General features: G+C 41.9%; 1 protein-coding gene across 1 annotated transcript; it reads left to right on the forward strand.

Annotated features, from left to right (window-relative positions):
- Positions 1-29,572: 29,572 nt before the first annotated feature.
- ankk1 (ankyrin repeat and kinase domain containing 1) lies at positions 29,573-43,514 on the forward strand. Its single transcript, XM_056442065.1, has 8 exons — positions 29,573-29,757; positions 30,794-31,076; positions 31,199-31,350; positions 32,404-32,453; positions 34,266-34,421; positions 35,668-35,760; positions 40,601-40,841; positions 41,832-43,514. The coding sequence occupies exons 1-8, from the start codon at positions 29,573-29,575 to the stop codon at positions 42,868-42,870; spliced, it is 2,199 nt and encodes a 732-aa protein (XP_056298040.1). The 3' UTR covers positions 42,871-43,514.
- The last annotated feature ends 13,454 nt before the right edge of the window (positions 43,515-56,968 follow it).

A 56,968-nucleotide genomic window follows, 5' to 3' on the forward strand; every position in this document is an offset into this window, starting at 1 on the left:
TTAACCTCATTGGCTGTAATCCTGGTTGAGTTAACCTCATTGGCTATAATCCTGGTTGAGTTAACCTCATTGGCTATAATCCTGGTTGAGTTAACCTCATTGGCTATAATCCTGGTTGAGTTAACCTCATTGGCTATAATCCTGGTTGAGTTAACCTCATTGGCTATAACCCTGGCTGAGTTAACCTCATTGGCTGTAATCCTGGTTGAGTTAACCTCATTGGCTATAATCCTGGTTGAGTTAACCTCATTGGCTGTAACCCTGGCTGAGTTAACCTCATTGGCTATAATCCTGGTTGAGTTAACCTCATTGGCTGTACTCCTGGCTGTCGTTGACGAGACACGTTACTTGGCAGAGTGAGAAAGCCAGCGCAGCAGCCTCCCCAAGGTCCTAGTGCCCGGGGATTATATCGTTAAGTATGATAATAGGCTATTTTAAGTAATAATTAGTTTAAAGGGGGAGAAAACATACAAACCAGAATGCACGCACATGTGTAGCATGTTTGAGTTATAAATAACGTGTCCATGTGAGAAATGATAGTTTAATTTAATGATATCAAACATTTCTTTTGCTGAAGCCCCCCACAAAATAGGCCCAACGACGCCCCTGCCTCTACGGAACCATCATCACAATACCTTATATAATTGTGTCTTTAAAGCCCCACTATGTAGTTTTTCCCTTTTAGCGCCCCCTTCAGGTTTTTAGGTATTTAACGTTTACTTCAGTGTCGTAAATACCCAGTTACGATAGATGCAGCCTCGCATACACTTGTATTGGGTTGGGATCATGTGTTGTCCTGTATTATAATAATATTATTATTATTATTTGTACGTGTCACGGGTTATAAAAGGTGACGAGGGGGAGGTGACGCAAGGTTTTTTTTGTTTGGAGCGCGCTGACAGGCGGCGGACTCAGAACGGCAACAATCTGGCGACTGTCTCTATTTTGGATTCATACCAACGGGCGGGATCACTAATAGAAGACTGCGCAGGAACACTGTGAACTGGCCCAGCACCTACCGGACTAGGGTGAAGGGGCGCGGGGATTGAACGCGGCGCCTGGTTTCCGCCTGGTCGGTCAGCTGTTTGCCGGCTTTTTTTTTGGGTGCAGCGTGCAGTCATTTACTTTTGTTTTGGGGGACTGCAAATGTGGAGTATGTGTGATCAAATACAATATTGTTGACAACACCAAAAGGCTACATAAAAAAGCTACCCTTATACTGTAGCTGCGAGCGTGGAGTGGCACTTTATGACATTGCGTAATCACTGCCAGAAAGCAGGTCGAAGTACATCCGCCGGATGTACCGGGCGGCTCCAGAATCTTACATAGCGGAGTTATTTCCCCACAGACCCCCGATGGCAATAGTGGAGACGCAAATCGCCATATTAACCCTTGTGTTGCCTTAGGGTCATTTTGACCCGAATCAATATTACACCCTCCCCCCACCTTAGGATTAATTTGACCCCATTCAATGTTTAATGTCGGTGTTCTTTCGGTAGTCAACAAACAAACATAAAGTGCCTCACACTTAAACTTGGAAAACAATATTAATTCTAATAATTTTCTGGAGGTTTTAATTGCTGGCGTCAAATTTAACCCAAAGGGTAAAATATGTTAGTAAATATAAAGGTAACAGGAGGGTGAAACATTGAATCGGGTCAAAATGACCCAACAGCGGGGGGAGGGTGTAATATTGATTCAGGTCAAAATGACCCTAAGGCAACACAAGGGTTAAAAGTCATTCTAGCGGCACAATTTTTTTCAAGCTGTTATTTTAAGGTACAAAAAGTTACATAGTGTTGCTTTAAAGGATAATTTTACTCAGCTTTTGGTTTAAAGCTCTTATCTTTTCGTTCTTTAGCCGTGTGGTCGGTTTGTTTATTTTTTTGATTTATTTTCCAGGAAAGGTGTTTGTTCTTTTGTCTTTACCAATACAACAACAAAAAAGTCTTTCTTATCTGCATTGGGTTTCTTCAGAGAGACACGGTTCTCCAAACCTCGGACCCTTATCCACACCCGCCACCGTGCATTTTAAATACCGAGCCTGGGGTTTGCTGTGCATGTCTTTGAGATATGACGATTACTTGCGGACACTCACAGAAAAGGGGCTGCATTTTCTCTGGGACATTTCTCGCTGCGCCGCCGTGCTGCTCTCCCCACTTGAATATTTGGCCGAGCCACCGTGAGAAGGTCAGAGCTATAACTCTGTCATGTTTACACACACACTGCGACGCAGATCTGGACTAGGAGAGACAAGTTGTACTCGAATGAGTTTTGCTTTTACCGCATGAAAAGGTTTGATAGCGCCGAGGGTCGTGGGTGTAGGTGAATGTTTTTGTGAGTACGTGCCATTGTTCACAACGCTGTAATTCGTGAGAAATCTAATCCCTGTATAAATGAATATCTTTATAGGATGGATACCTTCTGATCAGCTGGATTAAACAGTAAACAATAACTTGTAAACAAGACTAAACGACAACAACGAGGACGTTTTATTGTTTCACACAAGGATTTTTCCTTCTTACAGGCTTATGGTTTGTCTTTTTTTTGTTTTTAGGTAGACTACGGTAATAACTTAATTTGGAAACGTAACTACTAACAGTGACACAAAAATACTCATTTTGAATTCTCTTATTTTCATTTGCATGACATTTTTTTATTTTTAAACATTTAACATGCTGTTTGAACATAACACTTTAAGTATTACTACTAATACCACCACTGTGTCAGTACATCCTTCAGAAAAACACTTAGAGCACACAACAGTGGTTATATAATTGGTTGCCTCCCACGCTGTCTTCAATCATTTCTCCTACGTTTTCCATTATCGTGTGTTGTCATCATCTAAAGGCACAACGGACATGATGAGACGTGAAATCACGTACTCCAAGTCATTTAATTAGAAAGATGGCTGACATCAGTGCCACAATAAACATTAAAAACATCTCAACTTCAACATTGTATATCTTGGCCATCAGTCACACTCAGGGGTGTCGACATTCATAACTTTTTTCCATCGACATGATTCAAATGATTAAAGGTACCCCGTGGAGGTCTGAATCTAATCTGTAAAGGACATTATAGGAAACATTTGCAAAATCACTATAGCTATAATTTACATTGTTTGTTTATTTTGGGGATGCATTATATTCAGAGTTGTACGGATACCCAATAACCGCTATTGTTCATCGTATCGTTCCTCCATCTGTCTACCAGCGGACTATACTGTTTGTTCTGTTGCTTTAATGCTTGATGCAGATGCAGACATCTAAAAATACCGTCTAATTAGAGAGCATCCGGATGCTCTCGCTCGCACTCTTTCCAAGTGTCCACAGTCACTGAGGAAAGCACAAGTTGAGTGAAGGCAAGACTGCTCCCTTCAACCGTCAGACACACATCCAAACTCCTCAACTTGAGTTAGTAGTTTGTGTAATGACCTGAGAGTTAATAATCAACGAGTCTGATGTATTGTTTATGTGTTGGAGCAAATATCATTTGCAATCCTGGTAAATTCCTGGGTTTATAATGTGAATACATGTTAAATGTCTTAAATAACGGTACATTTTAACATTCAATTTATTATTAAAATGTATTTATTTATTATTATCTTTATTTAAAAGGGACTATGACCATGTACAGTTAAAACATAAATGTCAGCATTTGATGCACTGTACCAGATTGTAGCTGTACAGCTAATGTGCATCTGACAGACCATAATAAACATAAAACAATAACAAACAGTACAGGATAAGACACACTACCACAGTATATGTCGTGAGAAGAACACAAAATACACACAATGCGAAGCTACAGTACAGAACAATAAAAGTAAGTAATACATACTATTTAAAAGTAATAAAAAACATTCAAACTAATTTATACGAGCCTTAATAATTTTGCTCAATGAGTACAGTGCTGACCAGCTTTCAACTGGTTTTTTAGCTAGTTTTATTTATTTTTATTTGTGTGAACTCAAGAAATATTGAACACAATCAGCATGGATCTACAATTTAGTTTTGTGCAAAATTGTTTCTTTGAAGGACAGCTTTTGAGGAAGAAATGTGAGTGACGCATCGTTTTTCTCTTTTCAATCTGGGCAGAAAATGAATATTTCCGAGGTTACCACACGGAAAAAAACAAAAGACGAAACTGTCTGCTTTTTTAAAAAGACAACAAACAAAAAAAATTTGCTTATGGCACAGAAACAAATCACAGCATACTGCAATGTCAGTAGACTGCCAAGTGTCCAGAGGTGGTCTTGTTATGACACCAGACCAATACCATTGTATGAGAGAACACAAATCTCCAAAAAGCATCCGCCACAATTGCCTCAACGAGCAACATTGAGTCCAGCAATGGGCAAAAACATTCTCAAATCAACAAGAGATGTGGATTCACAGTGAATCAGAAACCCCGATGGTTTGTCATTACAACAAGATCGTCTTCTCTTCCACGCAAGCTGCATTCGAATCAATGATGAATGGCGACTCGGAGCTGAGAGGCTTATTATTTTTGCAGAGGCAGTGAACGCCTCTCTTCTGGCTTCACAATCCTGCTTTGATAAAAGGAGTCAGAGGAACACAACGACTCTCTTCCTCTCACGTCTGCTGACAGAGGGGCCCGGGAGTTCCAAGACTATCTGCATCTCATCTTCGTGTAATTGATAACCTGGCTGTGCCGCGGAATGACAATGATAGCACACTCTAGACCTCAGGGGAAGAAGGATAAGGGGATATCAAACCTGGGAACAAATGAGGATCCGTTCGGTGTAGCGCAATCCATCTTCCGATACGGCGACGCAGCAGAAGATTCAGTGAATGGAAACACGCTGACAAACTTGTGTTTTTGATCTGCCAAAAAAAGATTGAAGAGCGCCTTCTACGGAGAGAAAAAGCTGTGACTCTGGCTGCATGGTCACCTGAGGGCTCCTCGGACTTGCTTAGTATAGAGACGTACAGTCGATTTACAACCACCAACAAGAAATGCTGAACAAATACATCCGTGGCCAAACATTAACAAGCATTTTGGCTCTGGAGAGAGGAGAACATAACTTGTTACCAAAGAGACATTTCCCCCTTTCATCCCCGAAATATAAATGCAAATCACAGTCAAAGCTTTTTTTAATAAGTCCCAAATCCAATCTTTTCATTCAGATACAGGGACGTGTCAGACATGACCTCTCGCTGAGATCACAGTGAAACTTTACCCAGCGGGAGACGGCAACCACAGCTCTTTATCGCTCACCAAAGTATACTGTGAGGAAAAGCGCTGAAAAAAAAGATAAGCAATGGCAACCCAGAGTCAAAATTCATATATTTCGGTCCGCATAACGAAAAAAATACATCCCCGCAGTCTCTCGGCAAACTGAAAAAAAAAAGATTTGTGCAGAGCCCAACTTGCATCAGGAATTCGTCAGACATTATGAAGCTTCCCACAACAACAACACTGCATCACCTCCCAACTGGAGGTACGAGGTTGATTGAAGCTCGTAGTGCAATCGCATCCTTCAGCCCAAGGAGGCCAGACCCGTCTCCTGGTTCTTTCTCTCTGACAGCAAGAGTCGATTCTTTGACGTCTGAGTGGAGCCAAACAGCTTAAACCAGGCTCTACAATCAGAGAACCCATATTGACTCAACAGTATTATGTTGAACCTTCAGGACCTGCGAAAACAACCAGTTATAGAAGAACCACTAACTTTGGGTGCCTGTTGGTCAGTGGTTAGCAGGTCTGTCTTTCAATTGGGGGGTTGGCTGCTCAATCCGATGTAGTCGATGTGTCCTTGAGCAAGACACTTAACCCTGAATTGCTCCCTGTAGCGGTGTCTCAATGTAGCTTACATGTAAAGTGTCTTTGAGTACCTTAAAAAGTGCTATATACATGTATTATTATTTTTATTATTAACTCCAACCGTAACAAACAAAAAAGTATTTGAGCCTGGAAAAGGACTTCGAAGATGACGCCTCTTACGCCAACTCTAACAATGCCGTCAAGAAATTCATTTTGAGAGAGTTACAATCAGCAGACTTGTACAAAGTCCATCAACAATCTCTCAGAAGAGGCTGTTATAACCATGTGGCTCCGATATTGCAAACTTTCGGAGAATACAGCAGGGATTTTCACTCAAAGTCCTCAATCTGCAGGCAAGAAATACAATCAAACAGAAGATGAGTACATCAAGACAGAAGAATAGGCAGCGCGAAGAAATGAACGAGACAAAAAGAGACACTGAAGTTGCAGAAAGAAGAGGAGAGGTGAAAAGCACAGAGAGTCTTGGATAAAATCAGCTCACCCTGTTCTCAACAAGATAAGTAATAAGCTGTCACTCACTAACTCTCCAATGGCACAGAGCACAGCCACTCTGTAGTTAATACTCTCAGTGCTTCAATTATTTACAGCGTCTCAGATCATTTGCATAAATTCAGTACGTTGGTCTCCAAGACAAATTCACTTTTACAGACTTTGAATGAGAGAGAGAGAGCAGAACACATAATACCAGCATCTATATTTGATTCCAGTGCCAAGGACCCTTAAACTTCTCACATGATTGAAAAAAGTAAATCCACTTCAGGTAAATCTGTCTCCGACCCAACAGATGGACTATGACTCATCTACCAGGCCACGGACAGCCATGTCATCTGTGGCCCACACCTCCTCCTCCTCCTCCTCCAGAGGCCAGTCTCGCCAAATGCAACCTTACACTCCGACAAGTCGGCCCGCCTCCTCCCTCCTTTGACATGACCTCAGGCCAGCCATGCTCATTTAAACTGTCAGAGCAGACAGTCCGTCCGGCTCCCTGTTGATGATAGCGAGCAGAAATCTGTGCCGACCCTAATGGCATCGATGAGAACCCCGAAGCAAAAGAACGATCAATTTCCTCTCAACGGCATGTCACCGCTGCCAAATCGCATGTTGTTCGTAGATCACAGTTTACCTGAGGCCCCGTGGCCTGATGGAGGCTAACAAGATCAGCCTCGAGTCAGAGAGTCTGAACGAAATACCCCAAATGGAAGCTAATGATGTGACTAACAACGCAACACGATCTGTCCTCGCCGCGCGGTGCTCCCCCCTGTTCGACACATTCATTTTTTTAAAGTGACCGGTCCCCAATATCTCAACACAGCAGATTGCCGAACGGATAATGAATGTTGCGACGGAATTTCCCGATAGCCACTAAAAACCAATGATTCTTACGTCTCTGGCAAAATCTGCTCGTGCCCACAGAACCTTGGAGTCTCCACGAAAGCTCAATCGGCGCTGACTACTACTGAGGGCGAGCAACTTGTTCTTGAAAAAGTCATCTCAGGCTGCACGAGCTGAGAGAGTATGCAACAGTCCAAGAGTCATATTGAGCCTTTGTCAATGAGAGAGTCTCCTGAAACTCCCCGTGAAATGAGTAAGAAAAGCAGCTGTAGGACAATTGGCTGCGTGAAGTCAGCCGAGACAAATGCAACAATTGGAGCAGATGAGATTGATCGTATCGCTCGAGGGTGTACGTATAAAACACAGGTAGGAAACACAGGAGGACTTCTATGAAGGCCAATCACGGTCGAAATCCGAGAGCGCAAATGAGAGTCTGTTTTTGGGTGACTACACGCCATCAGGTGTGATATCCAGCCAATCCAAAGACGAGGATTGTAACCAATTTAGATGTGGAGATACAATGGTGACTGGTACCGGCTAATTGCTGTCAAAAGGAAAAACTATCCGCAAGCGAGCAAGTTAAAGTTTTGCAAGCAAAATATTAGCGACTTTTGCTCGCGCGAGAGTACCGTTAGCTTGCGGAGCGATGAAAAAAAAACGCTCTTCGAAGTGAATTCCACGCGTGGCTCTCATTGGCGCTCTTGGATTTCGACAGTGATTTCCCTTCATAGACATCGTTTCGACGAAACGCACACTCCTGACATAAAACCGAGAAAACGGTTGCACTGACCGTTCCGTAGCCTAGAAAAAAAGTCTCCGTCGCACCTCAGCAACCCTCGACGATGCAACGCTTTCAACAGCCGGCGGTACATCAAGAGCGAGACAGGTGAAACTTTAACAAGACCACGGAGAGTACTTGATGAAACGGATCATTTGGGGAATTTGAGGAGGCCCAGTTTGTAGAGAAAACCACACACAAAGGCACTCTCACTCCAGACAGACGTCTGAAGCTCAGGAGGCGGTTGCAGCCGAGGTCACTTTATCTGAACCTACGACACGGGCCGCTGTAAAGACTACTGAGCGGACACTGCTCACTGGGAGAAAAAAAGAGAGGAGAAAAACACAATTAAATAGAGGAGCAGCCAGAAACTGAGGATATTTGAGGCACGAAATGCCCCCGGGTCAGCGTGTGCTGTGGGTAACAGGAGAAAACAGCAGTACACACGTCTGGAAGCAGGCCATTACCATCTGAGTCTGAGCTGCCGGGGCTCCAAGACAAGAGAAAAGGACCTCACCTCATCTGCACCTCTCTGGGGAATCTTATCATTCTAGTGTTATCCAATCATGGCCAAACAAATCAAAGAACTATACTTTTGGTTGTGCATGAGTTGTGTTATTAATGAGATAATCCATCACAGCAAACTGCTTTACATGTTCCTGAAATTAATGTTGTCACATGGTAATGCAGTTTTTATCAGGCACAGTGCCCAAAATCCCTTCTGATGGTGCACTTATGTCACTCCTAAATCCAATATCTGGAAGTTGCTGCTTAAAAGCATTTGCCGGCATGGGTTATGGAATTGGATCGTAATCTTGGGTAATCGCACTAACCCCATGGGGTGCTTTGGAGTACTGCAGGGCTGCAGTACGTGAGATTTTTTAAAAATGTTGAATGTTAAATATCATTCCTAAAATAATTATCACATTTTAAAGTTGAATGCATCTTGTTGAAGGAAAGTTTTCAACTCTGAGAGACAAAGCATTGAATCCATTCCTGTGATGGGTTAGCCAACTCAAGAAAAAGTTGCAGGTCGTTGAATCACGTGAGTGATTAGTAATGTGCCTTTATGGTTCTTTAGTTAAATAATAATAATAATTAAAAAAAGAGATTTTTTTGCTGTATTTTCATGTGTTGAACCCCATTAGTAATATCAAAATGAGATATATAGTCTGGTACATTAAAACTCTAACTCACAGATGGTGCCCAATTTGCCCAAATGCCCATTTTTGGAGACCTCGTCTAAAACTGTCTTTACTAAAAAGGCTCTAATTTATTCTTGCTTCACTTTTTCAAAGTCAAATTTTGCAGAGATACTCTTCATATATCGTCCTAGGATTGTGAGGAAGTTTAAACCTTTCAGCTTCACCATTTTAAAGATATCACCATAATAATAAGTGCTTTTTACAAGGCAAACCTGTAACTTTTTTAATGTATGCTGTGTGCCATCTTCATTTATTTCTTAACCAGTAACATAAACGCTGATATTTTACACATCTGGAGTATTCTCACACGTGTTCACTTTTATTGTAACACTCAAATTATTGAAATAACCCTTGTGGTAGTGGAGATAGATGCATTTTTGGTTTAGGTATGTTTTTTTCCGAAGAGGCCTCGAACAAGGGTGGGGTTAAAGAAGTTAAAATCCACATCAGGTGAATGGACCAACGGCTCATGGCACTGTTTCACCATGACCTGTGTGGCTCTGAACTACCCGGCAGGCGTGAGTCTGAGACCCCGTTTACACGATGGGAAAACGCATATATTTTCATGCGTTTTGGCCTTTCATTTACACAAAAACGGAGGTTTTATCACGGAAAACGATAATTTCTAATTTCCGTTTTTGTGTTTGCGTGTGAACTAGGTCAAACAGAGTTTTAGGTTGTCAAACGTCACAGTATGCGACTAAGGCCACGTTTACACATAGCCGGGTATTTACAGAAACGAAGATTTCTGCCCCTCCGTTTTCAAAAATAACGTCGTACACAGAAGGTCGTTTTCAAAAAAGTTTCTGTTTATATGAACCCGCATAAATACGCCCCCGGGCGCCGTCATAACTATGCCAAACCTGCAGTCGGCAGTGTAACGAGAAGGATTAAGACATGCAAACCAATCAGAATTCTCAAGACTCGAGACATCCGAGGAGCTTCCTCATGTCAAGGAGGAAATAACTCGGTCGCACCTGACAACGAAAATGAAGGCAGTCGACACTGGACGTAGGAGCCAGTGTTGCCAGGTCCGCGGTTTTCCCGCGGAATTGGGATACTTTTGAAGTGTTGCCGCGGGTTGAATTTGTTGTCCGCTGGTTCGGGTAGACCTATTTTGCATGCAAATTACATGAATATCTTTAAATAAAAATCCATATTTTAAATGAAATAATTTATTTATACACAAATCCTACCAAACTGACTCCAGATCAGCACGTACACACATGGACATTGGACACGTCCACATACACACACTTTAAAAGCAGTGTGTATGGTTTGGCACGGGCATATTTTGAGTTCTGATATTGGGCTGGTACACACAGACCTGGCAACCCTGGTAGGAGCGGCCAAACTAACTGTAAACATAGGACGCTCACATGACGTGAAGCATTTTTAGTCGCATACTGTGACGTTTGACAACCTAAAACTCCGTTTGAACTAGTTCACACGCAAACACAAAATCGGAGTTTTCAGAAATCTCCACTTTGGCCGGAGTTTTTAGAAATGATCGTTTTCCGTGATAAAACCTCCGTTTTTGTGTAAATGAAAGGCCAAAACGCATGAAAATATATGCGTTTTCCCATCGTGTAAACGGGGCCTAAGGCGACTCGAAGCAGCAGCATAAATACGCCCGGGGGCATATTAATGCGGGTTCATATAAACAGAAACTTTTTTGAAAACGACCTTGTGTGTCCGACGTTATTTTTTAAAACGGAGGGGCAGAAATATTCGTTTCTGTAAATACCCGGCTATGTGTAAATGTGGTCTGAACCTGGGGAGCGCTTTGGATTCTTGTGATGCTGCGCCTGCCGTGGCAAACCTCACATTATCAACCTGAAGACAAACAGCAGAGGGATAAACCTTGAGGTCCTCTCCCGCTGGTGCCCAACCGTCCAGCCGGGCCGGCCTCAGTCCACCTGCTGCCTTCGCTCCAGAAACACAGGAACCATTTGAAAATTGGAAACAAAAAAGTGACTTGGAATGTATTTGTTGTCCGACTGGGAAAGGGAAGGGTTTGCTCCGTTTTCATTTTGAGGTCAAAAATGTAAGAAAAAGTAGCTAAAACAAATATATGTACACATTAAATATAGAGAAGCAGAAGCAGTACACTCAGGATGTTCCTGATGTATGAGCAGACATCTTTACTTTCATCCTTCTTTTAAATTTCACGTGCTGCCTCATGTTGCAGAAATAGCTGCTTTTCAAAAATAAAATGGTAAAAACTCGACATACAAGCGATTCATCCTTGAACAATGCACACTGTCGTCCTCTGTAATATTTACTGAAGCTGGCAAGACCACCGCTTCTTACAAACATGTTTACGAGATAATAAGTGTAATTATAATTCAAACCAGGGACTCGAAAAGTTTATTTAGTTTGAGAGCTGAATATTCTCTGCTGCAGGAAACAAGAAGACTGCTGAAGGTTGATGTTGTTATCTCCCTGAGCCAGCATCACTTATGGAGATGGGCATTCCACGTGCTCCTCCACACTTATAGAGGCAGCAAATGCACCGAACATACAGGACTGTCTCAGAAAATTAGAATATTGTGATGAAGTTCTTTATTTTCTGCAATGCAATTAAAAAAACAAAAATGCCATGCATTCTGGATTCATTACAAATCAACTGAAATATTGCAAGCCTTTTATTCTGATTTATTGCTGATTATGGCTTACAGCTTAAGAAAACTCAAATATCCTATCTCTAAATATTAGAATATCATGAAAAAGTATACTAGTAGGGTATTAAACAAATCACTTGAATTGTCTAATTAACTCGAAACACCTGCAAGGGTTTCCTGAGCCTTGACAAACACTCAGCTGTTATAAATCTTTTTTTTACTTGGTCTGAGGAAATATTAAAATTTTATGAGATAGGATTTTAGAGTTTTCTTAAGCTGTAAGCCATAATGAGCAATATAAAAAAAAATTAAAGGCTTGCAATATTTCAGTTGATTTGTAATGAATCCAGAATGCATGACATTTTTGTTTTTTTAATTGCATTACAGAAAATAAAGAACTTCATCACAATATTCTAATTTTCTGAGACAGTCCTGTATATCAGAACTGAAAAGGCTTTTACTGTGAAGCTCAAAAGAAGCTGAACAGAACATAATGATCAAAAAGTGTCAACACCTGGGACACATCTTTTCAAAATGTTTCTGAGGTGGAACGGGGAGAAAATAGTCAAACATTCTCCGCCATCCCCAAATCATAAAAGCAAACTGGCCCTCGGCATACCGCTCCTCTTTTATGGAACCAGCTTCCACCTTCAGTCCGGGAGGCAGACAGTCCCCTCATTTAAGAGGAGACTTCTTTGATGGTCTGATAGTTATAGGGCTGAATCAGGTTCACCTGGTCCCGCCCCTAGAGATGCTGCTAGAGGCTGATAGGCTGCTGGGGGACGCTTAGGATACACTGAGCACCTCTCTCCTCTTCTCTCTCTCCTTATGGATGGATTTACATCTCTCCATCACACATTATTAACTCTGCTTCCTCCTAGGATTCTTTGTGACTTCACGTCTCAGAGGGTCCATTGGCTGTGTCTGATGCCTCCTGTCATGGCCCTGATGATGCCCCGCCTCCTCCTCTCTACCTCCTTCTGTCTCATGGATCATGGAGGTCTGGATCGTGGTCCATGCCGACTACGAACTATTCATACGCTCTGTCATATTCATTGAATGTGTTTATGTAACACTAACGCTTCATTCTGGTCACATGACATCTATTGTTCTGTCCATCCTGGAGAGGGATCCTCCTCTGTTGCTCTCCTGATTGTTTCTTCATTTTTTTCCTGTGAAAGTTTTTTTCTCTATTTTTTGGTAGTTTTTCCTAATTCGACGTGAGGTCAAAGGTCAGGGATGTCGTATGTGTACGGATTGTAAAGCCCTCTGAGGCAAATGCATAATTTGTGATATTGGGCTACACAAAATCAAATGAAGTAAATACTGGCAAACAAATGATAGATAATAATGCCACATATAAATACATGACATATTCAAATTATGCAGCCTGAGTAATGAAAGTAATCCGACAGTGACAGTAAGTGAAGGCTGACCTTTACCAAATCTGATTTCTTTTCTCATAAGCTTTCATCTCTATTCAATAAAACGCTGGCATGCTGTTCTTCTTTTTTCTGTTACTTTCGAGGTTATTGATCAGTACAGACATCACGGTGTGGTGGCAGCTGTATGGAGACCTTTTCCTCCAGGATATTCACATCATTTGCTTTTTTGCTTCGACATTTCACCATTCCTTCTCTGCCAAAGGGACACTGTGTTTGTGTTGGCGCCTCAGGTTAGAGGCAGCGGGGGTCATCCTGCTGCCCACCATCAGTCTCTTCCACCAGATCCATTACTCAGTAATGCCGCCTGCCAGGGCCCTGCTGAAGCACCACCCCCACCCCTCCTCTCTACCTCCTTCATGGATCATGGAGGTCTGGATCGTGGTCCAAGCCAAGTAGCCTGGATGGATTGAAAATAAAATGGTTGTAAGAATGATATAAATACAATTGTTACAGTAGGTTCAATGGAGGAGGATTTATATTCGATGATTGTCTGTGTTTTTCTGTCGTTTTTCGTATAGTTGGTGTTAGTATAGTTTTGCTGTTGTCTAATTTTTTTAAATTTGTCGTTGTTTTTTGTTGTCTAGTAATTTGAGATATAACTTGTAAAAACGTAAAATAAAGAAAGAATGAGGAGCAAAACAGGCTGATGCAAAATGAGCCCGGACAGACGAAGAAGAGAAAACATTTATTTATTATTATGTTTTTATTATTATTATTATTATTTATAAAACAATTCTTGAGAGTTATAAATGTAATTAAAAACGTATTAATATGGAAGATGTATGTGGTAGTATATATAAATATATTTTGTATTTTATTTTGTTTATTGTTGTTTTTTTGTTGTTTTATTTTCTTCTTTATTTTATATTAATTTTCTAATTTATTCTGATTTCAATTTAGGATCGGAATTTATAAGCATTTTTTTGCTTCTCCCTATACCTTTTCAGTCTTTCTCTTTTGTATATTATAAAGGAAATATTGTATTGTATTTGATTTGATTGACTGAATAAAAAATACAAACAAACAAACAAAACAAAGCCGGATACTGTAGAAAAAGAGAGGGAAGGAAACTTTGCAAGAAAGATGATGATGAAGTCGCGTGAAAAGGAACGTGATTTAAAAATCCTGCCGCAGAAGCAATTTCGACATGTGAAAAACGTGAGACGTACCGACCGAGGCGGCGGCTGACAGCCAAAGACACGTCGCCGATGACATCTGTCGTGTCATTACGCGCTCTGGGGGTCAGATGGAGGTCACGACCGCTTACGCTTTACACTCGGCGACGCCGACCGGAGTCTGCTGCCGCACTGGGAACGAGATATCGGAGCTAATGGGAAAAGGGGAAGTGAGCTCGAGGGTAGAGGTGAAAGAGGATAAACTCTGGAGATGCATTTCGAGAGCTCGACAGCTTCTCATGACGATTGTTTTGAGTTTCTCGTGTTTTCTAGTATTGCAAAATTATCTTCTCTGTGAGTGTGACTAATCGTCGATTTTAATTTACAATGGGTGTTTGCATTGTTTATGACGCATCGCTCCTGCAAGACAACACATGTATAACTGAATATATATATTTTTTTCCCCGCGTCGTCATTAATTATCTTTTTTTTTTTTACTCTTTCCTCAAATTGGTGTTTCTTTTTTGGCACTATCATATATATCATATTTTTCCTGATGAGCGCTACAATATACGTCATGTGCCGTGTTTGAAATGCTCCAAATCTGAGTGAGCCGTTTAGGTTTCAAGAAAAAATAATGCGGCTCAAACTTTACAGGGAGGATGTTAACATATTTTAATATGATTTGTGAGTTTTAAACCTTTAAACTGCCTCATTCCAAATATATAATCATCCTGGAAGTGCTTTTTTTCAATTCGGACCTGACATTTTCATATTTTTTTCTGGGTGCCATCTTCATTTATTCGTACCCAGTAACACATAGACTGATATGTACACATTGAACAAAAGAACAACATGTTTAAAAATGTAAACATGTAAAAATGATTAAAATAGCCCTAGTGGTTGCAGAGATACAGCCTTTTTAGTTTGGGGATGCCATTATCGGAGCAGAGGCCTAAAAAAAGCTTGGTGCTGAAAAGGTTAAAGCTAAAATCCTACTTCCAGGTTTTCTATTTTAAATAATATTTCTGCCCTTTTTATCTCTATAACAAATACCACAGGAAGGAACGCTTTTTTTTAGACATTCATCGGGTTTGGACCTGTACTATTCAAATGACATTTTCTGTGTATTGATCCCATTATTTTCGATGATAACACGGGAACACATCATTCATCAAAATAAATGAATCACCTGTTCGCTATCAGTTTCCATCCACACGTGTTCCACAGTTCTCTTTTGTCTGTGAGGGTCCAGAGGCTATTGTTACTCATCTCAGGAATCGCATATCCATTTGGTGAAGAATTATACCGTCCCAGAGAAGATTAAGGTTATTATTGGCTGTGCATTAAAAAAAAACAATCTGAGATAACTGTCACCTGCAAGATAGGAAATGAGCAATGACCATGCCATTGATCTAGTCTGAGGAGACGAGGCCACAGGAAGGAGGCTCTTTGTGGGGAATATACACAGACCTCCATTATCTAACAATGAAGAGGCCACTCTTGTGCACATGCACGTCGATTTGCTCAAAAAAAGACTCGCAGCACGGCAGAATTCTCCCTTTTATGTTATGAAGACATTATGTTATGGATACATTATGTTATGGATACATTATGTTATGGATGCATTATGTTATGGATACATTATGTTACGGATACATTATGCTAAGGAGGCATTATGTTATGGATACATTATGTTATGGATACATTATGTTATGGAGGCATTATGTTATGGATGCATTATGTTATGAATACATTATGTTATGAAGACATTATGTTATGGATACATTATGTTATGGATACAATATGTTATGGATACATTATGTTATGGATGCATTATGTTATGGATACATTATGTTATGGATGCATTATGTTATGAAGGCATTATGTTATGAATACATTATGTTTTGGATACATTATGTTATGGATACATTATGTTATGGATGCATTATGTTATGGAGGCATTATGTTATGGATACATTATGTTATGGATGCATTATGTTATGAATACATTATGTTATGGATACATTATGTTATGGATGCATTATGTTATGGATACATTATGTTATGGATGCATTATGTTATGAATACATTATGTTATGAAGGCATTATGTTATGGATACATTATGTTATGGATACATTATGTTATGGATGCATTATGTTATGGATACATTATGTTATGAAGGCATTATGTTATGGATACATGTTATGGATACATTATGCTATGGATGCATTATGTTATGGATACATTATGTTATAGATGCATTATGTTATGGATACATTATGTTATGGATACATTATGTTATGGATACATTATGCTATGGATACATTATGTTATGGATGCATTATGTTATGGATACAGTATGTTATGGATACATTATGTTATGGATACATTATGCTATGGATGCATTATGTTATGAATACATTATGTTATGGATACATTATGTTATGGATACAGTATGTTATGGATACATTATGCCATGGATACATTATGCTATGGATACATTATGCTATGGATACAGTATGTTATGGATACAGTATGCTATGGATACAGTATGTTATGGATACATTATGTTATGTTATGTAGTTTAATACCCTTCTCTGCTCTTCCATTCGAGCAGTTACCCACCCTTGACTTTAGAGTAGAGACTGTGTCTGTCCCACGGCCACTTCAATTAAATAAATCAAAAGTAAGCAGAAGAGGAGTCGTACACAATAACCTTATACAAGTTAACACAATTATTTCAGCAGTGCAACAAAATAGGTCTATTAAATGTGGTCTCCTAAATATTCGATCTCTGTCATCTAAAGCTGTGTTACTGAATGATTTAATATCAGATAATCACATTGATTTATGTTGCCTAACTGAAACCTGGCTGAGCCATGAAGAATATGTCTGCCTGAATGAATCGACTCCTCCAAGTCATATTAATACTCACATTCCTCGAGGCACCGGTCGAGGAGGTGGAGTAGCAGCCATCTTTGAATCGAGCCTATTAATTAATCCTCAACCAAAATTACACTACACCTCATTTGAAAGCCTTGTTCTTAGTCTTTCACATCCAACCTGGAAAACACTACAGCCAATTCGATTTGTGATTCTGTACCGCCACCAGGTCCATATTCAGAGTTTATATCTGAATTCTCAGAATTTATATCAAGTTTGGTTCTTAAAACCGATAAAGTTATTATTGTTGGAGATTTTAATATCCATGTGGATGTTGATAATGATTGCCTTAGTGCTGCATTCATCTCCTTGTTGGACTCGATTGGCTTCTGTCAGAGAGTACAGAAACCCACTCACAGCTTTGGCCACACGCTTGATCTTGTTCTTACTTATGGCGTTGACATTGAGCATTTGAACGTCTTCCCACAGAATCCTCTTCTGTCAGACCACAACCTCATAACTTTTGAATTTATACTACCGGAGTGTACTCCGTTAGTCAAAAGTTTCTACACCAGATGTCTAACTGACAGTGCTGTAGCTAAATTTAAAGAAGCGATTCCTTCTGTATTTGATTCGATACCACGTCTCAATATAACAGAGGACTCCTGGTCTAACTTTAGTCCGTCCCAGATTGATCATCTTGTTGACAGTGCCATAGGCTCTCTGAGAATGACACTGGACTCGATAGCCCTCTGAAGAAGAAGACAGTGAGGAAGAGGAGGTTTGCTCCTGGTATAACCCTCAGACCCGCAAACTGAAGCAACGTCACGAAAGCTTGAACGCATATGGCGCTCAACTAATCTCAAGAATCCCGCTTAGTTTGGCGAGATAGTCTTAAAACATATAAGAAGGCCCTCCGTAATGCCAGAGCAGCCTATTACTCATTAATAATAGAGAAAAATAAAAACAACCCCAGGTTTCTCTTCAGCACTGTAGCCAGGCTGACAGAGAGTCACAGCTCTGTGGAGCCGAGCATTCCTATAAACCTTAGTGGTAATGACTTTATGAACTTCTTTAATGAAAAGATTTTAACTATTAGGACAAGATTAATAATCTCTGCCCATAACCAGTGCCAATCTGTCCTCAAGTGGAATGGCCTTGGAAACCGCTGTATGCCCTGGTGTATATTTGAGGATTTTCTCCTATCAACCGTGACCAATTATTTTCAACGGTTTCTACTTCCAACACGCCTACCTGTCTCTTGGACCCCATCCCGACGAGGCTGCTTAAAGACGTTTTGCCTTTAATTGGCGGCTCTCTATTAGATATTATCAATGTGTCTCTGCTAACAGGCCACGTACCACACTCCTTCAAGGTGGCTGTTATTAAACCTCTCCTGAAGAAGCCCACTCTGGATCCAGAGGTATTGGCTAACTACAGACCGATCTCTAACCTCCCCTTCCTCTCCAAGATCCTTGAGAAAGTGGTCGCAAATCAGTTGTGCGACTTTCTACATCATAATAGTTTATTTGAGAAATTTCAATCAGGATTTAGAAAACACCACAGCACCGAGACGGCACTGGTGAAAATTACAAATGACCTCTTAATGGCAGCAGATAAAGGACTCCTCTCTGTCCTGGTCTTGTTAGACCTTAGTGCTGCATTCGACACCATTGACCATGACATCCTGTTACAGAGACTGGAGCAGTCGATTGGCATTTCAGGCACGGCACTAATTTGGTTTAAATCCTATATCCGATCTCAGTTTGTATTTGTAAACGATGACGCCTCGATAACCACCAACGTTAATCACGGAGTTCCACAAGGTTCTGTGCTTGGACCAATTTTATTTACCTTATACATGCTTCCTTTGGGCAATATTATCAGGAAACACTCCATAAACTTTCATTGTTATGCAGATGACACTCAACTATATTTATCGATAAAACCAGAGGAGAGCAACCAACTCTGTAAAATTCAAGCATGTCTTAAAGACATAAAAACATGGATGACCTGCAACTTCTTGATGTTAAACTCAGACAAAACCGAAGTAATTTTAATCGGCCCTGAGCACCTCAGAGATCAATTATCTGGTGATGTGGATTCTGTAGACGGCATTGCCCTGGCATCCAACACCACTGTAAAGAATCTTGGCGTTATCTTTGATCGGGACTTGTCCTTTAACTCCCACGTAAAGCAAATCTCAAGGACTGCATTCTTTCATCTACGTAATATTTCAAAAATCAGGCACATCTTGTCTCAATAAGATGCAGAAAATTGGTTCACGCGTTTGTTACTTCGAGACTGGATTACTGCAACTCCTTATTAGCAGGCTGCTCTAATAAATCTCTTAGGTCTCTCCAGTTGATCCAGAATGCTGCAGCTCGTGTTCTCACTAAAACTAAGAAAAGAGATCACATCACTCCTGCACTAGCTGCTCTGCACTGGCTCCCAGTAAAATCAAGAATCACTTTTAAATTCTTCTTAACCTACAAAGCCTTGATTGGTGATGCTCCATCATATCTTAAGGAGCTTGTCGTACCATATTGCCCCACTAGAGAGCTACGCTCACTAAATGCGGGACTACTTGTAGTTCCTAGAGTCTTAAAAAGTAGAATGGGAGCCAGAGCCTTTAGTTATCAAGCTCCTCTTTATGGAACCAGCTTCCAATTTCAGTCCGGGAGGCAGACACAGTCACCTCGTTAAGAGTAGACTTAAGACCTTCCTCTTTGACAGAGCTTATAGTTGGGGCTGAATCAGGTTTGCCCGGGTCCAGCCCCTTGATAGGCTGCTATAGGCTTATAGTTGCCGGGGGACGTCTTAGGTTGCACTGAGTACCTATCTCCTCTCTTTTCTCTCCTTAAGGATGCATTTTCATCTCTCAATCACACGTTACTAACTCTGCTTTCTCCCCGGAAGTCCTTTTGACTTTACGTCTCATGGGGTCATCGGACCCTATGAGACGGCATAGATCCTATCTGCCTGATGGATCGTCTGGGTCGTGGAATTCCTGCTCATGACTACGCCACTGTCCTGTTGAGACTCCGCCCACTCCTCCTCCCACCGCCATCTGCCTGATGGATCGTGGAGGTCTCCATCGTGGAATATGCCTACTATGAACTATTCATACACTCTGTCATATTCATTGAATGTATTTTAACTCTAAATCTGTCCTTCTGTACACATTACATCTATTGCATCTGTCCATCCTAGGAGAGGGATCCTCCTCTGTTGCTCTCCTCCAGGTTTCTTCCCTTTTTTTCCCCCTGAAGGGTTATTTGGGAGTTTTTCCTGGTCCGATGTGAGGTTTTGGGGCAGGGATGTCTATGTGTACAGATTGTAAAGCACTCCGAGACAAATTTGTAATTTGTGAAATTGGGCTATACAAATAAACTGAATTGAATTGAATTGAATTATGTTATGGATATGTTATGGATACAGTATGTTATGGATGCATTATGTTATGGATACATTATGTTATGAATACATTATGTTATGGATACATTATCTTACTATGTTTACATTTGGCTCAAACATCACTGTGCACTGAATTATTAACTAATTAGATTTAGGTTGTTAATGGTCAGAGGTGAAGGTCACTTTGACCTCACCTCCGTCCCATTCTCGTTGTTTTTATCCGATATCTCAGGACATTAAACACGTTTCTTCAAAAACCTTCAAAACATCCACTCGTGAGGTCACCGTGACATCATAGAACACGTTTTTTCAAGAATTAAAAGGCAAATTGTGACAATTTCACAAAAAACATTTTTATTCAATTATGACGTGACCGACATGGATGTTAACCGCAATATGACTGGTCGGCCGCAGCATACAACCGGGAGGCGTTGATTATACTTCTATGAAGAAAGAGTACCATGTTTTTTGTGATGTTTTTTTTATCCTTTTGGGTCAAAAAGTCTGCGTGAAATCATTTTGAATTTTTTTTTTAAAAGGGAGGATTCTACAAGGTTGGTAATTCTTGTAAAAAAACCCCAGAACAAAGCACAAAATAAACATCAATAATTAAAATTCTAATTGTCATAATTTCACGCAAAAAAATGTAGAATACATAAAACGATGACGTGACAATATTTCTAACGTACATGCATGTTAACTGCAACTGTTTTGAATCTACAGTTTTGAGTTTTTTTGAAAGGGAGGATTCAACAATGTTGGGAATCCTCGTAAAAAAACAGAACGAAGCGCTATGGAAGACATTTGTAATCAATTCAATATTCAATGTGGATGGATCATGTTCAATTTTCTTTTCTCCACAAGGATGTGTCATAAACAAATCCACATCCTCATCACGTCAGATGATTCCTCCGCTTGATTCTCAGACCCGGTTCTGGTCCTTCTCACCCCCCCCCCCCCCCCCCCCCCGACCGCCTGCAACCCAGGAGGCAACCTGAGACCCACCGTGACCGAGGAGGAACCGCTGCCAATCACACTGATCACGTCCTCACCGAAATAGCTGCGGACAATTACATTAGTCGACAGACGGCGGAGCAGTCAATCATATTAAAGCGCGGAGCGGACAGCAGACCAGACGACAAGAAGCAATCCAATTCACACGTCCTCTCACAGGTGACACAGCTGCTGCAGTCAAATGTGACACTTCAACCATGAGCGGGCCATTATCATTGACTGGAAATGAACACCGTACCCCGAATAGAACAGCTGCTCTGATCCTTTTATTTTTTGCCTCAGTGGCAACAAATCAATACTCCTTCGTACTCGATGGTTTGGGATTGATAGCTCGTTAATAACGGTTTAATATTAAGTATGAATTCAATGGCGTGACATCTTTTGTTTTGAGAAAATTCAAGCTTATTTGTTATCGTCAAATAAATGCACACAACACGTTTTGCTAAGTTGATTTTCTTATAAAAAAGTGAGTCAACGTCGTAATATGCAGTGGCGGCTGGTGGATTTTTTTTTTTTTGGAAGGGCCATCCAATTATTTAAAGCTAACAGCCCAGAATGATTCAATGTACAAAAAAAAGTATAAAACACGTATTTGTACTTTGTCGTTAAATATTTAACATTTATTCCAATACTGACATCATAAGGACATTTAATTCATACAATAAGACATTGAAAACACGTCATCATATTCATTTTATGTTTAGCCAACTGTCCCCCATTAAATTAGGAAAAGTCCAGAAATATGAAGAACAAAAAGATGACGTTAAACCTCGAATGGGTTCAACATATATATATGTATATACATATATTTATAAATATATATATATATATATATACGTATATATATATTTATATATATATGTATATATATATTTAGAAATATATATATATATTTAGAAAAAAACTAATATATATATATATATATATATTCCTACATAACATCACCCGTGAGCTCACACAGCTCAGTGACTTTCACCACCCACGTCTGAATGGCTGTTGCTTCCAGCGCTACCAGAGCAGCAGCAGCAGCAGTTAGATTCAACGTTAGCATCTCAACGCTGATTGGCTTTCACAACTCAGTGCCAGGCGAATTTTTTCCGCCAAAGTTGAAATATTTCAACGAGCAATTCGCGTCATTCGCGCCACCTGGCGAGAATTCGCGTCAATCGCAACCATTCGCGATCTACTAGCATGACAAATTCTCACCGCTTTTGGCGTGACCGTAAGAGTGCACGCTCATCACTGTTTGAGTGTGCATGTTTTTTCTTCCTGTTGTGACGACCCCTCCCTTCCCTTCCGGTCCGGGTCCTGTTTGCTTTTGTCAGCTGACGAGCCACACCCAGGCCTGGAGGCATCTTTATTTTATTTGTTTAAGCTAGTTGCGTTATTCTTAAAACACATTTAACTGGTCTGGTCTCCCCACGTCCATGTTGCAACTCTCTGAGTGGGTGTAACGCTATTTATAGGAAACTCGTCTTTTTTCTGGCATATCAAACAAAAGCCAATTAGTGACATTGTTCTTCATGCTGTGAAGAAACAAAGTGTCACAGCAGCAGTGAAACATTCCAGCGATACCATCGGAGCGACAGCACATTCATTCATCTGGTAAACTAAGGCACGAGAATAAAAAAATAATCGTACAATACATCACATCAGCAATTGGCCCAACAGGAAATCAATAGCTACTTAGAATGTTATGCAGTACATAATCTTTAGACAGCGCGTGTAATGCCTGGTTAGAAGCACACTATTCACATACCTACAACTTTATTGAAACAGCTATAATCCAAGGGTACCTCTAGATAATAAAATAAGGGTCATTTGGAGGTAGATAAAATATGGACTTAATTTGAATTCAATCAAAAGGCTCGACGTCTTAACACTGTGCAAGTCTCGAACTACTGGTGGAATTTGAACGATTCAGAGATATTTTACATCATATAAATCGACATTAAATCAAAAATAAATACATAAAGTACATTTATCAAAAAACGTATTCACAACCTAGGGAAATCAAAACATAGCGCAGTAAATATTCAGTGAGGTTTGCATCAACAATGTTTCCCCAATTAGATGATGAATAGATGTAAACCGCCAAAGAGGAATATATCATATATTACAATTGATTCCTCCACCGACCGTCATGATTCACCAAGTTACTGCTCTCTCTCTCTCTCGTTTGCATGTTTAAAATGATGCAAGAAATACAAGTATTTTTCTTCAAATATCCGTCTGAGATGAAGATTTGATTACAAAAGCGTTCGATGCTCATGAGAGATACACAGGAATCAATTAAGTTTCTAGTTTGCAACACATTGCTCACGCACATCAGTGTTTTACCGCACGGCACGTGAGAAAAACCCGCTCGCCTCGGCGCCGAGCACCTTCCATGTTCACAGAACATGGGTCACACGCACGGGCGTGAAGCTAGTTAGTTATTAGAGGACACGAGGGGGCAATGGGAGGAGCCTGCTAATGCGGTTTGTGCCGAGCTGTGAGATGTGGCTTCCCATCAATGAAGACAGACCTCAGGTAGCCTATCAGGACTCTGATCAGGAGCATGAGAGCATTTTTTTTCTCTCATTGGAACATCAATCAACGAGTCTGTCCGAAATAATAGCGCAACTGAGCCAAGCATGAAACTATAGCGAATGTTAAATTCATCTATTATCACACGTAGACAGTTGAAGGGTTACTGGGGTTTGGGGAGAACATTGTGTTGATGCAATATAAAGAGTATTACCAGATAAAAACAACAAACACAGGGCCGGTTATTCGGCGGACTGTATGTGTCTGACAGTAACTGTCATGTGGAGGAGAGTATTAAACACACTGTGTTAATGATGATGCTCAAGATTCTTCTCAAATATCAGCAAAATAATAAGAGGCAGTGAACGCACCGGCATAATGATCCATGGTGTATTCGTGTGTGCTCTAAAATAGTAAATCTGTAAACACATTAATAAGTCTCACAATAAAGTATTTACAGCGTTTTCCATCTCGGCCATGGGAGACAAATTCATGCTGCAGGGTAAACGAGCCGATTTAATGCCCATCAAAGTATAAACATTAAAATTAAACTCTGAACTGTCTCTTTGAAACGAGAACACAAAGACATCTCGATGCATTAATGAAGAAGAGAAGATATGAATCCTGACCTACTGCTGCTCTCTCATGAAACATATATTAGAGACCGAAATCCTAACGCATTGGGCATTAGCAGAGTTTAACCCTTGTGTTGCCTTCGGGTCAATTTGACCCGATTCAATGTTTCACCCTCCTGTCGCCTTCGGGTCAATATGACCCGATTCAATGTTTAACCCTCCTGTTACCTTTATATTTACTAACATATTTTACCCTTGAGGTCAATATGACCCCAGCTATTAAAATCTCCAGAAAATTATTAGAATTAATATTGTTTTCCAAGTTTAAGTGTGAGGTACTTTATGTTTGTTTGTTGACTCCCGAAAGAACACCGACATTAAACATTGAATCGGGTCAAATTGACCCGAAGGCGACAGGAGGGTTAAATATTGAATCGGGTCAAAATGACCCGAAGGCAACACAAGGGTTAAGTAAAACAGAATACAGAGCCATCCCCCGCTTGTATTTATTTATTGACCTGATTTAAATATTTTTATCATTATATCCTATAAAACATGCGAGTGCTCCGTAGCATAAATGATCCGTCATGCAGCAGTAATACACGAGCGGTCCAGTATCACGGAAGGTCGTGGAAATAGTAGTGAAATGGAATATATTCCATTTAAAAACAAAACAAATTGTAGTTCATGGTAATTGTTAATTGTAACTAATGCGAATGGAAAGTGAATTAGGATCCTTTCTCGTGGTAGGAAACACACATCCACGTTATTATGCAAGTGATTACATTTTAAATATTGAGTTTTTGTTGTTGTTGTTGCTTTAACTTCAGGTCCGTGATGGTTTTCCTGAACATAAATAAATGGATTGGCTTTCCTCAACCAAATGTTTTTTTTCGTAAAGTAATGTTCCCAGAACAGAAGTCCTTCTACGTGAAATAAATGGACTAAATATAGAGCATGTGGTGACTATTTGAGTGGAAGTGAAACTTAACTGGCAGGCATTGCTGGCCGCTATGAAATGGACGACATCGTATTGTTCAGATGTCTGATTTGGCATGAAGGACGATTATGCTTTACAAGGACTCTTTGGGCGAGTGGATCAGTAGGTAGCAGGTCCGTCTTTCAATCAGGGGGTTGGCGGTTTAATCCCCGCCCTAGTCGATGTGTCCTTGAGCAAGACACTTACCCCTGTAGCTGTGTCTACGGTGTATGAATGTAACATGATTGTAACTCACTTTGGATAAAAGCATCAGCTAAATGACATCCGGACCTCGGTGACGTCAACGGAAGGTATACGGCTCGTGTCCTTGTGAATTTACTTTTTTTTAACACGAGCTAGAGAAAGACACAGAACCAAAACGTAGGAGGACAGCTGCCTGCTGAGTGTTGCACACCATCGTGTGTTTTTGGTGGAGATTTGCGTCACGCTCTCAGCGGGGACCATATTGAATATAAATGTGCTATGTGTTAGGAATGAAGAGAAACCCAAGGGAGATGGCCCAAATGTGTATTTAAATGGCAACGTTTGGCCCACAGGAACAATTTATATAAATGTGTGTGTGTGTGTGTGTAGGATGGAGGTGTCTAAAAATCAATTCATCTCTCTCTTTGCCGCCGAAGCGAAACACGTCTTGTCCCCAGACACATTGAGCCGTAAAGGGTGTCGAGTGGAGAGCCGAATAAAAGACAGCAGGTGGGGAATAAGAGGGAAGGCTGCAGAGGACATCTTTGTTTCCTCGTCTTCCGAAACAAGCTTCATATTATCGTAATAATCCAACATTAACCGGGCAGTTTGAATATATATTTTTTCCTTCTATCTAATGATATCTGCAATATTTAGGTCTAAATCAACATAGAAGGCAACTAGAACGGGCACTCGGTAGAGCGCATACCTTCGCATATCACAAGATTGGGCATTGAGTTATGAACATGTTGGCATTAGTTGCATGCCAATTGGATAAAAATTGACCGTGCTATGGTAAAAAGATTTTGACCTTTTCATGACCTTGACCTTGAGCTTTGACCCGATAGATCCCAAAATCGAACCAAATGGTCCCCGGATAATAACCAATACTCCCACCGAATTTCATGCGATTCGGTTTAATACTTTTTGTGTTATGCGAGTAACACACATACAAATAAATAAATAAATACACGGCGATCAAAACATAACCTTCCGCATTTTCAATGCGAAGATAATAAGTGTCTCCTTCCTATCTGCCATGTCAAGGACTTGTAGTGAAAGAGTGAGCAGTGTGTTGTGTACTTTCTAAGGATTCTGGTAGCCTTGCACATGTTTACGACGCCTGCTGTGGTCCCCCAGGTGCATTTACTCATCGTGGTATAAAAGCCCAAAAATCCTTGAATCCATGACTGAGGCTCAACAATGTTTTTTAACTTCAAGCAGCATCGTGATAACCTCCAGTGTTGAGCTATTCTGTTATTTGTGTTCAAGGTCATGACAAATAAGACAAGGGTAGGCCTGGAGAAATAAAATTTAGAATTATGGGCATAAATATTAGACGGCTGAATGGTATAAAAGTGTATTTGCTGCTGTTGTTGTTATCATTGTCTTATATTAGCAGCTGCTATTATGTTTTTTAAATATTTATTGTATCACTCCCCTGCACATCACTTAAGAATTCATTTTAAAATACACTTAATTCTTCAAACATAAATGTCACTCTTTAATGCACTGAACCAGATCGTAGCTATACAGCTAATTTGCATCTTTAGTCCCTTTGACAGATCACAATAAAAATAAAAGAATAACAAACAGTACAGGATAAGACACACTACAACAGTATATGTGGTGAGAAGAACACAAAATACACAAGATGCTTAAAAGTAAGTAATAAAAACCATTTGCACCAGTGCTGTAGCTCAAGAGGGGACGTTTGGTTCATCTTTAAATTGTTTGGTCTCGACCTGCTCGATGTGAAGAGTTTATACTCATAAACAAACGCAGACAAGCATGCAGGCACACACAACACACAAACGCACAAGCACACACACACACACACACACACACACACACACACACACACACACACACACACACACACACACACACACACACACACACACACACACACACACACACACACACACACACACACTCCATCCAGACCCCCGGTGAAAATGTCCACACTGTCAAACTCAGACTGCCGCCCAGTGAGCCGTTTCCATGGGGCTTCTGGGGGTTAAGTGCCTGATTAAAGTGCAGTTTGACTGGTTCATTAGGCGATTCATTTACTATATAGCAGAGCAAAATTACAATGAGCATCTATAAATAATATCAACACATATCACAACTGATACTCTGCTGGTGCTGGATCCACACATTTCATCAGAACTGCTCTAGTTTTCCTTTCAGATGGATGAGGGTTCATTTTGAAAGTGAAAGTGAAACCACGGAAGAAAAAAAGTCTGACTTCTGAGTCTAGAATTCAGATGGAAATAGCCGATCTTCATTATTATGGGTCTATAGAGCACGTGCACTAGCGGTACATACCCCCCCCCCCCCCCTCGCTCTGAACCACATAAACAGGCTATTGAGCTATTACTGCAGTTTTCCATTTTTTTAGGACTTAATGATTTTAATAAGATTTATTCAAGTAATCTTAATGGGAAGTTCATTCACCTCAAAATAAATTACATGAATACATTTCACACATTTATCTAATTCTGCTTTTTTATTATTTCCTCTTGTGTATTTTTATCTGTACATTTTCATCCTTAGGTATTTTTATCTTGTATTTGTCTATCTTTGTTGTTTGCTGTTATACTGGCTGGCTGCAGGGCATCAAACAAAATGTCTTTGTATAACAACAATGACAATAAAAACATTTTTACCCGCTGAGTTACAGATGTCTCTTTCCTAATGTATGCTACTGTTCAAAAGTTTGGGGTCACCCACACAATTTTGTGTTTTCCATGAAAACTCACACTTGTATTTATGAAATTAATTGCAAGATGAATAGAATATATAGTCCAGACATAGACAAGGTTAGAAATAATGATTTTTATTTGAAATATTAATGTTGTTCTTCAAACTTGTCGCTCAAAGGAAGGCCAGTTTTATAGCTTCTCTCAGCAGCATAACTGTTTTCAGCTGCGCCCACATAAAAAAGGGGTTTCAAGGGTTTTCTACCCCTCTGTTAGTCTTCTAAGGCGATAACACAATGTACCATTAGAGCACTGGAGATAGGCCTCTATACACCCCTGTAGAGACTTCATAAAACACCAGAGAATAGTCATTTACCACATTAACAATGTATATTCATGATTAATTTAATGTTATCTTCATTGAAAAAAACAGTGCTTTACTTTGAAAATATATGGACATTTCTGTGTGACCCCAAACGTTTGAATGGTAGTGTAAGTCTGCAGAAGAAAAGTATTTTTTGGGCCCCGTGGCATCACATGACACTAGACCTGAACGTTTTTCATTGCACTGTTTGGCCACTTTGTCAAATTAGCTTTAAAAGCCCGACGCTCTTCCTCTAGACTTGAGTCATACAGTATTTCTATAAGACTGAAACCTTGCGCAGGCTTCTTCCCAGATAAAAAAACCGGCTTTGCAACATTGACCAGAAACTAGTTCTGCACCCTCGGCTCCTCCTACGGAGCCACAGCTTAGTATTCATGTGTCTCCACATGCCTGTTCACACAGCCAGCTGACGCCCATTTGAATGTGTATCCTCGTTTTTTAAAAACTCTTTCCACATACGAGATCCGACCTCCTCAGGTGCATCCGATTTATGTTGATCAAAAGGACAAATCCCATTCATGTGTGGGATTAGATAGCGAGTGTGTACGTCAGGGAGCATTTTCTGTGCTCATGGATTGCCTCGACGGATTCGCCGGGCAGTTCAGGAACTTCAAGAAGGACGACTTTGAGGCCGACTGGATTAAAGTGGCAGAATGCAGATTCGGTCATCTGCACCGGGTCAAGCTCAAGAACCAGCAGAAAAGTTGTGCCCTGAAGAGCTTTGACAAAACCTTGTGTGCAAACAACTTGTACAGGTGGGATTTCTGACTGGTTTTAACAGACGGCATCACATTACTCCAGTCCTGGCCTCACTCCACTGGCTCTCTTTTCATTTTAGAATTGATTTTAAGATTGTACTGATCACTTTTATAGCGCGCCTGGGTCTGGCCCCAAGCTACATAGATCCTCTGGTGGGGCCCTTCTGGACGTTTTAAAGTCGAGGCTTAAATCAAAAGGGGGACCGTGCTTTTGCCATTAGAGACTTTGGGACGAGCTACCGGAGGGGATAAGTCTCGCAGAATCAGTGACTTATTTTAAATCACTTCTTAAAACCCATTTTTATAGAACTGCTTTTAAGTGATGTCGTCTTTTTATGCAGATATTTGGTTCTTCCCCTAATTTAGTTTGTCTGTTCTTCTTTATTTTGTATTTTACCATTCCATTTGTTTTGCCTTCATTCTCTGTAGAGCACTTTGCAAACTCTGTTTTTAAAGGTGCTATATATATATATAAAGTTATTAGTACTATTATTTAAATTAAGAAAAATATAACATACATTGCCTTGCTGTAATGCTACGAGCACCTGGTGGAATTTACCACCATTTTTATTACATTACATGCCATTTAGCTGACGCTTTTATCCAAAGCAACTTACATTCTTCTTACATTTCATACGCCGTAGACACAGCTACAGGGAGCAATGCATGGTAAAATGTCTTGCTCAAAGACAAATCGACTAGGGCGGGGATTGAACCGCCAACCCTCTGATTGAAAGACGGACCTGCTAACTACTGATCCACTTGCCCAAAGCGTCCCTGTAAAGCATAATCGTCCTTCATCCCAAAACAGATATCTGAACAATACGGCGTTGGCCAACAATGCCTGCTAGTTAAATTTCTCACACAATTTTGCACTTTAACCAAGATGTGGTTTCATTCGTGTTTTCTGAAACTCTACAAAGTTTCACACAGGAAAGAATGTTTTCCCGCTGTAGTTAAAAGTTCAAAATAACAATTGTTATGTCCCAAAAGCAACTTTTCCCTGACTTTCATTGTTTTTTGTTGGTCACAGGAGAATAATAGACGAGGCGCCCAAAATAGCCACATTACAATTCGAGTACCTTGTGTCTATCTACGGACTGTGCAGCGAGGCGACCGCTGTGGTGATGGAATACATGAGTCATGGATCGCTGAACGATCTCCTAACCAGTCACACTTTGATGTGGCCCAAGAAGTTTCAGATGATTCACGAGGCCTCGATGGGAATGAATTTCCTTCACAGCTTAAAGCCTCCGCTACTTCATCTTAATCTCAAGACATCCAACATCCTGCTAGATGATTGTCTCCATGTCAAGGTCAGTGCAACTCATTGACAACTACATTATTGTTATTTTTTAGCGCGTGGGATTTAATTCGGAATTTCGGGAAGAATTTCTGTTTGACCACTTCTTTGAAATTCCTGTTTTTGTGCACTCAGATTTCAGATTTTGGTGTAATCCACTGGGAGGAGAGCACGTGCAATACGTTGTTCATGGAGCATCTGACAGCAAGAGGAAACATAAATTACATTCCTCCAGAGGCTTTCACTCAGTGCCCCGATCCTCCAGGAACTGCCTTTGATGTTTACAGGTGACTTACCCAGGGATGGATTAACCAACGGGCCTACCGGGCCCAGGCCCAGGGCCAGGCTGAGCTCAGGGGGGCCCCTGGCTCTCAGCAGCGTGATGTCGCTGTGTTATTATTGTATTGAATATAATGATATGATATGACCGCCAGATGTACCGTATGCCATATATGACTTAAGTCATTCATGTCAATAACAGGGCCCCAGGTCCTACTGAGGAGGATATTCACGAACGAGCCTACCGGCATAGGGCCCATAGGCAGGGGGCCCCTAAGCCCGCATGCCCGCAGGGGCCTGGGCCCGCCATGAGCCATGAGCCCGTGAGCTCAGGGGCCCATGCCCATGAGCTCACGGGCCCATGGCCCAGAGAGTTCCGGGGGGCCCGGTATCGAGGGGCCCATGAGCAGATGCCCATGAGCCCAGGGCCCCTGAGCCCTAGGCCCATGAGCTCAGGGCCCCCTCCAGAGCCCTGCGTGAAGTAGCTGTTGTAACTTTGTGATGTGATTGTATTGATGATATGCGCCATAGCGGTATATGCCGTATAAGTCATTCATGTCATGGTCATATAATTCATATTCATATGTTGTAGTTCGCCCAGCTCCGTATCGTTGGACTGTTGGACTAGTTTTGTAGTTGAAAAAAAAAAAAAAAATTTATATTTTTTTGTATTTTGTGTTGTTGACATTTTTTGTTTTGACTTTTTCTTGTTTTTTTTTTTTTGGGGGGCCTGGGCGGGGCCGCTCAGGGCAGTCAGTCCATGGATTTACCAAGGGCATTTTTTATACGCTTTCCCCCCCAGATTCAGTTTATAATTCATACACACCTCTTGCTCTTTACTCTTTACCACATCGCAAGTTACTGGGACATATTCTATATATTATATTCATGTCTGACTTACTCCTTCTTACCCTTTTTTCTTGCATTCATTGGTTTTATGTAATCTCAAAAAGCATTACGGTTTCTTCAAGGAGCTATTTTATTTAAAAAGGACTTTGGATATGGTTATGCATAAGTTAGATAGTTAGGATTGAAGTGCCTCTTTCTGCTTTGATCTACAGCTTTGGAATAGTGATGTGGGAGATCCTGACTCAGCAGAAACCGTATGCAGGTAGGAATGAATTCAATTTGAATGAATCACACCTTATTACATTTTTTTTCTTTTCGGTGTTACATCAGCTAGGAGTCAAGTAACACTCCACACCCTGACACAAAAAGGGTGAAGGCAGACTCATTGGGGCATTTCTCAAATTAAATGTCACAGTTTATTTTGAAAAGGTTGTCATCAAAACAACATTATAATAATAGCACACATCTTTGTGATGTCTTGATTCAGATACTTAAGACTACTAGTTATTTAATACTACATATGTAATTGCTAAAAGGTTATATAGGTTATAATCATATTATAGTGACCATTTATCCTGAGTATCCCTTTGTAGTTAGGAGCATACTGTCCAACATCCTTAAAATAAGTAATGCTCCATGAAGTCAGGGGTTTTCTCCTAATAGGCAACAACCAGACATTCAACAGATTGAGATTGAAGTTTGTATATTAAACATGAAGTTCAGCCAGGAGGTAATGAGGCCAGCATTAGGATTGGAGACATTTGGAAACAGTTAAATAAATAGACCAGCACTGCTCAAAGGTCACAAATTACCACTTTGTACTTGTTTAAAGCTACGAAGAGGAACTTTCACTTTGTGTTGATTTTGGCGGCCCCTGTGGAGGAAATCGGTATTGTTTCGGGACGCCAGACTCCCTCATTTAAATGTATCAGGGTCTAACAGTCTGCTCCACACATTCCTGGTTCAGTGACTGTTTCATATGCAGTTAAAAGTTCCTAATAGTAACTTTAATCAGTATATAAAAACAAAGTGTAAAAACCACAACCGGAAACTATAACTTAATCCTCTTGAACCAGAGAGCCCCCAATACTCTGGACTGATGCACACATTTGCCAACATATTCATCCTGCATATCGACATTATGGAAAGAAGCGTATCTAAAAGCTCATGACAGCTATAATTATCAAAAAGAAACACAATTCTGACGACAACCAATTAAAGGAGCACACCGTATAAAAAAAAACTGCTGACGGTGCATGTTCTCTCTTCAACTAAAACTCTCTGAACCAGCAGTTGAAGAAGAGAAAAAAAAAATCAACTTTACTTCATACAGCTATAACCATAAATGGGTCAACGTGGTCCTCACAGACCAATTGGATATTATTTTTTCAAAGCCAAAAACAGCTGTGTTTAGATAGCTATAGTGACATTAAATGAGTTTTTCAGTTTCAATTGGCACAGATGGTACCCAAATGGCCAATTTGAAGATTCCGTCCTCCGAACATCTCTTTACTAAACCCTCTCCAACTGTGGTCTGCATCCCTTTATTAGCATCTGGCTGTGCGCAGGTGATTTTCAGATGATCTAAAGTGATTTGCTCGAGGTTTTCGGCTGCAACAGAATTATTCCAAAGGGATATTTACAAGGGTTATGCTTATGTTCCATCTTGATTGACTGTGACCCAGTTATATATATATATAATAATATATATATTAATATATAAATATATTTTAATAAATATTAATAAATATATATTAATACATATTAATATATATATATATGTATATATATTTATAATATATATATATATTTATAATATAAATATATATATTATATATATACAGATGCCCACGTCTCTGCATAGTATATCACAGTGTCACATTTATTATGATTAACATTGTTCAAAGTGACTTTGTAATTGCAGAGATATTATTTATTTATTTTGGGCATGAGAGCCCAGAGGCCCAGAGTTAACATAACAAACAGGTAAACTGGTCTGTTGAAGCCAAGTCTAATACTGTCATATGACTGTGTTCATCTTAATCTGACCTTATATCTGTTTGTATTGGCCCAGGGAGCCGTATGACCACCGTCCTCTTACAGGTGTCACATGGTAAGAGACCCTGCGTGGAGATGATACCCGAACGGAAGCCCCAGAGCTGTGAGCAGATGATCGGCATCATGAGGCAGTGCTGGGACCAGGACCGCAGGAAGAGGCCCGAGTTCTCAGGTGCAGGAAGTCGAACAGTTATTTCTGTAATGGAACTGCAGCTCTTTGTGTCATTTGCTGACTCTCGCAGCTCCCGAGCCGGTGCTCTGTAACAGGGAAAAGCTGATTTCCCAAATGACTTGCGATGAAAAATAACACAAACGTCATATAGGCGATACAATTCCCGGGGACTCAAAATACTGCAAAAGTTAACACAAGACAGCATTTTAGTAATTTATTTGATTCTCTAAGCTCCAAGGAATTATATTTATCCTGTATCCTAATTGTTAGGCGTATTTAGACAAAGACTTTCGGCAGTCCTTCCTAAAGCTGTAACTGAACACACACAAAAAAGATCATACTCATGTTGCAGAATGATTTAAAACTCAAAGAACTGACATCACTTACTGCTTTTAAGTATAAAATGAAAAAAATGGAGGCAGGTTCCCAAAAATGTGAATGGCTCTGTTATGTTACTTGTCTCCTAACATTTAGTTTGTTTTAACTCGTCTTGTTTTGTGTTTTTTTGGTTGTAACTATGTTTCTTATGTTGCTGCCCTTCTTGGCCAGGTCACCCTTAAAAAAAGATTTTTTAATCTGGTTAAATAAAGATTTAAATTAATTTAAAAAAATAAAAAAAGCATAATATCTTGGCCGCATTCATAGAAAATTGGTATTACATTTTTCAAATTTGTGTGATATTGCTATAAATTTAATATTATCTTAAAAGTATTATCTGAGTGTAAATTGATGCCAAATGCAACCATACACTTTAGCTTTGTGTAATGATACTAATAATAATAATAATGCATTCAATTTATATAGTGCTTTTCAAGGTACTCAAAGACACTTTACATCCTAAAATATTTCCCATAAAAAATAACTCAGATTTCCAGAACGTGGAGCACACAATCACACATTAAAAGCAGTTCTGAACCGGTGGGTTTTGATTTGTTTTTAGGGATTTGTATGTTATTTTGTATTAAGTACAAGTAAAGCAAAAAAAAACATGATCAAATTGCTTGAAGAAGACACATTCTCTTTAGTGAAATGCATTTACATTCAAGTGGGTCATCTTTGTGATTTTCAGAAAATCTTACAGCTGTTGCCGTATGCATCAAACCTGTAATTTGTCCATTGCTGTTCATACTGAGTATGAAATTATGAAATGATCTAAAGCTGGGAGTACCAACTTCGGAAAACTTTTGTTTCATTAAATAAATGAATAACAGTCCGTCCCTTGACTGTTTTTTTGTTTGTGTTGCAGACACTGTGAGGAAGACCCGGTCCCTCAGCGAAGGCCTGAAGCTCCAAGGACCAATCCACATGGAGAACGGTGACGAGGGACACACACCAGACCGTCCCGGGCTGGATTCCCCGATACATGAAGTTAGTTTTACTTCAAACTTTATTTGAATCTAACTGTAGAATCTACCGTGTATGCGCCCCTTCTGGCAGAGAGCTCAGGTTAATAGTATAATAACAAAAAGGTAATGGCGTTTACACAAGAGTCCTGCGGCTCCGATGATGTAATTAGACTTTGAACCTCCAATAATTAACTATTTGGTCCTCTCGGGGCAGCAGAAACAATCTGTGAACACACCCTTTTTTTAAGTTGATGTGGCAAACTTTTCTTATCCATGAGTTGGGGAGCAGCATTGGCATTCGTTTAGGAGTTTCTGTTTCTGGCCAGCCGCCAAATTTAAGTCCAATATTCACTCTCCGTTAGCTCTCCGCTTACTCCTGGGGGAAATATCTGGTTCTTTAGATGCTAAATGCTTCACTATATTCACCAATTAGCTGCTAACTGTGTCTGTCAGCCCGACGGATCGTGAGCAGAGAGTTCGGAGCTCTTTTACTGAAAGCCTGCTGCCAAAAAGAACGACACAATGAGAGAGTCGGGCGCAATTGAGTAAAGTTGAGAGTCGAACGGCAAATCAATGACGTGAAACTCACAAAGAAGCTCCGCAAAGCCAGAGAGAGCCATGGGGGGGAGTCACTGAGGTCTCCACAAGAAACACACACTCAGCCATGATAGTCTCAAATTGCCGTTTGATACACTTATAGTATTACTTATAGTATTACTTATGGTATTACTTATAGTATTACTTCTGGTATTACTTATAGTATAACTTATAGCAGTGGTTCTCAAATGGGGGTCCGCGTACCCCTGGGGGTACGTGAAGGCACTCCAGGGGGTACGTGAGATTTAAAAAAAATCTATTTAAAATTAGCATCCATTCAAAAATCCTTTAAAAATAGTTATTTAATAAATATTCAATAAAACACAAGTGTAAGTTCATAAACTGAATTGTATATTAAGTAGGCAATTTAATTTAATTATCCTAAAAACCCAGTCTCCCCCATATCAGGATGGTTTGACCCAACATGACCCGTCTATCACTGCCGGCTTTTAAACTCAAATAATGAAGTCGTGGTTGAAGCGTAGCAGCAATGCTGCTGAAAACACGGAGGGACAAGTGCCAAAGAAGGCCAAACCAGAGCCGGCAAAATCCCGTCAGTTTTCAGACGACTATGTTTTAATGGGATTTACGTCCACGCAGCGCCGCCGCTCCCATAACGCGCACTACGCGCTGCGCGTAGGGCACCAAGTCCTGAGGGGGCACCACAAAATAGAACAAGAGATATATTTAATCGCTCAGCACCCCTCGTTAACACTTCTCGGATCGCATCGCTCTGCCGTGATGCGCGCCGACACATCCGCGCACACAGGTGAGCACACTCTCACTAGCACCCCCCCCCCCCCTCCCCCCGCAGCATCTGCACGGACGCAGCGGCCCCAATGACGGGCAGCGCGAGAGGACTCATAGCGCGCATTAAAAAAGGAAACCCCGACATGAAGTGGACTCACTGTGTCATACACAGGGAAGCGTTGGCGTGCAAGAAAATGAGCCCTGTGTTACATGACGGTTTGAACGACAGCGTCAAAGTGATCAACTTCATAAAGTTAAGGCCACGCAACGCACGCCTGTTTCGCCGCCTCTGTGAAAACATGGGAGCTGAACACACAACACTGCTGCTGCACACAGAAGTACGCTGGCTCTCTCGAGGGAGAATACTCAACCGGCTGTTAACATGTATGACAAGGTGGGTGACTTCCTGAAGAAAGCAGAGCTGTGGCGAAGGTCCTCTGCAGAGGGAGATTCCACCTGCTTTTCTCTCTCGTAAGGATGTGGACAGAGCTCCAGTCAAGTCGGTCATCGTGGGACATTTGACCAACGTGATTAAAGATTTTCATTCCTACTTTCCTGACATGGAGGGTAAATCTGTACAGCTGGATTGGGTGAGAAACCCATTTCTCTTGTCTGAAGCAAACAGAAGCAAGCTACCTGTCACTTATCAGGAAAAAGTCCTGGAAGTGTCATCTGACCGTGGCCTCCAGATGAAGTTTGCCACATCCACACTCACACAGTTTTGGGTGTGTGTGAAGCAGGAGCACCCTGACCTGGGACAGAAAGCTTTGGAGCAGCTACTGCCCTTTCCCTCCACATATGTATGTGAGGCCTCCTTCTCTGCAATGACTGTGATCAAAATAAAGCAAAGAAACAGACTGTGCCTGGAGAAGAGCTTCATCACAGCAGTGGCCTCCCTGCCACCAAGACTGACAAAGATCCTCAGTGAAGCACAAGCACAAGTTTCTCATTAAAATGTAAATGCTAAAGCATTCAGTTTAATGCAATGTTCATTGTTGACAGTTTAATAAATCCGACACTGATGGCACAGTGCTCTGTATTACTACTTTTTTTTTTACCAAAGATTATTTGCGCTGGTTAGGGGGTATATGTCCAGGATGGAGGAAGCTCACCTCAATGATGTACTGTGCCGACCGCACCACCCTCTGTAGTGCCCTACGCTCCAGGGCGGTGCAGTTCCCGTACCAGACGGTGATGCAACCTGTCAGAACACTCTCGATGGTACTGGTGTAGAATGTTCTGAGGATGCGGGGGCCATGTTGAATTTCCTCAGTCGCCTAAGGAAATACAGGCGTTGTTGGGCCCTTTTCACCACGTGAGTGGTGTGCGTGGTCCATGTGAGGTCCTCGGAGATGTGCACGCCGAGGAACTTGAAGCTGCTGACCCTCTGTACTGCAACTCCGTCTATGGAGATCGGGGTGTGCTCTCCTCTCCGCTTCCTGTAGTCCACGATCAGCTCCTTGGTCTTCTTGACGTTGAGGACGAGGCTGTTCTCCTGGCACCACTGTACCAGTGATCCAACCTCCTCCCTATAGGCTGTCTCGTCGTCGTCGGTGATCAGCCCCAACACTGTTGTGTCGTCAGCAAACTTGATGATGACGTTGGAGCTGTGCATGGCCGTGCAGTCGTGGGTGTACAGGGAGTAGAGGAGAGGGCTCAACACGCATCCCTGAGGGGCTCCCGTGTTGAGGTCAGCGGCTCTGAGGTGGTACCGCCCATCCTCACCACCTGGCGGCGGCCCGACAGGAAGTCCAGTATCCAGCTGCACATGGTAGAGTGCAGGCCTAGACCTCTGAGCTTGGTGTCGAGCTTGGCGGGAACAATAGTGTTGAACGCTGAGCTGTAGTCCACAACCAGCATTCGCACACAACAGTTCCTCCCCTCCAGGTGGGAAAGGGCGGTGTGAAGTGCCATGGCGAGTGCGTCGTCGGTGGATCTGTTTTGACGATATGCAAATTGCCATGGGTCCAGCGTGGCAGGCAACATGGAACAAATGAAGTCCTTGACCAACCTCTCGAAGCATTTACTGACAATCGAGGTGAGGGCTACGGGTCTCCAGTCATTCAGGCAGGTTACCTTGGGGTGTTTGGGGACAGGCACAATGGTGGACATCTTGAAGCTCTCAGGAACAACAGCCTGGACAGGGAGAGGTTGAAGATGTCTGCGAAGACTCCTGCCAACTGGTCTGCACATGCTCTGAGGCGCGCCCGGGATGTGGTCGGGACCTGCCGCCTTCCGGATGTCCACCCGCTTGAAGGCTCTCGCACGTCAGCCTCTGAGATGATCAGCAGGCTGGTCTCCTCGGGCGGCGCTGCCTTGGGCGGGCTGCCGTTCACGTCGAACCGAGCAAAGAATGTATTTAGCTCGCCTGGGAGGGAGGTAGAGGAGTTCTCTTCACCGCTGGTTTTCCCTCTGAAGTCCGTGATTGTCTGTAGCCCTTCCACACACCTCTCACGTCATGGCTCTTGAGCTTTTCCTCCACCTTGTTCCTGAACTCCCGCTTGGCAGAGCCGATGGTCTTACGGAGGTCGTGGCGGGCTCTTTGTATTCCGCCATATTCCCGAGTCAAAGGCGGTGTTACGCAGCGTCGAGTGCAGCGCGAACATCGCCATTTATCCACGGTTTCTGGTTGGGATAAATCCGAACCGACTTGGTAGGAACAACGTCATCTATGCATTTCTTGATGAACCCGGTGACTGAGGACGCGTACTCACTGTCGTTGTTGTCCGACGCGACCCTGAACATATCCCAGTCAGCACGTTCAAAACAGTCCTGTAGCATAGACTCCGATTGGTCCGACCAGCGTTGCACTTCCTTCACAGCGATTGGTTGCTGCTTAAGCCTCTGCCTGTAGGCGGGGAGTAGTTGGATGGGCGGTGGTCCGATTTGCCGACGGTGGGCGGAGGAGGGCTTTGTATCCATCCCGGAAGGAGTGTAGCAGTGGTCGAGAATCCGCTCCCCTCGTGTTGCCTTTTATGTGTTGGTAGAACTTCGGGAGAACTTTCTTCAGGTTCGCTTTGTTGAAGTCCCCCGCCACAATGAAAGCAGCCTCGGGGTGTGCCGACTCCTGCTCGCTGATCGCCCCGTAGAGTTCCTTCAGCGCTATGTCCGTGTTAGCTTGAGGCGGAATGTACACAGCAGTTACGGTGACTGCTGTAAACTCCTTGTAGCCAGAATGGTCGACACATGAGCATTAGGTACTCCAGGTCCGGGGAACAGAACGACTTGAGAGTATGTACATGACTTTGGTTGCACCAAGATCTGTTTATCATGAGACATACCCCCCCTCCACGATCTTTACCAGAGAGAGTCTTTGTTCAAGGTATTGACTGAGAACTACACAACCCACAGAGATCCATCCTCTGCTCCACACATCCACTTTGCGATGAGGAAACTCAACTTTAAGGAGGATTCATACACATAAAAGGTCCTCTGGGTGCACTTATATCCCCATTTGTCACATGACGCCCTTTGCTGTCGTTTCAGATGAGCGTCCTGGAAGCGACAGCATTCTCTCTCTGCTGTACAAGAAGGAATTTGCTAGTTTCCGACATTCGGTGAAGAGAGACCACGTACGCAGACAGTTCCCGAGTAAAAAGAGCCTCCTCCACTACACGGTGGCCAGCGGCGATGCGGAGAGCGTCGAGCACGTCCTGAGACTCGGCGCTGAAGTCAACTGCACGACTGCCGGAGGGTACACTCCTCTTCTTGTTGCTGTTATGCACAGGTGTGTATAAACATATGAAGAAGACAGCTGAGTGTTTACAAAAAAATGTCTTCAGTTCCAAGTTAACCGAAGACCTCCCTACGAGATGAATCCTCGGAAACCCAGAAGACGGTTTTTCTTGGCTTAGTAGAACGATTGGATTTCTACTGACGACCAAATGGTGATGACGAGAGTCAGCAGCAGGGGTGTTTATAGGATTTAAAGAAAGGGGGGGCTCAGCCCCAAGGGGAGCGGTATGGTTGGTCATGTTTTTTTGGGGGGGCCCCAGATATCCATTGTTAGAGACAGAATCTCAGGGTTATATTGATACTTCATGCTCATGTGGAGACAATCGCTGAGATAAATATGAACTAGTTCAGTGTCAATTACATCATTAAACGGAAAAAAAAAATCGAATAATAATATCTATTCATGCAAAGAATAGAGAGATGTCGATGGTTATTTCTTGTATTTCGAATTCGCTCGTTCATACGCTCGCTCACTGGAGACAGTTTCTAACTCTTCCCTTTCATTTGCCTCAAGTAAAGCTAAATGTAAGCAGGTAACACTCGTTAACAATTACCGATTACATTCTGTAACTAGAATGGGCACTCGGTAGAGCGCATACCTTCACATATCACAAGATCGGGCATTGAATTATGAACATGTTGGCATTAGTCGCATGCCAATTGGATATAAATTGACCGTGCTATGGTGAAAAGAAGATTTTGACCTTTTCATGACCTTGACCTTGACCTTTGACCCGATTGATCCCAAAATCTAATCAAATGGTCCCCGGATAATAACCAATCATCCCACCAAATGTCATGCGGTTCGGTTTTAAAAATAAATAAATAAATACACGGCGATCAAAACATAACCTTCCGCATTTTCAATGCGAAGGTAACTACCTGGCGTTCCAGGCGACTCAGTGAAGCCCCCTCAAAACAGGGCTAACGACGCCCCTGGTCATTAGTCTTATATCCTATAATCTAAACTTCTTTCCTTCAGCCTTCACGGCATCATCTTATTGCTGCTGGACCGCGGTGCATCCGCCACCCTGGCGGACGAGGAACTGTGGACGGCGCTCCACTTCGCCGCCCAGAGCGGCGACGACAGGACGGTCCGCCTCCTGTTGGACAACGGAGCCGCGGCGGAAGCCCAGGAGACGAACGGCTGGACGGCGCTCCACCTGGCCTGCCAGAACGGACACGAGACCGTGGTGCGCCTGCTGCTCTCGCGGCTGTCGGAGGAAGCGGCCGGCGAGCGCGAGGCCAAAGGCCGGACGCCGCTCCACCTCGCCGCCGCCCACGGCCACCTGAGCATCGCCAAGCTCCTCCTCTCTCACGGCGCCGATCCCAAGGCCACCGACCGCTCCCTCTCCACGGCTCTTCACGTGTCGGCCGAGAAAGGCCACAACCGAGTGGTCAGGCGGCTGGTGCAGAGCGAGGCGGACGTGGACGGCGCCGACAGCAGAGGGTACACGCCGCTCCACCTGGCCGCCCTGAAGGCCCACACGGGCATCTGCAGGCAGCTGTTGGCGAGGGGAGCCCGCCCGGACCGCAGAACCCTCCGCGGGTGGACTCCCATGCACCTGGCCGCCTTGAGGGGCCACGTGGCCACGGTGGTCCAGCTGGAGAGTCAGGGCGGTCGCGTGAACGCCGCCGGCGAGGACGGATGGACGCCGCTCCACCTGGCGTGCCACCGAGGCGAGCCGGAGACGGTGGCGGCGCTCCTGGCGGCGAAAGCCGACCCGAACGCGCCGGAGGACGGCAAAGGGTGGACGCCGCTGCACGTGGCGTGCGCCAGCGCCAGTTACTCGAGCGTCCTCCACTTGGTATCGCATCACGCCGACGTCAACGCCGTAAACTCGGGGAAGGTGACGCCTTTACACCTGGCCGCCCAGCACGGCTGCGTATCTATCGCGAAGGCGCTGCTGCTGCACGGGGCGGACGGGGCGCTGCTGGACTCTTCCGGAACCGCCGCTTTGAACGTGGCCCAGAGGTGTGAAAAATGGGAAATAGTGCAACTACTTGAGAAGTTGTCGTGAAAAAACCCCCCAATGTGAACGTAAGAGAATCAAAACGAAAACATCGACATATTATCCTCCATTTGAGTGGCGTTTTTAAAGGATCGGTCGGTACGATTTAGTGACATCTAGTGGTCAAATTGAGTAATTTTCACATCGTTCACTTCTCTGTTTTGCCGACGCATCGTGTGTACGTGCTTCTATGTGTGTGCGTGTCGTTGGAGGGAGCTTAGGCAGAGAAAGCACCGGAAAGGCTCGCTTAAGAATAACATTAAATTATACTGAAACGTTAACAAAGTAAGAATAAAAAGCACCAGTAACTAAAAACACATCTTTTCTGACTGTACATGGAATAAAAACAGATTCGCACTTCAGTGGCTCTTGAATGGCACTTATAGTATTACTCATGGTATTACTTATGGTATTACTAATGTAGTACTTATAGTATTAACTATAGTTTTACATATGGTATCCCACCCTTTTAGATAATGTTTGAACCGCTTATGTTAGATTAGTCTGTTCTGGGTTACTGTGGAAACACGGAGGTGTTACATGGAGGACTATATACATATAAATGGCTGTCTTTGCCAAATGAAACACAACGATTCTCAGTTCCAGGTCATCATACACAAATGAAAACATATAGTTTTGCATATTATATTACATTTCTGCCAATTAATTCCCCTAAATTTAACAGAATAATATTATATATATATATAGATAGATATAATATGATATATATTTATGTAATATTATATAATATATATACACTACCGTTCAAAAGTTTGGGGTCATCCAGACAATTTTGTGTCTTCCATGAAAACTCACTTTTATTCATCAAATGAATTGAAAATTGAATAGAAAATATAGTCAAGACATTGACAAGGTTAGAAATAATGATTCATATTTGAAGTATTAATTTTGTTCTTCAAACTTCAAGCTCAAAGGAAGGCCAGTTGTATAGCTTATATCACCAGCATAACTGTTTTCAGCTGTGCTAACATAATTGCACAAGGGTTTTCTAATCAGATATTAGTCTTCTAAGGCGATTAGCAAACACAATGTACCATTAGAACACTGGAGTGATAGTTGATGGAAATGGGCCTCTATACACCTATGGAGATATTTCATTAGAAACCAGACGTTTCCACCTTGAATAGTCATTTACCACATTAACAATGTATAGTGTGTATTTTTGATTCATGTTATCTTTATTGAAAAAACAGTGCTTTTCTTTGAAAAATAAAGACATTTCTAAGTGACCCCAAACTTTTGAATGGTAGTGTATATATATAATATAATATTATTCTGTTACATTTAAGGGAATTAATTGGCAGAAATGTAATATGCAAAACTATATACATAATATATATATATATAATATATAGTAATTGCAGAATTAATTTTTACAAAAATGTAAATGTATTTTTTCACAAAAAACAAATTCTTTATTTACTATTATAAAGGAAATGTGAAGGAGCCGATACAAGGGGTCAGGATCAGGTGAAGTACCCGACTTACAATGACCGACACACTTATTGATTTCCTTCTTTGACTCACCTTGCTTGCTTAAGGCTGCTGCCTGCTGTCTTCTGAAAAGGAAAATATAAAAGGAGCTGCTGGTATAATGATTTAGAGGCATTCATTTGATTAAATCTGTCGGACTTTATGACGGTGTTATCTGTCACGATCCTGGACTCGCGGGTCACCGCTACTGGCATTACTCGGATGTGTCGATTGAACTCTAATATGTATTCTTTATGGTAAAGAAAGGCAACTGTGATTATCAGCCATTTCTAGGCTGAGGGGCAGCACTGCCCAGTTTGTGCCACAGTCATTTACCACACTGACACCTTATTAAATTGAAATGAAATGCAGGGAATCAGCAGCTGTATTGACCTGCACATTCGAAGGCTTTTCACTGGTACCACCAGAAACTGACTCCGATGCAGGGTTGGGAGGTGAGCAGAATCTCATTACAGAAAATAAACCCAGCCGAGTTAAATTGGACTAGGAATAATTTTGGATTTGTTTTCATTTTCTTCATGGCTACGTGAGTGTGAGCTGTGTTTTTTGTTTTTGTATAATTATTTTATTCCAAAGCTTCAGTTTTTTCTCCATTTTTGAGCGTTGGTATGACAACACAGAACCGTCCTTACATCCTCTTTTAATCCTTGAGGAAATAAGACAAATTGGAAAAGACATACTGTATATATTGGAGGTTTTATGTTCATTAAAAATAGGCTATTGATAAACACAATTTCTCTTTTTACAAATATAGACTTACATGTCAACCCCTCATGTCAACTTCAACCTACTAAACCATCTATATAATAATAATAACAATCCATTTAATTTATACAGCACTTTTTAAGGTACTCAAAGACACTTTACATGTTATATTCATACACTGTAGACACAGCTCCACGATGTGTACATGACACAATAAAAGAAATACAATAAAAAAGGCTTTCCTTTGAAAAGTAGCCAGAGGATTTATTCTATATATATATAACCGGAATACTAGCATCTCTTATTCTTTCTAGTTTCAATATTTGGCCCTGTTCATTTTCAGACAGCCGTCAGGAGGCAGCGCTCCCTTGATCGATCTGGGATGATGTCATTTCCTTTGGACACAGAACAACGAATTCTGCCACTGGAAGCTAACTTCACTAGCGCGCTCGTTAGCATCACCTGGCCATCCCAAATTAAAAAAAATCTGCTTTTAGTGTGGGAAACAATGAAGTCTCATGGCTATCAGGAACCTGATGAAGTAAAATATCTGCCGACTCCGCTCTTATTGTAACGTATCTGTCGCACCCTTAAAATGAACTGTTCGGAAACACGTCGTTCTTCTGTTTTCGCAACTTTTATTCAACAAGTTCCCGGTTACGACCCTCTCTGCCACTGGCTCGTGTCCCTGCAGGTGGGCGTGGCCAAGGCTCGTCAGAAGAGTGGAAACACCCGCAGTAATCAGCAGCATTGGCAACACCTGGACCGTGTGTGTAACAGTTTAGCTTCACACCTTCCTTTTTTATTAGTTGTTTTCATCCTGTCTCACTAACTATCACGTCATTCCAGATCCTGCTTCCCATCTCGTCAGTCCAACTCCCTTCACCTGCCTCTGGTCACTCCCTCGTTAGTCCCTCATTACCTTCACCTGGTCCTCACGCCCATCTCACCTGTTGCCCATTCCCTCATTAGTCCCCATCTACTTAAGTTCCCTCACTTGCACTTATCCTCTGCCAGATTGTTTTGTGTTCTTCTTGACCAAGCCCTCCAGCGTTACAAAGTGTATTTATCTGTTCCCGTCTGTTTTGTTCCTGCCGGTACTTGGAGTAAAGTTAATTATTTTCCAGTTCTGTCTCCTGAGTCGTGCATTTGGGTCCACCCTAATACTCCCGTGACAGTGTGTGCCAGTGCTGAATTTAAAAGGCCCTCCGGTCTCAGGATCTCTCTCTCTGTCCTGAGACCCCGGAAGTATGGTTTGACCCGACACTATACAACCTATCACACACACTTCCCACGCATGAGCTCACCTGCCACTGTTCATTCTACTAAGTTATGTTACACTATCTAAGTTGATTAAAACCCTTTCTGTTAACTACAACTTGTCTGTATCCCCCCTTTTGTTGTCGCGGCCCGGTTCGTGACACCATGCTTATGTCATTACTGCACCTGCCCTTGACACGCCCCTTTCTTAAAGAGACAGCGCCCTTCTCTTAAAGAGACAGTGCTCTCTTCCAAAGGGACAAGCACATTCCTCCCTTCACAGTTAGTATGTGCCCAGGTGATCAACACTCTCAAATATATAGGAACAACACATGAATTCACTTAAACACACATTTAAAGTAAATTATAAGAAAGGGACACAGTTATATTAAATTGGTAACGTAACATATTGCAGGGTGCTACGTATCCACTTGTTTGAAAGGTAGCTATCATATCATGAGAAGAGTTTTCCCTGAAGAGGGATGTGTGTTTCAGATCGACGCCTATGATTTATAATTGAAAGTGTCCTTTCTGCTGCAGCGATTCCCTTTTTATTTTTTTTATTTTACGAGGCCCTCAGCGTCTCTAACATGCAGCGAACCGCATTTGTGTGAATGTTATCAACAGTAAACCATCTGGTGTCAAGTTAACTGATAGGAATGACATACATCCGTGGACTCCACCGAGCTGTCTCACGGTGCTTTTGTCCTTCTATGGTTGAAAAAAACAAAACACGCCTTTGTGTTTTTAACTACGCTGTTGTTCTACTGACAGTTCCTGACAAATCTAACTCACTTTTATCACATCTAATCAGACCCGACCTAAATCAATGGTGCTGCCCCAACCTTTTTACACGCATGTGGTGACACATTGGATTCCGTCTATCAGCCAGTAATTGGGTTTCCTGGGCTCTAAACTAATTCTATGTTCTAATTGGGAGACAAGCAGGAAGAAGATAATGTCATGTAAGTTGCTGGTACAACAAACAAATAAAGAAAGAAAGAAAGGTTGCAACGTTGCTTCACTTTCTTTAATATACTCCCTTCTAATTGTTTTCACAATTGTGGGTACAAAAATAATAGAATATAGTAAACATTTTTGTTTTGTGTGGCGCAATTGGCTTACATAATAGCATTTTCAAAAACTTTTTATCATGTAATTTTTAAATGTTTTTTCGTTGCAATAGAAAATAAAAGTCTCTCCGTTAATCACCGCTCTCGTCTTAATGATAGGACGTAATCTGGCTATTGGAGCTATATATGATATATATATATATATACAGTTATATATATATAGCTATATATGATATATATGTATATATATAATATATATACATATATAATACATGTTTATATAAATATATATATATGTTATATATATATTATATAAATATATATATATTATATGATATTATTTTATTGACAAATAGTGTTGTTTAATCATTCAGTTTCTTTGCATATATAGATATTTTGATATATTAGAATAGCTTTTTCTTATGATAGTTTTAATTTAGTTTAATTCATTGTTTTTTGCTGTTCAGATATATTTTGATTGTTCACTAACTGGGTAACACTGTGGGAACCTGTGGTTATATGTATGAGTAGCCAGGTACAGGACCAGCATGCACCTGGGTAGACCGATGTTGTTTTTTACCAGCGCAGGAGAGGCAGCATGAGGAATTCCTCTGTTCTTTTGTTTTTTGCTTGTTTTGTTTAAGTTGAACCACAAACCCAACACAGTGCTTCAGTGAACATTTGATTTATTGGACAAATGGCCACTACACTGGCTACTTGTGGAACATTTAGCTTCTCAGAGGAGAGCCGTTACAAGCCTCCTCCACGAGCTCCTCTGAACCGGCGGGGTTAATCTGGCCGATGAGGCGCTCCCCGTGGCGTTGAGCAGCTGCAGTCGTGACCGATGCGGCTCTGTCTTCTCCAGGTGTGCCGGCTCAAGTAGACATAGGCAGGCAGCTCTGGTCCTTGCCCTGGTAATTGATTGAGGGATCTATTATCTCTCCTGAGGGATGATTTTTTTCTTTTTTTCCCAGAGTGATGACATGGGAAATTAATTCATTTCCCCCCATCACCTCTTACTCTTTAATATTACAGTGGGAAAAAAAACCTCCACGTCGGTCTCTCCAAGTCCCCAAGGTTGCTGCCAGTGCCCCTTTTCCACCTCGGTGATACTCCATTAATGTTATTAATGGGTGTAAGCGTTCACTCCCTCATCACGTGAACACTTTTAATAGCCTGTACGTAAAGATCAGACATTGGCTTTAGAAATATTATTCTTAAATATTATTTAAAGATCATATAGAGCGTATTCACGTGACGTCAGAATCTCAATTGCGCCATCTTGGGGTCCCACTTATTAAATGTCAGAAGAAGTTGACCTGGCTATCGTGTCCGCTGTTTGATTATGCGAGAGCCCAGCAGCCTCATGTCCTTCTGCATTACCAAAGAAAGATTTCAGCGGTTGGAATTGAATATTCGCAACGCTTTTTTACCTGATTTTACTCGCTCAACACTTTGTGGTTAATTCGCTAGTTACCAGCATATAGCCCGGTCACATTCCTGTCAAACAGTTTTCATTTCCGCTATCGACCATGGGACATTAACAACTATTTCTGCGTTATACTTGTTGTAGAAATACCACATCAAGCGCCCCGTGTCTGGGTTCATATATGATCCGTAGTCGCACAGCTCCGCCTCCGGGACGAGTGTCTGGATGAAGCCGCTTCCAGCTCCTTCAGGACCAGCAGTGACTGTTTGGCTGGCCGTGCTGATGCTGTTCCCATGGAGACAGTGTTTTATTTTACCTTGAAATGAATCACAGAGTAAAGGCAGACATCGCCCGACGGAGTTGCCATGTTCATGGCTTCCTCCCAAGTTTCCATCCACAGTTCCTTTTGCGCAAGTGAAACATTGATTTTCGCTCGGTGAAAAAGCAAAAAGAGATTATTGACAAGAGTGTGTCAATGGAAACGTGCCCACAACCCGATGTGTCAACAGAAACACATGAGAACAGTCCTAACGCTCATACGCCGAGTGAAGCCGAAGTAGATGCATGACAAGTTGAAGTAATAGCCTGTCTTGTTGAGCTGATAAACCCATATTCTGAATCATTAGTCCCACATCCAACAATGAGGCACAGTATAATCACAAGGCACACCGCTTTGAACTGAAATCGTGTCTCCTTCAGGATATAATGGTCATTTTTAAGGGAAGAGCGGCATACAAACAAGCAAAACAATGCCGTGGAGGGACCCCAACATGGCCGCCAGTTTGTTGTGGTCACGTGAGTGAATACGCTCTATAGCCTCTTCCCATCCTGCAGGATGTATTTTCAAAGCTATTAGCCTATTGAAATTGAATGGCCTTGTTGTCTGCAGTGTATTCTCATTATCCCCTCGGCTCCTCTTCCTCGGTGTAGTCATGTTCCATGTTCCTGTAAAATGATTAATGGTGGATCTCACTCCTATCTCCCTGGCACAGAGTAGAAACCCCAACACTGTTTACACACTATTTGAATACCCAAGATAGTACACTATGCATAGCTGAGCAGCATCTCACAAGTATATCACGTCTCATCGGGTCCATTGGACCTGGCTGTGTTTGATGCCTCCTGCCATGGCCCTGCTGATAAGCCCCCGCCCCTCCTCTCTACCTCCATCTGTTTCATGGACTGTGGAGGTTTGGCTGGTGGTCCATGCCTACGACTAATTATTCATATATTCTGTCATATTCATTCAATGTCTTTATGTAACTGAAATGCTTCATTCTGGTCACATGACATCTATTGTTCTGTCCATCCTGGAGAGGGATCCTCCTCTGTTGCTCTCCTGAAGGGTTCTTCACTTATTTTTTCCTTGAAAGGTTAATTTTTTTCTATTTTTTGGGAGTTTTTCCTGATCTGATGTGAGGTCAAAGGTCAGGGATGTCGTATGTGTACGGATTGTAAAGCCTCATGAGGCAAATTCGTAATTTGTGATAGTGGGCGATATAAAATAAACTGAATTGAATATCCAAAGTCAGGTGGTTAGATAAATCAAACACAACATCGTGGTCAATCAATAATCTTCTTTGTAGCCGTAGTTATGTACTCAAATAAGTAAGTAGTTAGTAGTCCTGGTCACACAGTTAATTTAAAATCAGTGAATGCATGTAAACAAGCCGGAACTGAGGCGTGCAGAACGGATGCTGGAGGGTACGTAGAGCATGGTCGAAGCAAAAAGCACGTCACAATACAAGCTGCACACCCTGTCCCAGATAGAAGAGACATTTCCATTAACAGCCATAATGCTCGGCAATGTTTTGAGTGTTTACAAAAATGTAATTTCCGAAGAAATTATCTTTAATGGTATATAATTTTGTGTTTTTTTACTTCGACTTGATGGCTGCTTCGCTTTTTCACATAATTCATACGTTGTTTGTGTTCCCTCTCGAAGGCTCCCATCAAATGTAATAGATGGGTGATAAAAAGAGGTTACTCAGAAAAAAACAGCACAATTGACCATAAAACATGTATTCTCACAAGTAACACTGATGCATTTCAATGTGTTAAATATAAAAAAATAAGAAATAAATGTGTCAGATGGGTTTTAATAATTTGAGGCTCATTTTCTTTCGTGTTATGTGTGATGGGTTGGGAGGTGAAATGGTGTGTGATGTTTTAATAAGAGTGTTTTCTGTCTGTCTGAATTTATTTGTGCACTAATTTTACCGTTAATAAACAAAGAGGAAGAGAAGAAGAAGTCCAGCAAGGCACTTTCAACAACTTTGATCAAAACTCTTTAAAAGTTTTAAGCCTGCAGATGAATGACTCAATGATATATTGATGATGTAGCACAAGTGCAGTGGGAGATGAGATCATAATATCATAACTTCCAAACACTTCTCCCTGTTGGGCGAGCTTGATCTACAGTGAATCAAACACCACTCAGATATGTATCTTTCATTTCCTCCCGCCTCATCCTCTCGTCCTTCAGTTACGATGACGCATCTTTTAAGATTAACTAGAATTGAACAAACAAAGCCTCTCTTTGCCTCACAACAACACAGCTCAAAGCATCAGTTAAAGCTGCTGCATGTCTCTGGACTGTGGGAGGAAGCTGGAGAACCCGGAGGGAACCCACGCTGCCACGGGGAGAACATGCAAACTCCACACAGAAGGACCGCCCCGAGCGGGAATTGAACCCACGGCCCTCTTGCTGTGAGGCGACAGTGCTAGCCACTTCACCACTGTGCAGCCCCAACTAATTCAATTTAATTCCCCAAAATGTTAAATGTCCATTCAAATTTCCCTAAAATTTGGTCTTGAAGTCAATTTGGAAACTTTCACGAGTCTTAAACAAGTTTGGTGTTAACAAGTTGCTCAATAAGACGACACAATGTAATCACGCCCATACAACCTCGATGTGTATACCTGTGCGTAACATTAGCGTTGTCCTGATGCCGATCGCATTCACAGTTCAAATATCATAAAAATTTAGTTAATTTATGGAATGATCTTGTAAAAACAAAACATGAAAGCATCAACAATGTTTTTTCTGCCCCAGAGCGTAGCCAAACTTCTACAAGGATATACAATCCAAAAGTAAAATCACATTGGAATCCTTGGCAAGAATAAAATGCAAGAAGAAAGATAAAGTAGGTATTCTGCAAAATAACTAGTAAGTGCAATCAAGTATAGTATCTGCAAATTATGAATATTATAGGGAAAATATGATCCCTGTGGTAATTTAGTTTTAATTGATTGATTATTAATAATGCAAGTTCATGACATCATGATCCATACTCCATACCAGTCGGTAGCGGTAATGCTCAGAAGAAGAAGAATCCCATTGGCTCGTTCTTCTGGGGTTGTCCTACATGCGTGCGTCAGTCTTTTCTCTTCTGGTCAAGACTCATCAAACATTGTATTGTATCCGTTATCATCCATTTGTGTACAACCTTTAAAGGTCCCCTTGACTTTTAATGACTGTGATGCTGTTAGCGACTCATGTAACCACATATAATATAACCAAGTCTGCCTTTCATTCAGTCAGATAACAATGAAAAAGCTGTATATAGAATACCTTACATTTCGATGAGTTACATAACATTGCAATTAACCTGTTTTGCACTGAATACCTTTTCAAGATAATATCAATAAAGTGCAACCTGTGAAAAATTAAACAAAATAAGATCAAATATTTGGGCATAAAGAGTTTACTGAGTGTTAGTGACAGTGCATATCATTTCATCTTTTATCTTGATACGGCCACTCTCCATAAAGCTCAATGTTGAGCTCTTGTTTTGAAGGGCAACAGCTGGAACGCTGAGAGGTAACACCTCGCAAGTCTCCAAGAATCTCGTCTGTCGCGCATGCGCAGCGTAACCGGTTAACGTCGTAACGTACACATTTACACGAAAGTCGGCGACAGGCATTTCGCTCTTTATTTATTAATGACTTAGTTTTATGTCCGTGTAGTTTGTAATATGTGAAGTTCTCAAACAAGGTCTTGAAATAAAAGAATCTGCATTTCCCCTGGCGCCCCACCTCGTCTCTGCTCTTGAACCCGGAGCAGAGAGCGACTCTGAGACAACTTGTCTTCACCACCGTGGGAACGCAGAGGTGTCGGTTTGCTGTTCCCGCGACATATTGGACGCTCTCTGCCGGCTGGTTGGAGCGTGCTCACCTGTACACTACCGTTCAAAAGTTTGGGATCACCCAGACAATTTCGTGTCTTCCATGAAAAATCACACTTATTTATCAAATGAATATAAAATATAGTCAAGACATTGACAAGGATAGAAATAATGATTAATATTTGAAGTATTAATTTTGTTCTACAAACTTCAAGCTCAAAGGAAGGCCAGTTGTATAGCTTATATCACCAGCATAACTGTTTTCAGCTGTGCTAACATAATTGCACAAGGGTTTTCTAATCAGACATTAGTCTTCTAAGGCGATTAGCAAACACAATGTACCATTAGAACACTGGAGTGATAGTTGATGGAAATGGGCCTCTATACACCTCTGGAGATATTTCATTAGAAACCAGACGTTTCCACCTAGAATAGTCATTTACCACATTAACAATGTAGAGAGTGTATTTCTGATTAATTTAATGTTATCTTTATTGAAAAAACAGTGCTTTTCTTTGAAAAATAAAGTAATTTCTAAGTGATCCCAAACTTTTTAACGGTAGTGGATGTGCGCACCTGTCTGTGCACATGGGGGCGGAGCTCCGCCGCGATACCGAGAGCCAGGAGAAGTGTGAACGCCACCAGTAGAGACAGAAATGACATGCCGCTGTGTAGATACGATCAATAATATACGACCGTTTAGTAGAATAAAACAACCTGACATTACTTATGTTGTAATCTGGCGCAATAGAGAACATTTCAGTGGGGCGGACCCCCACCCTGTTCTCATGGTATGGGAAACACTCGTAATTCCCACCGCTCCTGAAAGCGGCGGCCCTCACTGTCAACTTTTCTCCTTTTATTTGCCGTCGCCATGGCAAATAGGTTTCGAGAAGGGTTCACGCCACGGATGCAGAGCCAGATACATTAGAAAGGAGGAATTACGTCTTTCAAGTTTTTATGATTTATTTATACTGACAGATCTGGCGGGCCACAAATAACACATATGACCGATGTCGCGGGCCGTATGAAATCTGACCGCGGGCCGCCATTGGCCCACGGGTCGGACTTTGGACACCCCTGTTTTAGAGGGAGGGAAAAAAGCAAAGGAATTGGGGGGAGTGGTATGCATTTAACAAGTGGAGAGAGAGCGAGAGAGGTAGGTAGGTTGGTAGAGGGGTAGGTGGTAGAGGTAGGTGTAGGTAGAGAGGTAGAAAGAGAGATAAGGGTGGAGAGAGAGGTAGAGAGGGGTATGTAGAGGTAGAGAGAGGTAGATAGGGAGAGACACTCAGAAAAGGATGTGATAATGACTCCAATCTCTCACTTTTAGCCCCAACACGATTCACAACACGTCTTTCTCCTCCTATTAATTCTAGTCTTCTGATGGTGTAGATTGTGTTAATATTCAGATGGATGCTCGGCCGAGGGGACCATTGATTTCAAATGACTGACTTCCACTAAAGCAGCCAAGCGCCGGGTGGAATCAATTATAGAGCGCGGGGGGGGGAGGAGGCTTGGTTGAATTAGCTCGGCTCCCCTGAACTCAACTTCAGTCATGTGCTTTAAACATCACACTGTCGCTCTTATCACGCCAAGATGGCCGAATCAGAGAAGAAGGAACTCTTATGTGAAGCCTATCCAGTCGATCAAATCATTGCCTTTTCCTCATCTTACAATGTCTCCCTCTCGGACACACTTTGAGATTAAACTTCCACATTTTGAAGCTCCGGTGTGTTCTCGCTCGACTCTTTGAACCTTCGTTCCCCAATTGAGTCGAAGCTGCTGCTGCCACCAAGAGGCAGCGCTTCCTCCTCAACGCTATCACAATACTGCTTCACCTCTTTAAAAGATGCGGCGCAGTGTGAATGCAGATGAACAGATTGATCACAATTACCATTTAACTTGACAAACACCTTCTGGGAATGATGCGGAAAGTATAAGTTTTACGACAGGCGGGGATTTCTACCAATTGTTTTTAATTAGGGCGGTTAAGAGGTTAAATATCCAATCAAACCGATGCATCGAGATCATTTAGAATTAGATTTAATTGTACACTTCCCTCACCCTTCACATCTCATTTGATCCATTATTGGGAGAAAATGACAACATTCACGCTGAAGCACATTATTATCTTATTTAATACTCGCAATGAGACCCGATTGTGGTCCATACTGACGTGATATTGCTGCAGATTTGGTCGGCTGCACATCCGTGATGTGAATCTCTTGTTCCACCACATCCCCAAAGAGGATCCGGTGACTGGAGAGGCCGTTGGAGTCCAGTGAACTCCTCGTCAGGTTCAAGAAACCCAGTTTGAGATGATTTGAGTTTTGTCACATGGTGCATTATCCTGCATGGTGGAAATAGCCATCAGAAGATGGGGTGCAGTGTCATAAAGGGGCGGGGCATGGTCAGCAACAACACTCAGGTATAGGCTGTAAGCACTTAAATGATGCTCAGTTGGTACTAAAGAGCCCAAAGTGTGCCAGGAAAACACCCGCCACACCATTTCACCACCACCACCACCACCTGAACCGTTGATAGAAGGCAGGATGGATCCACGCTTTCACGCTGTTTTACGCCAAATTCTGCCCCCGACCATCTGAACGCCGGAGCTTAAATCGAGAGGCAAAGTGTTTTCCAAACTTCTATTCACTAATGAAAACCACACCAAAGGTGATACGAGTTTACAGTTGGTATATTGGGAAATAAATGAACGAAGGGATGATTATTGTCCAGAACGAGAATGGTAGAAGGGTCGCGAAGAGCGGGTCGGAGGGGTGCGATTGGAGACTGCTGGCGTCTGGTGGTTAGAGGGAACGGCGGGGGCGGAGCCTCGTGGGTGGGGGTTGTCTCTTCTGAAGCTTTGGCAGTGCAGAGTCCCCAATTGTTCCTGTTGGAGAGGAATGGGAAGACAAGAACGGGGTCGGGAGGGGGGGGTTTGTCGTAGCTGAGACGAAGAGGGAGTGAATAAGTTCGACGTGAATAAGTTCGGACGTGTTTAAGTACCGAGGGCTCGGGTGATTGGCTGAGTAAGGGGCGTGGCCTTCCTTCCCGAACTATGTTTCTAAAACACCATTTGTCTCAGTTTGGTGAGCCTGTGCTCGGTGAAGTCTCAGTTTTCTGTTCTTAAGCAAGTGGCGCCCACGGTTTGGCCTTCAAGGTCTGCTTCAAGGTTCCACGCGTGGTGCATTCAGAGACGGATATTCTGCATACCTTTGTTGTAACGACTGAATATTTGTGTGACTGAAAACCACTCTATCCTTTATCCTCTGACCTCTAACGAGGCATTTTCCTCCACAGAACTGCCGCTCGCTGGATATTTTCTCTTCTTCAAACCATTCTCTGTAAACCCTTAGAGATCGTTGTGCGTGAACATCGCAGGAGATCAGCAGTTTTTGAAGTACTCCACATCAGCCTGGCAACCGTGCTACGTTCAAAGACACATAAAATCCCGCTTTTTTCTGGTGCTCGGTTGGAACTTCTTCAAATGCCATATCAGCTCCTCCACAATTAGGCCGAACAGGCCAACCGGATGCTGCACTAATGGCAATATAGTGATTCATGCTGCAACAATGGTAATACTGAGCTAATTCATGTAAATGAAGTTAACCTTTTAAGCACCAAGCTTTTTTTAGGCCTCTGCTCCAAAAATTGCATCCCCATACGAAAAAGGCTGTATCTCTGCAACCACAAGGGTTATTTTAATATTTTTTACATTATTACCTTTTTTTAGTGTTGTTACGAGATGTGCCGACGCTTCGAAGCGTGTGTCGAGTAATGGAGGGGGCGTTTCCTCGAAGCGCGTATCGAGGCTTGCTTCATTTAGGGGAGGAGCCAAAAATGATGACGTCCGAAGCCTCGCTGCCCGGCTGTACCACGTGACTGCTTCGGGAAGTGGTTCAGATATTTCCGGGAGGTTTGACAGCAATATAAACCCCTCAGGCTCCATTCAACATGTGGGTTGTTGGTTGAGAGTTTGGAGAATTTAGAGAGAG

Source organism: Pseudoliparis swirei, chromosome 20, assembly GCF_029220125.1.
Source record: "Pseudoliparis swirei isolate HS2019 ecotype Mariana Trench chromosome 20, NWPU_hadal_v1, whole genome shotgun sequence".
NCBI classification, from domain to species: Eukaryota; Metazoa; Chordata; class Actinopteri; order Perciformes; family Liparidae; genus Pseudoliparis; species Pseudoliparis swirei.

What these genes read in the sequence shown, in the direction of transcription:
- ankk1 (XM_056442065.1), top strand. Translation starts at nt 29,573, where the DNA reads ATGGATTGCCTCGACGGATTCGCCGGGCAGTTCAGGAACTTCAAGAAG. An exon ending in CGAGGGACACACACCAGACC is followed by an intron (nt 35,761 to 40,600) that starts GTCCCGGGCTGG and finishes CTGTCGTTTCAG; the next exon opens with ATGAGCGTCCTGGAAGCGAC. An exon ending in CTTGTTGCTGTTATGCACAG is followed by an intron (nt 40,842 to 41,831) that starts GTGTGTATAAAC and finishes TCTTTCCTTCAG; the next exon opens with CCTTCACGGCATCATCTTAT.